General features: G+C 42.7%; 1 protein-coding gene across 5 annotated transcripts; it reads right to left on the reverse strand.

Annotated features, from left to right (window-relative positions):
- Positions 1-2,711: 2,711 nt before the first annotated feature.
- Positions 2,712-47,719, reverse strand: LOC128703928 (inner centromere protein A). Of its 5 annotated transcripts, none has more exons than XM_053798812.2 (18): positions 47,565-47,719; positions 43,838-43,918; positions 42,512-42,650; positions 41,525-41,631; positions 39,207-39,358; positions 34,208-35,977; positions 32,279-32,344; positions 31,142-31,244; positions 25,793-25,846; positions 23,668-23,763; positions 20,052-20,123; positions 10,982-11,128; positions 10,304-10,512; positions 8,630-8,831; positions 7,003-7,145; positions 6,573-6,696; positions 4,355-4,595; positions 2,712-4,069 (listed from the first exon to the last, which is right to left on the reverse strand). In XM_053798812.2, the coding sequence occupies exons 2-18, from the start codon at positions 43,913-43,915 to the stop codon at positions 3,876-3,878; spliced, it is 3,897 nt and encodes a 1,298-aa protein (XP_053654787.1). In that variant the 5' UTR covers positions 43,916-43,918; positions 47,565-47,719; the 3' UTR covers positions 2,712-3,875. The 5 variants fall into 5 exon arrangements, with proteins under 5 accessions (XP_053654787.1, XP_053654786.1, XP_053654788.1 ...); XM_053798811.2 differs by having other exon boundaries at positions 41,525-41,634; XM_053798813.2 differs by lacking the exon at positions 32,279-32,344 and having other exon boundaries at positions 41,525-41,634.
- Between the last annotated feature and the right edge of the window lie 20,360 nt (positions 47,720-68,079).

A 68,079-nucleotide genomic window follows, 5' to 3' on the forward strand; every position in this document is an offset into this window, starting at 1 on the left:
ATCATTACACCACATAAATGCACTTACACTGTATCAACAGCAGTTTGTTACAGACAAGACTAAGTCACAGTTTACAAGCCACACATGACTGCTCGTTCAATGCGGCTTAGTGAGATCTCTAGAATAATAAGTAAACCCAAGGACTGTCCCATGAGCCACATTTAACAAGTGCCATGACTTGGTTATTTTCTTATGTATATTTTATATTAGCACATTGGCCATTTCCCTCTGTTTTGCCAGAGGCTCGCAAGACAGTGGAGTGAGTGATGATGAAGTGTTTCTTCTTTTTTTGGGTCACCCTGCCTCTGTAGGAAACGGCCTAGTCATGGCACTTGGTTTTATCTGATTTATAGCATGAGATGAAGTACCAATATACAGTAGACCCCAATATCCGTGGGGGATGTGTTCCAAGACCTACTGTGGATATCCGAAACTGTGCAGTGCAGCAAAACCTATGTATGTCATTTTTTTGGGCATACATACCTATGATAAAACTTAATTAATAAATTATGTAAAATAAATCTTGAATTAGCCCTTTTTCACTGTGAAGCATTTTAGGACTTACTAAGGCTTTGAAGAACTGCCTGCATCACTACTTTTGCACTTCGGAGTCATTGTTAAGCAAAATTAAGTTATTTTCAGGCCACAGTAAACCGCGGATACCGGATTCACGGATACGGGTCCTACTGTACTGGAAATATATCAGGTCACTAAACTATCTTCAACAAGGTAATGGCTTCACTTGTGCAATAAGTTATGAGGTAATAAACCTTGCAACATTGCTTCACGTATTCTCTAAAATAATTTAGAAATCTATTTTATTTTAAGAGAGCTGAGGCAGTGGGTATGTTGAAAAGAGTTAGGGGAAAGAAAAAATGGGATTAACATTTTTTTAGGTATTTCAACAGCAAAACAAGAGGCTGGAGATACAAACTTAGAAAAAACAGAGCCAAATTATACTAGAAAGTTATTTAGCATTGGTGAGACCTGGTCATGGACTGGGCTGTGGGGGCGTTGACCCCTGAAACACCCTCCAGATCACTTCTAGGTAACATAGTGGAATACTGAAGGAGATTAAATGCAATATCAAGGGCTGCATCACCTACATGGAATGACTGGTATGTTACATTAATGTGTGTATGATTGGTATGTTACATTAACAAGTGTATGATTGGTATGTTACATTAACAAGTGTATGATTGGTATGTTACATTAACAAGTGTATGATTGGTATGTTACATTAACAAGTGTATGATTGGTATGTTACATTAACGTGTGTATGATTGGTATGTTACATTAACATGTGTATGATTGGTATGTTACATTAACATGTGTATGATTGGTATGTTACATTAACAAGTGTATGATTGGTATGTTACATTAACATGTGTATGATTGGTATGTTACATTAACATGTGTATGATTGGTATGTTACATTAACGTGTGTATGATTGGTATGTTACATTAACATGTGTATGATTGGTATGTTACATTAACGTGTGTATGATTGGTATGTTACATTAACATGTGTATGATTGGTATGTTACATTAACATGTGTATGATTGGTATGTTACATTTACGTGTGTATGATTGGTATGTTACATTAACGTGTGTATGATTGGTATGTTACATTAACGTGTGTATGATTGGTATGTTACATTAACATGTGTATGATTGGTATGTTACATTAACGTGTGTATGGAAGATGCAGGAGTATTGACTGAGGAGGATACACAGTTCACTAGTGTAATATGTAAGAGGAGAAAATGTAAAAAATTATAGGGAAATAATTAGTTTTCATGGAAAGTACAGATGTCCCACAAAGGACTGAAAGGAGTGCTATGGATATTTCAGTATCCAGAGGACATGTGTGTGGCATACAAGAGATTTTTGGGACTTTATGTGCAGTTAGTGTGAGGAAGGTAACATTTATGTAAGCATTCATAAATGCAAGGGACTTAGACATCCAATAAGTGTGTGTGAATATGCTGGATAGGAGTGAGTGGAGGCAAGTGGTTTTTATGACCTGACATGCTGTTGGAGTGTGAACAAGCTAACATTTATGAAGGGATTCAGGTGTAACCGGATAGCTGGACTCGAGTCCTGGAGGTAGGAAGTACAATGCCTGCACTCTGAAGGAGAGGTGGGGGATACTGAAGTTTGGAGGGTCAACTGAACTGCAGTATTGGCACACCTCTGGCAAGACAGTGATGGTAAAAGCTTCTTCTTTTTTGGGTCACCCTACCTAGGTGGGAGATGACAGGAGTGAAAAAACAAAATCTGGAAAACCAGGCAAGTTTTGAAGATCCCAAATCCATTTTTTCGAAATCTGAGGAATAGAGATATTGCAATGTAGTAGATTATTTAACCCTTCAACTGTCCGAACGTAAATCTACGTTTGCACTGCTAGCACTTTGAATGTATATCTATGTATTATTTTACATGCTTTCAAATGTAAAAAAAAAAAAAAAAAAAAAAAAACAAAAAAAAAAAAAAAAAAAAAAAAAAAAAAAAAAAAAAAAAAATACGTAGATCTACATTCGGAGTGCTAGCAGAGTGGTATAAACCTTGGTAATAAATACCGACAAGTTGGTTTAGAAAGACACGTAAGCAAACACTATAACATATTTATTAGAAAACGTTTCGGTCCTGGGACCTTGATCACTTCTCAAGTGATCAAGGTCCCAGGACCGAAACGTTTTCTAATAAATATGTTATAGTGTTTGCTTACGTGTCTTTCTAAACCTGCTAGCAGAGTAAACGTAGATCTACGTTTGGACAGTTTAAGGGTTAAATTACAGTACACATGTACTTGTGGGACAATTTCAGTGACTTAAGGCAAACCTGAATACAATACCTGCTGGCCAAACTACGTGGGAATATTTCAATACTGAGAGTATGTATATGGAGGAATATTTAGGTCATTTATTAAGAGATTGAAATTTCTAAATAAGAATCTACAATCACAGCTTCATATATATGAAGCAGCCAAGACTTCCTTGTGGTAATACTATATGAAGAACAGCAACCATGCAATATAAGATAGACAGATGGTATCAGAGGACAAAGAAAAGAAATATGGCAAATGGGTGAAGACAAATTTGGGATGGTTGAACACACAGAATAGATGAAACAGATGCAAGAACAAGCAAAAAAAAAGTAAACAAGGGGATAGAATTGGTGTGCCTCTGGCAAGACAGTGATGTAGCGAGTGATGGCGAAAGTGTTTCTTCTTATTTGGGTCACCCGGCCTTGGTGGGACACGGATGACGTATTAAAAGAAAAACAAGGGGGAGGGGGGATGTTAAAAAGACTGGCAGGCAGGTAACATCATTAACACCATAGAAAGGAAGAGTCAAGTACAGCAAAGTCTCACTGAACACTGGATTGTTAAAAGAAAAATTGTGTAAATATTCTACTTTAGATATATAGTATGATACAAACATTATACTACACTACAATACTGAAAGCAGTATTATACTACAGTATAATACCATAAGCAGTATTGTACTATACTACATTATAATACCATAAGCGGTACTGTACTACACTGCATAATACCATAAGACATGTAATATTCACCAAATATAGGCTACAATAATATGCGTCAAACTTTAAGAAAAAATAATGTTTTAATTCTTGAAGATGGGCTACCATGTTAAGTCTTTTAACATGCACAGGGGCATGGAAAACAGAATTTTGAGTTCATAATAAGTTAATTTGAGGTTTGCTTACATACCAGGAAGACCCAGTGAGGACAGAGTAGGCAAGAAGAATATGGGGAGACAAACCCACCATCAGGGGCCTCCAGTTGTGCCACTACCTCAGGAGTGGTCAGGGAAATATAAACAATATATCCTACACAGTGGTCAGTTTAACATGACTCAAAATATTTAGAAGGCGGTGTGTTCCACACGGCACTAGAAGTGCGTTTGAAGAATCTCCTACGTTGTTTGTCAAACATTTTGGTAAGATCAGGCACAAGAAGTAGTACCGATGGGGGAAAGATCTCCTCAATGACAGGTGGGTAGTGTTCCTGGTTGATCACAGAATAAGTCAGCTCAGGTTCTGTAAAGCAGAAAAGCAAAGATTATATACAAGATAGTTTCTTTACAGTACCAATTCTTGCATAATTCTCACTTTGATTCTTAAGAATGGATTTCAGTGTGCTAATAAGTATTTACCAGAGGCACATTCTATACAGTCCTCCTGAATTGTGTATAATAATGATATTATCCACAATATGGAAGATTCTCAACGTGTTTTTTAAGTAGAGGATTTACTGTATTTCACACACATCTTGTGCATGATTAAAAGCTATGTAAAAATAAACGGAATTTGTTCAACACTTACTTGTTGCCCAAGAAGGAACCTTCTTCCTAGGCTTGCTCTCCTCATCGGTCGAGTCATCACTCTTCATATCATCTATACAATAGTTGTTCTCTGACGGATCTTTCTTTCTAGTCTTTGTATTCTTTGTTGCTGTCGCGCAAGTGTAATTGGACTGGTTAACGTCCAAGAGTTTTGTGAATGTGCTATTGAGGCCACCGTTTTCCTTATTGTCAGTGGCAGTATAAGTGTCATTTAATGCAGCCTGAAAGAACATCACATAGAAAAATATAAAAAAAATTAAGGAGGGGAATGAGTAATAAAGAAATAATGCAATAACAAGGCTTCCTGTCTTCAGAAGAATGAATGTTAAAGAGGGAATATGATCAAGATACATGCTATCATAGCCAGGCAGTGACTTAGGTAGTAGGTTAGTAGACAGCAACCGCCCAGGGAGGTACTACCATGCTGCCGAGTGAGTGTAAAACACAAACCTGTAATTGTTTTACATGATGGTAGGATTGCTGATGTTTTTTTTGTCTCAGAAACATGCAAGATTTCAGGTACATCTTGCTACTTCTACTTTCACTTATGTTACACTGCACATACATTTTTTTTTCTCAACAAGTTGGCCGTCTCCCACCGAGGCAGGGTGACCCAAAAAGAAAATACTTTCATCATCATTCAACACTTTCACCACACTCACACATAATCACTGTTTTTGCAGAGGTGCTCAGAACACAACAGTTTAGAAGCATATACGTATAAAGATACACAACATATCCCTCCAAACTGCTAATATCCCAAAACTCCTCCTTTAGAGTGCAGGCATTGTACTTCCCATTTCCAGGACTCAAGTCCAGCTATATAAAAATAACTGGTTTCCCTGAATCCTTTCACTAAATATTACCCTGCTTACACTCCAACAGATCGTCAGGTCCCAAATACCATTCGTATCCATTCACTCCTATCAAACAGGCTCATGCACGCCTCCTGGAAGTCCAAGCCCCTCGCCCACAAAACCTCCCTTACCCCTTCCTTCCAACCTTTTCGAGGACAACCCCTACCCCACCTTCCTTCTCCTACATATTTAAATGCTCTCCATGTCATTCTACTTTGATCCATTCTCTCTAAATGACCAAACCACCTCAACAACCCCTCTTCAGCCCTCTGACTAATACTTTTATTAACTCCACACCTTTTCCTAATTTCCACACTCCGAATTTTCTGCACAATATTTACACCGCACATTGCCCTTAGACAGGACATCTCCACTGCCTCCAACCGTCTCCTCGCTGCTGCATTCACAACCCAAGCTTCACACCCATATATGAGTGTTGGTACTACTATACTTTCATACATTCCCTTCTTTGCCTCCATAGATAACGTTTTTTGACTACATATATACCTCAACGCACCACTCACCTTTTTTCCCTCATCAATTCTATGATTAACCTCATCCTTCATAAATCCATCCGCCGACACGTCAACTCCCAAGTATCTGAAAACATTCACTTCTTCCATATTCCTCCTCCCCAATTTGATATCCAATTTTTCTTCATCTAAATCATTTGATACCCTCATCACCTTACTCTTTTCTATGTTCACTTTCAACTTTCTACCTTTACACACATTCCCAAACTCATCCACTAACCTTTGCAATTTTTCTTTAGAATCTCCCATAAGCACGGTATCATCAGCAATTCCGTCAATTTTCCATCAAAATTCATGCTTTTTGTTTTATTACCTTCAGGAAATGATTCTCTACCGTTTCACAAGAAAAAATAATTTTGCTTTGAAAATTCCTGTGGACAAGTTTTAGATCAAGGGTCTGGACCCTGATAGTTAACATATGATAGCACAAACATGCTATCAGGCTTCTATATGCATTTGAAAATGAAAAAAGGCCATGTTTTGCAGTAGCTCGGAACCTAACCTGCTGTATAAGCGGGTCCTACATTAGCCTGGAACTTAACCTACTGTATAAGCAGAGTCCTACAATAGCCCAGAGCCTAACTTGCTGTATGAGCAGTACAGTGGCCTGGAACCTAACCTGATGTATAAGTGAGTTCCTACAGTAGCCCAGAACCTAACTTGCTGTATAAGCTGTATGGATTATTTCTTATACCTTTTTTCATCTCAACTTTTATACAATACATTGAGCTCATTTCAATCCAGCAAACATTTCCCATACATTTTTTCTGCTTTGTGAGTTTCATTAGAGAACATCACAAGTACTAACCTTCGGAGCTGCCGTAGGAGATATTTTATTTTGGTTTTTCTCGGGAACGCGCTCTGCTTCACGTAATCGAAGCCTCTCTAATTCTTTCTTCTCACGGAAAATACGCTCCACTTCAGCTATTCTTCTGAAAATTTTTTTTTCTATATTATGTTTGGGTTCAGCGCTTAACATGAATAAAAAAAAATCAGTAAATGCAACAAAGAATCTCTAGAAGATATTCAGAACCTAAGTCACACTGAAGCAGATAGTTCCAACCACAAACTCTCAGGTTACAAATGAAGACAGAATGACATTTTCTTCTGCCATAGGCCATTATAAAGCCATGAATGAAGTGGCTTACATTGGCCTGGAGTTTTACGACTCACTCGCCATGTGTTTAAACCCTAACTGTTCCGTGTTTTATTTTATGAAATATAAAACACCCACTCACCGTTTTTTCTCTTCTTCCTGTAATCGCCGTTGTTCAGCCAGATGAGCACGCTTCTCTTCCTGTTTTCTTTCTTCTTCAGCACGTTTCTCTTCTTCCATTAACCGTTTTGTCTCTTCTTCCTGCTTTTGTCGTTCCTCTTCACGCTATGATTTATAAACGGGCTTAAAATTTTTCTCAATAGCAAACACTACTATATAACATCCAACATTATACATATATAAAAAACTCCTATTTTCTATCAGTGCAATCTTCACTATCTCCACGAGGAACGGGAGAAGAATTCTTCCTCTGTAAGCCATATGTCATAAGAGGCGACTAAAATGCAGGGAGCAAGGTGCTAGTAACATCTTTTGCATAAATTACTCAAGTTAAATTTTTTTTTTTCTATTTAGGTCACCCTGCCTTGGTGGGATGCTGTAACTAGGTTCAGCTAGTCTTACGTGTAGTTCAAAAAAAAAAAAAAAAAAAAAAAAAAAAAAAAAAGTGCTGAATATTCTTCAACACACTAGCTGTATCCCACTGAGGCAGAGTGACCGAAAAAAGAAACATTAAGTTTTTCTTTTAAAATTTAGTAATATATACGGGAGAATGGGTTACTAGTTCCTTGCTCCCGGCATTTTAGTCACCTCTTATGACATTCATGACTTATGGAGGAAGGAACGAGTCTTCTTGAGGTTATCAGTCCCCCAGCCTGGACTGAGGGACTGATTGCCACAAGTCCTCCTCATGATGAGGACTTTCAGGTAATCAGTCCCTCAGCCTGGAGTTGATTCCAGTCTGAGGGACTGACTACCTCAAACTCATCCTCCTCCTCATCTTCCACCTTTCTCTGTGCAGGACTGAAGAAGTCACAGCCTGGTGAAACATTTCCAAGATAAAAATGGCCAAATATTACACAAGTCTCAATAATCATCTTTATGGTCGTATAAACCATTTATTCACACAAATAACCCGCACATAAAAGAGAGAAGCTTACGACGACGTGTCGGTCCGACTTGGACCATTTACAAAGTCACTTTGTAAATGGTCCAAGTCGGACCGACACGTCGTCGTAAGCTTCTCTCTTTTATGTACGGGTTATTTGTGTATCGTTCCAGTCACTGTATTGTGCCTTTTTTTTTGTTATTTATTCACAATTTTTTTTGAGTGGGTCAATTGTTTAACAAATGACGCTCTCCCTTGATGTGTCTTATCCACTCTTCTCTAAAAAATTTTTTACCAGCATTTTTAAAACAATTCTTGTCACCGAGGCCTTAGATTAAGGATCCGCCGTACCTCCTTACATAAATACTGATGCAATATCTGCCATTCTCCATTAGTCCTTCAATATATCTTGAGGTTATTGCAACCACGAACAGGTGGCGTTTAATCAATAACAACATGACGGCTATTCGGAGGATCGAACCCATGTTGTGTTAGCCTGCCTCATGGCAAGTGATAATTCACAATGCTCTAAACCACTGGACAAGTGGTTTACAGCATTGTGAATTTTCGCTTGCCCTGAGGCGGGCTAAAACAACACTGGTTCAATCCTCCGGCTAGCTGCAGTGTTGTTATTGATGTCTTGAGGTAAAATAACCCCGAAATTTCTGAGTGGAAGCAGAAATAACTGCAGTACAAAACATACCTGTTCTCTAATCTTGCGAAGTTTTGCTTCCTCTTCTGCACGTTTCTTGGCGAGAAGCTGTTGCTTTTTACGTTGCTGTTCCTCTTTCTGCCGCTCCTCTCTAATCTTCCTCTCCCTCTCTTGCTGTTCCTTGGCCTCCACTGCTTTACGTTCCCTCTCCTCACGTGCTTCTTGAACTCTCTTCATCCTAATTTCATTTTGTCTGTTGAGAAAGGCTGAGTTGATAACTACTTCCAGCATTAATACCACCAAATAATATAAGCTTCAGGAAACATGTACAACCAAATATAGAAATCTTCAAGAGGAAATTGGACAAGTATCTTCAGCGGGTCAGATCAACCTGGCTGTGATAGATATGTGAGACAGTGGACCACCAGCAGCAACAACCTGGTTGACCAGGCAAACACCAGATGAGCCTGGCCCATGGCCGGGCTCCAGGAGTAGAAAAACTCTTGGAACTTATCAAAGGCAACGTTAATAAATTAAAAACCTATTTTGGCAGAAAAAAAGATAAGGAAAACAGCCATCACTGAGAGAAATGTAACCTGTTAAAGCTTTTGCACTCTTGCAGGACTTCTATTTAAGATGACACGTACATAATAGTCATAGTTCTTACATTCAGGAAATTATAGCTAAGCCTATATTGAATATAAATAGAAGTTTGTATTTGCTGAAGAGGACCCCAGCAAGGGGTTGAATTTTTTTTTTTTAACACGTCGGCCGTCTCCCACTGCGGCAGGGCGACCCAAAAAGAAAAAAAATACTTTCATCATTCAACACTTTCACCTCACTCATACATAATCACTGTCTTTGTAAAGGCGTTCAGATATGACAGTTTAGAAGTCCTCCAAACTGCCAATATCCCAAACCCCTACTTTAAAGTGCAGGCATTGCACTTCCCACCTCCAGGACTCAAGTCCACCTAACTGGTTTCCCTAAATCCCTTCACATAATATTACCATGCACATACTTTAACAGCTTATTATGTCCCAAAAGCCATTTGCCTCCACTCACAACAAGTACATTGTCTAAGCAGGAAAGAAACCTTTGCTTGCTCCTAAATACTAATGGATAAGTTGCTACTGTTAATATACTAGTAAGGAGGAACTAAGCCCTAGAAGTTCATAACAGCATCTGATGAATGGTAGGAAATCAGGACAACTCCAAGTCATAGGAATTTGAATATCCAGTATACATGCACAGTGAATGGAGACGAATGGTTTACGGAACTTGACGAGCTGTTGGAGTGTTAGCAGGGTAACATATTGTGAAGGGATTCAGGTAAACTGGTTAGCCGGACTTGAGTCCTGGAAGTGGGAAGTACGATGCCTGCACTTTAAAGGAGGGGTTAGGGATATTGGCAGTTTGGAGGGACATCTAAATTGTCGTATCAGAACACCTGTAAAAAATGATAAATATCGCAATCCCAGGTCAGTCATTAAAAAAGGACATATATCACAATCATGTAGCTAAGTTTTTAAGTCTATGGCAGTATGGCAAGGAGTACCATGTTGCATAAAGTTACCTTGGTACTTCTCAAAACTGTCAGGCAAATTATCTACTAAGAGCGTACTCACGCTAGTGCATATCAACAACTACTGTATCCCCGACTCCAAACAATTTGGAGAAAAAAAAAAAAAAAAAAAAAAAAAAAAAAATCTATCTTTGACTAACCTTTTCTTCTCTTCTACTCTCAATTTCATTAATTCTTCTTTCTTTTTTCTTGTTTCATCTTCTCGTTCCCTCCTCTTTGCTAGTTCTATCTGTCTTATTTCTTCCAGTTCTTCCCGCGATGGTTTGGCTGGTTGCACTTTAATAAATGATGATAAACCGCTCACTATGTTCCCTGCGCGCTTCCCTTCATTTGGAGTATTACCTATTTTCTGTGGGAGTAAGAAATTACAAAATGTATACACTTTGATACGACACACGTGCAACAGTTAGGTATCTTTAATGCAAAGCGTTTTGCCTACACAGTAGGCTTCTTCAGTGGAATACAGAGGAGACAGTACAAGCAGTAGAGATGTAAAGATGATATAATCAGTCCATCACCCTTGAAGGCATAGTTCTGAGGTTGTCAGTCCCTCAGCCTGGAGAAGAAGGGACTAACTCAAAACTATGTCTTTGAGGGTGATGGACTGATTACATCGACTGTCAATGAATATGTAAATAAACATATAATTACTATAACTAAATACCAGAATTGAAAAGTAAATAAATGAATACAAGTTACAGACTTGCTACCTTCATGCTGGGTAATTATCTTAAGTTTCACCTCAAAAGTAATTGCTTTTGTACCGTTGTAAAATCAAAACCTTTATTAATGATTACAAAATAATCTGCATATATAACCTTCAGAGTTTTATTTTGCTCTCCTGAAGACGATGAAGTTAAACACAGCTGTCGAATTTTTGAGTACGTTTTTGGCGTAATACGACCGGAGCTTCCGAAGGTGCTATTATTGCTGCCAAGCATCCGATGCATATTTGGGCGCACCACCTGCGTAAATATGAATGGTTAATGCAAATATGTTTTGTACACTTCATGGGGAACTGGAGAAGAATCCTTCCTCCGTAAGCCATGCATGTCCTAAGAGGCAACTAAAATGTCGAGAGCAAAGTGCTAGTAACACCTTCTTCTGTACAAATTACTAACTGTACGAAGAAAAACCTTTTTCTTCTTTTTCAGGTTAATCTGCCTTGAGAGACAGCTTGTGTTACAGGAGGTGTTACTAGCACCTTGTTCCCAGTATTTAGTAATGTAAACGTGAGAAGGTGTTACTAGTACCTTGCTCCAGGTATTTAGTAATGTAAACCTGAGAAGGTGTTACTAGCCCCTTGCTCCTGGTATTTAGTAATAGATACATGAGAAGGTGTTACTAGCACCTTGTTCCCAGTATTTAGTAATGTAAACCTGAGAAGGTGTTACTAGCACCTTGCTCCCGGTATTTAGTAATGTAAACCTGAGAAGGTGTTACCAGCACCTTGCTCCCGGTATTTAGTAATGCAAACCTGAGGTGTTACTAGCACCTTGCTCCCAGTATTTAGTAATGTAAACATGAGAAGGTGTTACTAGCACCTTGCTCCCAGTATTTAGTAATGTAAACCTGAGAAGGTGTTACCAGCACCTTGCTCCCGGTATTTAGTAATGCAAACCTGAGGTGTTACTAGCACCTTGCTCCCGGTATTTAGTAATGTAAACCTGAGAAGGTGTTACTAGCACCTTGCTCCCAGTATTTAGTAATGTAAACCTGAGAAGGTGTTACCAGCACCTTGCTCCCGGTATTTAGTAATGCAAACCTGAGGTGTTACTAGCACCTTGCTCCCGGTATTTAGTAATGTAAACCTGAGAAGGTGTTACTAGCACCTTCCTCCCGGTATTTAGTAATGTAAACATGAGAAGGTGTTACTAGCCCCTTGCTCCCGGTATTTAGTAATGTAAACATGAGAAGGTGTTACTAGCACCTTGCTCCCAGTATTTAGTAATGTAAACATGAGAAGGTGTTACTAGCACCTTGCTCCTGGTATTTAGTAATGTAAACATGAGAAGGTGTTACTAGCACCTTGCTCCCGGTATTTAGTAATGTAAACATGAGAAGGTGTTACTAACACCTTGCTACCGGTATTTAGTAATGTAAACCTGAGAAGGTGTTACTAGCACCTTGCTACCGGTATTTAGTAATGTAAACATGAGAAGGTGTTACTAGCACCTTGCTACCGGTATTTAGTAATGTAAACCTGAGAAGGTGTTACTAGCACCTTGCTACCGGTATTTAGTAATGTAAACCTGAGGTGTTACTAGCACCTTGCTACCGGTATTTAGTAATGTAAACCTGAGAAGGTGTTACTAGCACCTTGCTACCGGTATTTAGTAATGTAAACCTGAGAAGGTGTTACTAGCCCCTTGCTCCCGGTATTTAGTAATGTAAACATGAGAAGGTGTTACTAGCACCTTGCTACCGGTATTTAGTAATGTAAACCTGAGAAGGTGTTACTAGCACCTTGCTCCCAGTATTTAGTAATGTAAACCTGAGAAGGTGTTACTAGCACCTTGCTCCCAGTATTTAGTAATGTAAACCTGAGAAGGTGTTACTAGCACCTTGCTCCCAGTATTTAGTAATGTAAACATGAGGTGTTACTAGCACCTTGCTCCCAGTATTTAATAATGTATACATGAGAAGGTGTTACTAGCACCTTGCTCCCGGTATTTAGTAATGTATACATGAGAAGGTGTTACTAGCCCCTTGCTCCCAGTATTTAGTAATGTATACATGAGGTGTTACTAGCCCCTTGCTCCCAGTAATTAGTAATGTATACATGAGAAGGTGTTACTAGCCCCTTGCTCCCAGTATTTAGTAATGTATACATGAGAAGGTGTTACTAGCCTCTTGCTCCCGGTATTTAATAATGTATACATGAGAAGGTGTTACTACTCCCTTGCTCCCGGTATTTAGTAATGTATACATGAGGTGTTACTAGCCCCTTGCTCCCGGTATTTAGTAATGTATACATGAGAAGGTGTTACTAGCCCCTTGCTCCCAGTATTTAGTAATGTATACATGAGAAGGTGTTACTAGCCCCTTGCTCCCAGTATTTAGTAATGTATACATGAGAAGGTGTTACTAGTCCCTTGCTCCCAGTATTTAGTAATGTATACATGAGAAGGTGTTACTAGTCCCTTGCTCCCGGTATTTAGTAATGTATACATGAGAAGGTGTTACTAGTCCCTTGCTCCCGGTATTTAGTAATGTATACATGAGAAGGTGTTACTAGCCCCTTGCTCCCGGTATTTAGTAATGTATACATGAGGTGTTACTAGCCCCTTGCTCCCGGTATTTAGTAATGTATACATGAGAAGGTGTTACTAGTCCCTTGCTCCCGGTATTTAGTAATGTATACATGAGAAGGTGTTACTAGTCCCTTGCTCCCGGTATTTAGTAATGTATACATGAGAAGGTGTTACTAGTCCCTTGCTCCCGGTATTTAGTAATGTATACATGAGAAGGTGTTACTAGTCCCTTGCTCCCGGTATTTAGTAATGTATACATGAGGTGTTACTAGCCCCTTGCTCCCGGTATTTAGTAATGTATACATGAGGTGTTACTAGTCCCTTGCTCCCGGTATTTAGTAATGTATACATGAGGTGTTACTAGTCCCTTGCTCCCGGTATTTAGTAATGTATACATGAGGTGTTACTAGTCCCTTGCTCCCGGTATTTAGTAATATATACATGAGAAGGTGTTACTAGCACCTTGCTCCCGGTATTTAGTAATGTAAACCTGAGGTGTTACTAGCACCTTGCTCCCAGTATTTAGTAATGTAAACCTGAGAAGGTGTTACTAGCACCTTGCTCCCGGTATTTAGTAATGTAAACTTGAGAAGGTGTTACTAGCACCTTGCTCCTGGTATTTAGTAATGTAAACCTGAGAAGGTGTTACTAGCACCTTGCTCCCAGTATTTAGTAATGTAAACCTGAGAAGGTGTTACTAGCACCTTGCTCCCGGTATTTAGTAATGTAAACCTGAGAAGGTGTTACTAGTCCCTTGCTCCTGGTATTTAGTAATGTATATATGAGAAGGTAATTTCATGCACTGGTCAGGGAAGTATATCATCTTTTAGGAGTGAAGAAGAGCAGAATGTAAGCGTGGTGGAGGTACGTGAGGCATTACGTAGAATGAAAGGGGGTAAAGCAGCTGGAACTGATGGGATCATGACAGAAATGTTAAAAGCAGGGGGGGATATAGTGTTGGAGTGGTTGGTACTTTTGTTTAATAAATGTATGAAAGAGGGGAAGGTACCTAGGGATTGGCGGAGAGCATGTATAGTATAAAAGGAAAGGGGACAAAAGAGATTGTAAAAATTATATAGGAATAAGTTTACTGAGTATACCATGAAAAGTATACGGTAGGGTTATAACTGAAAGAATTAGAGGTAAGACAGAATGTAGGATTGCGGATGAGCAAGGAGGTTTCAGAGTGGGTAGGGGATGTGAAGATCAAATGTTTACATTGAAGCACATATGTGAACAGTATTTAGATAAAGGTAGGGAAGTTTTTATTGCATTTATGGATTTAGAAAAGGCATATGATAGAGTGGATAGAGGAGCAATGTGGCAGATGTTGCAAGTATATGGAATAGGTGGTAAGTACTAAATGCTGTAAAGAGTTTTTATGAGGATAGTGAGGCTCAGGTTAGGGTGTGTAGAAGAGAGGGAGAATACTTCCCGGTAAAAGTAGGTCTTAGACAGGGATGTGTAATGTCACCATGGTTGTTTAATATATTTATAGATGGGGTTGTAAAGGAAGTAAATGCTAGGGTGTTCGGGAGAGGGGTGGGATTAAATTATGGGGAATCAAATTTAAAATGGGAATTGACACAGTTACTTTTTGCTGATGATACTGTGCTTATGGGAGATTCTAAAGAAAAACTGCAAAGGTTAGTGGATGAGTTTGGGAATGTGTGTAAAGGAAGAAAGTTGAAAGTGAACATAGAAAAGAGTAAGGTGATGAGGGTATCAAATGATTTAGATGAAGAAAAATTGGATATCAAATTGGGGAGGAGGAATATGGAAGAAGTAAATGTTTTCAGATACTTGGGAGTTGACGTGTCGGCGGATGGATTTATGAAGGATGAGGTTAATCATAGAATTGATGAGGGAAAAAAGGTGAGTGGTGCGTTGAGGTATATGGATGTGAAGCTTGGGTGGTAAATGCAGCGGCGAGGAGACAGTTGGAGGCAGTGGAGATGTCCTGTCTAAGGGCAATGTGTGGTGTAAATATTATGCAGAAAATTCGGAGTGTGGAAATTAGGAAAAGGTGCGGAGTTAATAAAAGCATTAGTCAGAGGGCAGAAGAGGGGTTGTTGAGGTGGTTTGGTCATTTAGAGAGAATGGATCAAAGTAGAATGACATGGAAAGCATATAAATCTATAGGGGAAGGAAGGAGGGGTAGGGGTCGTCCTCGAAAGGGTTGGAGAGAGGGGGTGAAGGAGGTTTTGTGGACGAGGGGCTTGGACTTCCAGGAAGTGTGCGTGAGCGTGTTAGATAGGAGTGAATGGAGACGAATGGTACTTGGGACCTGACGATCTGTTGGAGTGTGAGCAGGGTAATATTTAGTGAAGGGATTCAGGGAAACCGGTTATTTTCATATAGTCGGACTTGAGTCCTGGAAATGGGAAGTACAATGCCTGCACTTTAAAGGAGGGGTTTGGGATATTGGCAGTTTGGAGGGATATGTTGTGTATCTTTATATGTGTATGCTTCTAGACTGTTGTATTCTGAGCACCTCTGCAAAAACAGTGATAATGTGCGAGTGTGGTGAAAGTGTTGAATGATGATGAAAGTATTTTCTTTTTGGGGATTTTCTTTCTTTTTTTGGGTCACCCTGCCTCGGTGGGAGACGGCCGACTTGTTGAAAAAAAAAAAAAAAAAAAAAAAATTCAGGGAAACCGGTTATTTTCATATAGTCGGACTTGAGTCCTGGAAATGGGAAGTACAATGCCTGCACTTTAAAGGAGGGGTTTGGGATATTGGCAGTTTGGAGGGATATGTTGTGTATCTTTATACGCAGATGCTTCTAAACTGTTGTATTCTGAGCACCTCTGCAAAAACAGTGATAATTTGTGAGTGTGGTGAAAGTGCTGAATGATGATGAAAGTATTTTCTTTTTGGGTATTTTCTTTCTTTTTTGGGTCACCCTGCCTCGGTGGGAGACAGCCGACTTGTTGGAAAAAAAAAAAGAAAAAAGAAAAAAGAAAAGAAAAGAAAAGAAAAGAAAAAAAAAAAAAAAAAGAAAAAAAAAAAAAAAAAAAAAAAAAACATGAGAAGGTGTTACTAGCACCTTGCTCCCAGTATTTAATAATGCATACATGAGGTGTTACTAGTCCTTTGCTCCCGGTATTTAGTAATGTATGCACGAGAAGGTGTTACTAGTCCCTTGCTCCCAGTATTTAGTAATGTATACATGAGAAGGTGTTACTAGTCCCTTGCTCCCGGTATTTAGTAATGTATACATGAGAAGGTGTTACTAGTCCCTTGCTCCCGGTATTTAGTAATGTATACATGAGAAGGTGTTACTAGTCCCTTGCTCCCAGTATTTAGTAATGTATACATGAGGTGTTACTAGCCCCTTGCTCCCAGTATTTAGTAATGTATACATGAGAAGGTGTTACTAGTCCCTTGCTCCCGGTATTTAGTAATGTATACATGAGAAGGTGTTACTAGTCCCTTGCTCCCGGTATTTAGTAATGTATACATGAGAAGGTGTTACTAGTCCCTTGCTCCCAGTATTTAGTAATGTATACATGAGGTGTTACTAGCCCCTTGCTCCCAGTATTTAGTAATGTATACATGAGAAGGTGTTACTAGTCCCTTGCTCCCGGTATTTAGTAATGTATACATGAGAAGGTGTTACTAGTCCCTTGCTCCCAGTATTTAGTAATGTATACATGAGGTGTTACTAGCCCCTTGCTCCCAGTATTTAGTAATGTATACATGAGAAGGTGTTACTAGTCCCTTGCTCCCGGTATTTAGTAATGTATACATGAGAAGGTGTTACTAGTCCCTTGCTCCCGGTATTTAGTAATGTATATATGAGAAGGTGTTACTAGTCCCTTGCTCCCAGTATTTAGTAATGTATACATGAGGTGTTACTAGCCCCTTGCTCCCAGTATTTAGTAATGTATACATGAGGTGTTACTAGTCCCTTGCTCCCAGTATTTAGTAATGTATACATGAGAAGGTGTTACTAGTCCCTTGCTCCCAGTATTTAGTAATGTATACATGAGAAGGTGTTACTAGTCCCTTGCTCCCAGTATTTAGTAATGTGTACATGAGAAGGTGTTACTAGTCCCTTGCTCCCGGTATTTAGTAATGTATACATGAGGTGTTACTAGTCCCTTGCTCCCGGTATTTAGTAATGTATACATGAGGTATTACTAGCCCCTTGCTCCCAGTATTTAGTAATGTATACATGAGGTGTTACTATCACCTTGCTCCTGGTATTTAGTAATGTATACAGGAAAAAGGGGTACTAGCCCCTTGCTCCTGGCATTTTAATTGCCACTTATGAAGGAAGAATTCTGTTCCACTTTCCCATGGAGATTAGAGGAAATAAACAAGAACAAGAACTATTAAGAAAATAGAAGAAAACCCAGATGGGTGTGCATATACATGTGTACAGTGGCTGCAGAAAAAATCTATACATTAATAATTTTTGGACAATAAAACCTAAAAATGCAACTTAATGTATGTATGTACATGTATTTTATTTTCACTTTTTAGCTTTCAACTAGTACTTGGTCATGTTACCATTGTTCTTTATCACCATCTGAAGTTGCCTGGGCATCGTAGCTGCGAGAGTGGAGAGGAAGGCATCCATGTTGATCCAAAGCTTCTTCAGTGCCTCCTTCAGGTCTGTGATGTTGATGGGTCGAGTTTTTGCATTCTCATTTTCCGTTACATGCCAGGCATTCTCGATAGGATTTAGGTCAGGGGAATTGCCTGGCCAGTCCAAAACACTGATATTATTGTCCTCAAGGAACTTTTTCACTCCTTTTGACTTATGGACAGGGGCACCATCATGAATAAAAAAATCACATGTGAATGTTCCAAAATGTCAGTATGTGGTTCCTTAACACCTTGATATAATTACTTCCCTTCAAAGTAGTGTTCTTAGGAAGAAAGTACAGTCCACCTCTGCCCTTATAACCACTAAAAGCATCCCAGACCATAACACGGTCAGGGTGCTTCACTGTCTTCATGGCATAACAGGACACACCACTGGGACGATGGAAAGTCTTATAGCCTCTCCTGACGAGCCTGAAGGTACTCTTGTCACTGAACATCACCTTCTGCCACTGAACTGAGGTCCAATCCTTGTACTTGTTGCAGAACTGAAGCCGTTTCTTCCTCACAGCTTCCGTTAGCATGGGCTTCTTGGCGGCAAGTCGAGCAGGCATTTTCAGATCCTCTTGCAGTCGGTGCTGAATGGTTCGCACTGCGATGTCTTTCAGGAGTGCAGGATGCTTTCTACTGAGGTCTGTGCCTGTTATGGCAGGATTTGATAACACTTCCCCCTTCAGGATCTTGTCTGTGCGAAGAGAAGTCTTCTTGGGGGCCTCAGACCCCACTTACCTAGGTGGTACGGTGCCAGGTGGGAGTGAGGCAGCTGCTTTCTTGAAGTTGTAAATTGCCATCGTAGTCACCTTCAGGTCTGCAGTTACACATATCACAGACATACCTTACTCTAATAGGGTGAGTGCACAAGTCTTCCCTACAACTGAAAGTTTAGTTTGACCCATTCTGACCACTTGGAGCAGAGATATAGCGTGGCAAAGTTCATGGTCAAGTGCAAAAATGGGCAATGAGTAATAACGTAACAATCCTCCATCATCAAGCTCTGGAAGAGCACTGAAGTGTGGGGTGGTGGGGAATGTTGGAGCAAGACGGGCTCCAGTACACTAAGCTATCACAAGTTCCGCCCACTTTCTTATGGCGGAAATTCATGTGAAATGTATACACCAAAATCTAGTGTATAGATTTTTTTTTGTATTGGAAATGTATAGATTTTTTTTGCGGCAACTGTATATATGTATACATACAATAGAGTAGCAAGAAAATAAATGCATATTCTCAATTTCAAACACATTAGTAAAACAAAAATGACAAAATCTTTAATAATCCCATCCTGCTAATTTCTATCCTCACATTAAAGCAAAATTTTCATCTCTTGCCATCACTGTTGCATCTTACGTCATTTCCACGCGGTGCTTTATTTCCTGAATGAGGTGAAGACCTTGCTAGTGAAGGCCTGTAGATGCTTAACTATTTAACTGGTCATTTTCTGACAAAGGCATTTCTCTTATTTCCTGACAAATAAAAGATCATCTTTTGCTAATCTTATCATACATAAACTTCTTGATAAAATGCCAAAGATCTATGGAAAGAGAGAGGGAGGGAAAGGAAAGAAGGAAGGGGGAGAGAAAATAAGGAAGGTGGGAGGGAGGGAGGGAAGTGGAGGGTACGGGGGAGAGAGGAAGGGAGAGAGGAAGGGAGAGAGGAAGGAAGGAAGGGAGGGAGGGAGGGAGGGAGGGAGGAAGGAAGGAAGGAAGGGAGGGAGGAAGGAAGGAAGGGAGGGAGGGAGGGAGGGAGGGAGGGAGGGAGGGAAGGAAGGAAGGGAGGGAGGGAAGGAAGGAAGGAAGGAAGGAAGGGAGGAAGGGAGGAAAGATTTCATTTTTAACAACACATCAGTCATCTCCACTGAGGTAAGGCGACTCAAAAAAATAAGAAAACTTAATAAATCTTCCTACATTTACAAATTTACACAGCTAAAGTGGGCATATATGAATGCAATTTGAAAGCTGTTGAATTTTAGGACTGATGAAAAATATATTGTAATAAATAAAACAAGGAAAAATTTAAAAACCTTCTCCGAAGGGCAAATTGGAGACGGAGTCCTTGCCGGAGGATTGATACGAACTCCATGAGACTCCGGAGACTGAAATGAAAGTAGATTTGTTTCAGTAAATATTTTCTGTATATTCCCAATCTAATTTAGTTTTACTATAAGCGCAAGGGAAAAAATCAAACCATTTTGGACAGTTTTGTAAAAAAAATATCGAGCACAAAAACAGCGATGGTGGCAGCTCTTCAAAGCCTAAGAGAAGCCGTGAAGTGCTTCCTATCAGCGAAAAAGTGATAATTCTTAACTTGCTGTGTGCAATTTATCAAAGTTTGTAATAAGTATGAATGTAAACAAATGGTATAAACCCTGGTAATAAATACCCGCAGGTTGGTTTAGAAAAACAAGTAAGCAAACACTAGGACATATTTATCAGAAAACGTTTTGGTCCTGAGACCTTGATCACTTCTAACATACAGAGGTTGAAAGACATTATATATAAGTGGAGAGTGAGGCGTGACGCACAGTATTCTTCAGGTCACCGTGCGTCACTCACACCTCACTCTCCGCCTATATATAATGCCCCTCAACCTCTGTATGTTAGAAGTGATCAAGGTCCCAGGACTGAAACGTTTTCTAATAAATACGTCCTAGTGTTTGCTTAAGTGTTTTTCTAAACCACGTAAACAAATAAAACTTATAAATAAGGTTTGCTATTATCTGCAGCAGGTAATTGTAACATATCCCCGCAGATATGGGGGGTCCTACTGTATGTAAGATTCAGTATCTTTGTAGACAGCCTGTACTGTCTGCACAGACAGCCTATGCTGTCTGCCAGCTTAGTTCATATTTCGCGCCATGCTGGTGCTGCCACCTATAGGCGTTGCCACTTCAGCCTGCCTGCCCTTGCCTCGCTCTCACTCACACAGCAGCCTAGCAGGAAGACACAAGGCCTACTAGTAGCTCTCTCTCATGGGATGGCCCTCCCGGGCCATGGGCACAACACACAAGCCTGTGTACCCACCACGACTTAACAATAAACAAAGAAGCCTCCAAAGAAAATATATCATTGAACCCCGCTTGCAGCATCACCAAATAATCTCGTTATAAATGGTGGGAAGTGGTGGTCGCAGCAGTTGTTTGCCCGGAGAGAGGAAGGAGAGGTATGAAGTCATCTTCACTTCATCACCCTACACAAGAAGCATCCGTCTCTCAACAAGTTATCCTGATGTCGTGTCTGCACATTTGAGCATCCAGACACAGGTACAAGCAGGATCCAGCCGAAATTTGGCGAAATTCTCTGAGAATTGTAAGTGACCCCAGGCTACAGCGTCCCACGCTGTTTCTCAAGTCACGTGTTCAGCGTCACTTGTATGTTGCTGTTGTTGTTCAGCTCAGCACAGCTGTTTCAGCAAGCCAGAGGTGAGTTTTGTGGTGATTTCCACGTCCAGTGTGAGTTCTCCACATGTTTGTGGGTGTGGGAGGAGGAAGTGGCTGTTCCTTGCTTCGCCCTGCTGTACTCTCACACCTCACCAGCCTACCATACACCACTCACCACTGCTCACTCCCTCTGCTGTTTTTTGTGTGATTCATTGCCAGAGCTGTGTATCCGAGTGCCCGAGGCCACTCGAAGCTACGTGGATCAGCATGCCACGTAGATCACGACGCCACGTAGATCACGACGCCACGTGGATCACGACGCCACGTTGGGTGTGGGCGATGTCACGTGGACCTACAAACCACGTGAGTTACCGAGCCAGATGTCCCAGGCCTCATGCTGTGGTCTGCTGCCCGCATCACATCGACGTCACCCACGATGCTGGCCGACTTCATGACGTCACGATGTCTGCTGACGTCACCTCGAGATGTCTGCTGACGTCATCACGCCTGACATCACACGATGTCACCATCGAGTGTTCAGTAATTATTAAAATATTGTCGAGAAGACTAAGAGAAGATATATGTCGTGTGTTAATTCCTCTCAGTCAGTGTTCTCACATGTTAGTGTACCGCATGTACCGCGGTGTGTTTAAAGTTTCCATGTGTCCAGTGAGGTCTGAGCCAGACCTGAGTAACACCACTGTGTTAAGTCACCCGTGTGACCAGTGTGTTTGACAGCTATCAGACAGCCCCAAGTGACCGAGCCCTCTTGTACAGAAAGCTTTTATGCTCGTCGCTCGTGATGTTCTGCAGAATCGTACCTGCTACGATTCCCATCGAGATTTGTTTCACTTCACCTCCAGACCGTCAGAGTGCAGTTATATGCAGAGAAACAAGTCTGGGGACGCTTAGACTAACCTCTGCTATAACTCCAACTGTGGAGAGATGACACTCGCCAAGCTGCAGTTAGCCACTGTTGGCAGGTGCTGTGTCAGCCTCGTGTCACAAGCTTCAGTGAGCAGCCTGCACAAAGATGTCACTTTGACTGCTAGCTCTCTCACTGCAGTCTGGTGTATGATGTTATGACTCCCAGATGTTTCGCCCAGTCGTCTCTGCCACGACTCTCTCCATGCTCGCCAGCAGTGACAGCCCAGCGACAGTACCAGTCGGGAAGTGTCCTCCTGAGTCGCTTGCCAAAAGTCCTGCCCAGTTGCCGAGTTTTGTCGACGCCTCACTCGAGGGCACCAGCATGTCGTGCCCCAGGTTGAGTGAAAACCTGCAGCGACTCCTACGATGACTGCTTCACTGTTCCAGAGGAGACCGTACCCTGTTACGTCACAGCTCAGCCGCAGCGATGTCTCCAGTGTTGCAGCATCTGTCCAGACGCAGGAAGGCGTGCAGTGATGCCCACTGACGCTCACTGCCTTTGACCACGATGTTTAGCACACCCCACATGTTTTTTTCTTCCCTCCCTGTAGGAAGTTTTTTTTCCATGTCCATATGTATATATATGTTTTTATTTTGTGTTCTGTGCCCTGTTCCTACGAGAGAGAGACCGAGTTTCTTTTACCACCAGTATTGTCGCGTCTGGACGACGCGAGGTAGGTGGCCGAGCATATGTAGACAGCCTGTACTGTCTGCACAGACAGCCTATGCTGTCTGCCAGCTTAGTTCATATTTCGCGCCATGCTGGTGCTGCCACCTATAGGCGTTGCCACTTCAGCCTACCGGCCCTTGCCTCACTCTCACTCACACAGTGGCCTAGCAGGAAGACACAAGGCCTACTCCTAGCTCTCTCTCGTGGGATGGCCCTCCCGGGCCATGGGCACAACATACAAGCCTGTGTACCCACCACGACTTAACAATAAACAAAGAAGCCTCCGAAGAAGTATATCATTAACCACCCGCTTACAGCCTACCAAACAAATTATTAAACATCTTTGCAGTCTCTTGCAAGTATAGAATTGGGTTTTCTTTTAAGCAACTGAAGACGAGTTTCTGAAAAATGGAAATGCAGAAATAAAAACGGCATTAAATCGAAACTACTACTTAAAAATTTACCAATACAGTATAACCACTTCTATGACCCATTACCTTCAAAAGAACTCACTAAGTTACTACAATATATTTTTACCTTCACCATCTAAGTAATATTTTTTACTTTCACCATCTAAGAAAGTTACATTTTTACTTTCACCACCTAAATAAAGCTATACAGCATACTCAAATAAGCTCTACTGTTGTACAACAGAACTCGCACCTTCAACTCAATGGATCTTTTAAAATCAGCAATCCTGGCAATCTCTACAGCACGTTTCAAACTCTTGCGAGCGCAACGTCTTGTAGAACTCTCACGCTGTTAAGGCAAAACTTGCATTAAAGATAATGGAAATGTAACCCAAACATGTACAGTGGACCCCCGCTTAACGATCAGCTTCCAATGCGACCAATTATGTAAGTGTACATGTATTTATGTAAGTGCGTTTGTACGTGTATGTCTGGGGGTCTGAAATGGACTAATCTACTTCACAATATTCCTTATGGGAACAAATTCGGTCAGTACTGGCACCCGAACATACTTCTGGAATGAAAAAATATCGTTAACCAGGGGTCCACTGTATTATGTTCTCGATCACTGGCTGTCTCCCACCAAGGTAGACTCCCCCCATTAAGAAGTCACCAAATTGAATAAATGATAAGTGAATGTAGTTCCTTCCTTGGGTGGCCCACTTTCCTAATTGCAGTCGAAGAAGAATTATATAACTATGATGATCTGGTACTATATGTTCTTTTTAAGAACAAGAAATTCGGAATGCATCATTATTCTTAAAAAACTCGTCTTTGGTTATAACATGGTTAGGTTAGGTAAGGTTCAGCAGGAAAGACGACAAACGTTTCCTGACATGGGTCTTAGTCACATGATGACCCACAGTTGGAGCTTTCAGTCATCTGACCGAGGCCTTCTGCTGGCTTACCATTCCACCCCTTAAAAAAAAGTGGTTATAATTGTAGACAAAGAACTTTGTCCTTGGAGGCAAAGAGGGGAATGTATGAGAGTATAGTTTTACCAACGCTCTTATATGGGTGTGAAGCGTGGGTGATGAATGTTGCAGCGAGGAGAAGGCTGGAGGCAGTGGAGATGTCATGTCTGAGGGCAATGTGTGGTGTGAATATAATGCAGAGAATTAGTAGTTTGGAAGTTAGGAGGAGGTGCGGGATTACCAAAACTGTTGTCCAGAGGGCTGAGGAAGGGTTGTTGAGGTGGTTCGGACATGTAGAGAGAATGGAGCGAAACAGAATGACTTCAAGAGTGTATCAGTCTGTAGTGGAAGGAAGGCGGGGTAGGGGTCGGCCTAGGAAGGGTTGGAGGGAGGGGGTAAAGGAGGTTTTGTGTGCGAGGGGCTTGGACTTCCAGCAGGCATGCGTGAGCGTGTTTGATAGGAGTGAATGGAGACAAATGGTTTTTAATACTTGACGTGCTGTTGGAGTGTGAGCAAAGTAACATTTATGAACCATTAGCTGTCTAGTCTTATAATAATATGGGTGTGTATTCGAACATAGGTTCTGAGTACTGAATACAGTAGACCCCCGCATAACGATCACCTCCGAATGCGACCAATTATGTAAGTGTATTTATGTAAGTGCGTTTGTACGTGTATGTTTGGGGGTCTGAAATGGACTAATCTACTTCACAATATTCCTTATGGGAACAAATTCGGTCAGTACTGGCACCTGAACATACTTCTGGAGTGAAAAAATATCGTTAACCGGGGGTCCACTGTACTTGGCTTGTAATTTCCCGACATGCAGTGAATTCATTAATGGGCAACCTCCCATGGATATTCATTTTCCCCGAATCATTAGGTGTTTCCTATCAATGCATTTATTCAAATCACAATCATTTACATAATTGTTGTCAAAAGTTACGAGAGACCTAGACATCAATAAACAAAGAAATGTAAGATAGTACCTGGGAAATTTGGTATCCAATACAATATATCACATTATGTCACATTTTAAGAGGAATCTTCATTTTTTTTTTTTCAACAAGTCGGTCATCTCCCACCGAGGCAGGGTGACCCAAAAAGAAAGAAAATCCCCAAAAAGAAAATACTTTCATCATTCAACACTTTCACCTCACTCACACATAATCACTGTTTTTGCAGAGGTGCTCAGAATACAACAGTTTAGAAGCATATGCATATAAAGATACACAACATATCCCTCCAAACTGCTAATATCTTCAAGTCTGTATAATAATGTGACCTTGATACTAGTGCAAAGAGGCTTCTCAATGTTTTAATTTCATTAATCTTAATGAAGCAGTGAAAAAAGTAAGGGCAGAGAGCTACTATCATGTAGTGACAATAACAATAATAACTCACCTTAAAAGCTTTGCTTTGTAGATGTCGAGTTACCCGAGCCGGTGAATTTGTCACCTGAAAAAAAATTTGCCATGTCAAATAGGGGTCATCAGGACCTAACCGGGTTAATCTCTGCTCCTCAACTTACAATGGGGTTATGTTCCGGTGAACTCATCGTAAGTCAAACAGAAATACACTAAATAAATAACTACTCTGGTGGCCTGGTGGTTAACGCTCTCGCTTCACACGGTGAGGGCCTGGGTTCGATTCCCAGCCAGAGTAGAAACATTGGACGTGTTTCTTTCCACCTGTTGTCTATGTTCCCCATCAGTAAAATGGGTACCTGGGTGTTAGTCGACTGGTGTGGGTCGCATCCTGGGACACTGACCTAAGGAGGCCTGGTCACAGACCGGGCCGCGGGGGCGTTGACCCCCGGAACTCTCTCCAGATAAACTCCAGATAAACTGTCACTGGGTAAGTAAATAAACAAATAGTTACTGTAAATACCAGTACTGAGAAGTAAATATATATATACAAGTTAGGAACCAAGTGAGAGAGTAATTGTGGTAGGGGACTTGAATGCTAAAGTAGGAGAAACTTTTAGAGAGGGTGTGGTAGGTAAGTTTGGGGTGCCAGGTGTAAATGATAATGGGAGCCCTTTGATTGAACTTTGTATAGAAAGGGGTTTAGTTATAGGTAATACATATTTTAAGAAAAAGAGGATAAATAAGTATACACGATATGATGTAGGGCGAAATGACAGTAGTTTGTTGGATTATGTATTGGTAGATAAAAGACTGTTGAGTAGACTTCAGGATGTACATGTTTATAGAGGGGCCACAGATATATCAGATCACTTTCTAGTTGTAGCTACACTGAGAGTAAAAGGTAGATGGGATACAAGGAGAATAGAAGCATCAGGGAAGAGAGAGGTGAAGGTTTATAAACTAAAAGAGGAGGCAGTTAGGGTAAGATATAAACAGCTATTGGAGGATAGATGGGCTAATGAGAGCATAGGCAATGGGGTCGAAGAGGTATGGGGTAGGTTTAAAAATGTAGTGTTAGAGTGTTCAGCAGAAGTTTGTGGTTACAGGAAAGTGGGTGCAGGAGGGAAGAGGAGCGATTGGTGGAATGATGATGTAAAGAGAGTAGTAAGGGAGAAAAAGTTAGCATATGAGAAGTTTTTACAAAGTAGAAGTGATGCAAGGAGGGAAGAGTATATGGAGAAAAAGAGAGAAGTTAAGAGAGTGGTGAAGCAATGTAAAAAGAGAGCAAATGAGAGAGTGGGTGAGATGTTATCAACAAATTTTGTTGAAAATAAGAAAAAGTTTTGGAGTGAGATTAACAAGTTAAGAAAGCCTAGAGAACAAATGGATTTGTCAGTTAAAAATAGGAGAGGAGAGTTATTAAATGGAGAGTTAGAGGTATTGGGAAGATGGAAGGAATATTTTGAGGAATTGTTAAATGTTGATGAAGATAGGGAAGCTGTGATTTCGTGTATAGGGCAAGGAGGAATAACATCTTGTAGGAGTGAGGAAGAGCCAGTTGTGAGTGTGGGGGAAGTTCGTGAGGCAGTAGGTAAAATGAAAGGGGGTAAGGCAGCCGGGATTGATGGGATAAAGATAGAAATGTTAAAAGCAGGTGGGGATATAGTTTTGGAGTGGTTGGTGCAATTATTTAATAAATGTATGGAAGAGGGTAAGGTACCTAGGGATTGGCAGAGAGCATGCATAGTTCCTTTGTATAAAGGCAAAGGGGATAAAAGAGAGTGCAAAAATTATAGGGGGATAAGTCTGTTGAGTGTACCTGGTAAAGTGTATGGTAGAGTTATAATTGAAAGAATTAAGAGTAAGACGGAGAATAGGATAGCAGATGAACAAGGAGGCTTTAGGAAAGGTAGGGGGTGTGTGGACCAGGTGTTTACAGTGAAACATATAAGTGAACAGTATTTAGATAAGGCTAAAGAGGTCTTTGTGGCATTTATGGATTTGGAAAAGGCGTATGACAGGGTGGACAGGGGGGCAATGTGGCAGATGTTGCAAGTGTATGGTGTAGGAGGTAGGTTACTGAAAGCAGTGAAGAGTTTTTACGAGGATAGTGAGGCTCAAGTTAGAGTATGTAGGAAAGAGGGAAATTTTTTCCCAGTAAAAGTAGGCCTTAGACAAGGATGTGTGATGTCACCGTGGTTGTTTAATATATTTATAGATGGGGTTGTAAGAGAAGTAAATGCGAGGGTCTTGGCAAGAGGCGTGGAGTTAAAAGATAAAGAATCACACACAAAGTGGGAGTTGTCACAGCTGCTCTTTGCTGATGACACTGTGCTCTTGGGAGATTCTGAAGAGAAGTTGCAGAGATTGGTGGATGAATTTGGTAGGGTGTGCAAAAGAAGAAAATTAAAGGTGAATACAGGAAAGAGTAAGGTTATGAGGATAACAAAAAGATTAGGTGATGAAAGATTGAATATCAGATTGGAGGGAGAGAGTATGGAGGAGGTGAACGTATTCAGATATTTGGGAGTGGACGTGTCAGCGGATGGGTCTATGAAAGATGAGGTGAATCATAGAATTGATGAGGGAAAAAGAGTGAGTGGTGCACTTAGGAGTCTGTGGAGACAAAGAACTTTGTCCTTGGAGGCAAAGAGGGGAATGTATGAGAGTATAGTTTTACCAACGCTCTTATATGGGTGTGAAGCGTGGGTGATGAATGTTGCAGCGAGGAGAAGGCTGGAGGCAGTGGAGATGTCATGTCTGAGGGCAATGTGTGGTGTGAATATAATGCAGAGAATTCGTAGTTTGGAAGTTAGGAGGAGGTGCGGGATTACCAAAACTGTTGTCCAGAGGGCTGAGGAAGGGTTGTTGAGGTGGTTCGGACATGTAGAGAGAATGGAGCGAAACAGAATGACTTCAAGAGTGTATCAGTCTGTAGTGGAAGGAAGGCGGGGTAGGGGTCGGCCTAGGAAGGGTTGGAGGGAGGGGGTAAAGGAGGTTTTGTGTGCGAGGGGCTTGGACTTCCAGCAGGCATGCGTGAGCGTGTTTGATAGGAGGACTTGCTGCCTTCATGCTCAGTAATTATTTTGTTTTACCTCCAAAGTAATTGCTTTTGTATCATCATAAAGTCAAAATATTCTAAGCTGAACCATTGTAAGCCAAGGAGCACCTCTATATTTAATAATAACATAAAATATAACAAAATTCATAAAAGCAGATGGCAAGAGCAAATATTTTGCTTATACAGTGGAGCCCCACTGTGGATATCGGCCGCTTTTTGGCTGAAAAATTTGCCCTGGATTTCGGCCGGTGATTCGGAAATCAGCTGTACTGGACGTGTTCGCCTGCCTGGGAACACCATCAGTCTGGCTTTGTCACTAGTTGAGTGAGCATTCATCCAAAACATTTCGCAATTTTTGTGCTTGTTTACTGACTGTGATTGCAAATTAAGCCACCATGGGCCCAAAGAAAGTTCCTAGTGCCAGCCATTTGGTAAAGAAAGTGAGAAACACACATGTTGTGGAATCTATTGTGGCTTTGGGGAAGTTCATGGGGTTGGATATGAGTGGCCAAGATGTGGAAGAGTTGGAGGAGGACCACAGTGAAGAGCTAACCACTGAAGAGCTGCAAGAGCTTCATCTGGAACAGCAGCAGAGCACAGCTGCTCTGCTGCTGTGCTCCTCTGCTTCAGAGGAGGAGGAAGAGAGAGAGAGAGGAGAGAAGGTGCCTTCTTCAGTGATTAAGGACAAAGGTAGAGGGTGGTAGTGGTTGTGATGGTGGTAGAAGGTGGTAGTGATGGTGGTAGAGGACAGTAGTGATGGTGGTAGTGGTTGTGATGGTGGCAGTGATGGTGGTGGAGATAACCTCTCCTCCTCCTCCCTGTCTTCCATACTCTAAGTCTTCAAGAAAGGTACAGTGGAACCTCAAATATCGAACTTTCTTCGTTCCAGATGGCTGTTCGAGTGCCATTACCGAATGAATTTAATCCCATCAGGAATAATGTAAATTAGATAAGTTCATTTCAGACCCTCAAAAATACACTTATAAAAGCACTTACAAAAATACACTTACATAATTGGTTGAGTTGGGAGCAGTTCGATATTTGAGGTCCCACTGTATGTAATAATGATTTAAATGTTCATTTATACATTTCATTAGCCATTTTATTTAGTTCTCATTGTTTTGTGTATGTAAAACTATAGTTAATCTTTAAAAAATTAATTTTTTGTGAACAGTATTTTTGGGTGTCTGGAACGGATTAATTGTATTTACGTTATTTCTTGTGGGAAATATTGCTTCGGTTTTAGACCGTTTCGGATTTAGGGCGACCTTCTGGAACAGATTACAGCCGAAATCCGGGGTTACAATACCTTCTGTATTGTGTATATAAATGATATATGTAATATAGACAATAATAATATATAATAATATTAATGACATTATACATAATAATGGTATAATAATATTATACACAATACACAAGATTCTCAATGCGTTTGTAAATCAAGGACTTACTGTATAACAAAGTGACTTAAGACTCATGAAACTGTAAGAACACAATTGCAAATAAACCACAGAACAGGTGGGGATTGAACCTATGGTGAATCTTAAAACTCCAGGCCAGTGTGTAAGCCATTCAGCATAGCCACTGACCTGGAGAGTTAAGACTCCAGGCCAGTGTGTAAGCCATTCAGCTTAGCCACTGACCTGGAGAGTTAAAACTCCAGGTCAGTGTGTAAGACATTCAGCTTAGCCACTGACCTGGAGATTTAAAACTCCAGGTCAGTGTGTAAGCCATTCAGCTTAGCCACTGACCTGGAGAGTTAAAACTCCAGGTCAGTGTGTAAGACATTCAGCTTAGCCACTGACCTGGAGATTTAAAACTCCAGGTCAGTGTGTAAGACATTCAGCATAGCCACTGACCTGGAGATTTAAAACTCCAGGCCAGTGTGTAAGCCATTCAGCTTAGCCACTGACCTGGAGATTTAAAACTCCAGGCCAGTGTGTAAGCCATTCAGCTTAGCCACTGACCTGGAGATTTAAAACTCCAGGCCAGTGTGTAAGTCATTCAGCTTAGCCACTGACCTGGAGAGTTAAGACTCCAGGCCAGTGTGTAAGCCATTCAGCTTAGCCACTGACCTGGAGAGTTAAGACTCCAGGCCAGTGTGTAAGCCATTCAGCTTAGCCACTGACCTGGAGAGTTAAGACTCCAGGCCAGTGTAAGCCATTCAGCATAGCCACTGACCTGGAGAGTTAAGACTCCAGGCCAGTGTGTAAGCCATTCAGCTTAGCCACTGACCTGGAGAGTTAAGACTCCCATGCCATGGTTTCATACCTCACTTGTTCTGATTTTTTTTTTTTTAAACGACGCGTCTCTACAAACCTGACACACTTCCGATGTCAACTCTTCTGTTTCATTAGGAGTTTCTCCAATGTGATTCTGATATGCAGCTGCCAAGGAGCGCACACTGTGACCCGTCGTCGAGCTAAAGGAAACACAGGAATTTTTTAAATTAAGCAAGGATATAGGAATGTGAATGGAGAAAAATACAGAATTAACAAAAAACTATTAAAAGGTAGGGAGAGCCACTATAAAGATAAAACCAACAACAGCAATGATGAAGAATGGTCAGGTATAGAGCTTTTGTGAAAATACTTCACTCTATATAGAGCTTTATCAAGACCACTGATAAAACCATAGAGAGTAAACTAGTGCTATAATAAAAGCTTGCTTTGTACCAGTGGGTCACCAGCAATAACAGCCTGGTTGGCCAGGCAAGCACCCAATGAGCCTGGTCCAAGGCTGGGCTCCAGGAGTACAAAAACTCTGAAAATTATCAAAGGTATAAACCACCTGCCTCGGTGGGAGACGGCCGACTTGTTGAAAAAAAAAAAAAAAAAAAAAAAAAAAAAAAAAAAAAAAAAAAAAAAAAAAAAAAAAAAAAACAGACGTTCTTCATTACTGTCAGAACATAATCTTTGTGTCAAGCAATCCATCGATCACCTTGGCAAAGGGTACACAAAAATTACAGGAAGAGATAAACAGTGCTCCAGTGAGTAGTGGAGAGTAACTTGACATGCATTACTTACAGGTTATAACTACTATATTTAGATATGGAAAGAATGAATAACTCAAAGAGACACTGTACACAACATCTAAGATCACTAACTAAAATGAAAGGAACATGAAAGACCTGAGTGTGATGTCAGCTTACCTTTCTTTCAGAGAACACAATAAGGCAAATACAGTGGACCCTCAAATTTAGTTGTGCCTTTTCTGTATGTCTGTTTTGTTAATATTTCCCATAGGAAATAATGTAAACCCAATTAAACCATTCCAGACACCCAAAAATATTAACAAACAATACATTTTATAGATAAAAATAGTTTTGCATACAGAAAAGGCACGATTAAATTCGAGGGTCCACTGTCTCACAAAAGACATGAAAATGATGGGGTGGATAGTGAAGAACTTTCAAAACAAGGAAAATAGTGCCAATTGTGACACTTTTCAAATCACCTGTCCTCTCTTGTTGAGTCTTGTTCAGTGATGACAGGTAATTTCAGGGCAGGAGAATTATCAGAGCTGGAACAGATACAGATAATTTATGGTCCGCATAGGGCTAATAAAGCATCTGAATTACTGGGAATGCCTCAAAGTCCTAAATATGTACTCACTGGTGCAGAGGAGAGAGAGATACGTAATAAAATATACATGTAAAGTACTCGAGGGCCTGGTTCCAAATTTGCACACAGCCGTAACAACATACGATGGTACCTCGGGATGCGAATTTATTTTGTTCCAGAAGGCTGTTCGAGTGCCGATACTGAACGAATTTGTTCCCATAAGGAATATTGTAAATTAGATTAATCCGTTTCGGACCCTCAAAAATACACTTACATAACTGTTCAAGTTTTGAGTTGTTCGTATCCCAAGGTACCACTGTATTGGAGTGAGAGATATAGGAGTGTGTGTAAAATTAACCAAGTGAAAAGCAGGGCTCCTGTGGACACAATAGAAGAACACTGCATCAACATTTTTGGGCCCAGACTATTTAACACTACCATAAGATATCAGAAACTTTACTGGAACAAGGGCGGAAGTCTTCAAGAGGATGTTGAACATGTACCTTTGCCAAGTGCAAGATCAACATGTCCATGATAGATATGCAAGCCAACAAGCTGCCAACAGTAACAGCCTGGTTGATGAGGCAACACCAGACAAGCCTAGTCTTCAAAGGTATCCCTGGAGATTAGATAAGACTATACTAGAGAGAACAAGAAAGAATCTGGAGAAATGGGGACAATGAGGAGTTAGTGGGGATAGAGGAAGAGTAAGGTAATCAACAGAAAGGCGATGAGAAGAAGGGCGAGTCAGGGCTTCAGCAATGAAATCCTTGGACAAGAAGAATGGTGCTAAAAAGGATAAAATAAGCTAAACATATACTGATACAAAGGTAAAGAAAGGGAGGCTACCTGGAGTGTGTTCCGGGGGTCAACGCCCCCATGGCCCTGTCCATGACCAGGATGATGATTGATAGAAAATACAGAATTTGTGGGCTGACCGTACCAAGCGCTTCAGGAGGGTTGCAACTTGATTCTAGCGAAGGGATCCTCAACCAAAGAATTAAGAGCCATCCTCCATTTCTCTGGATCAAACCTGATTAACCCCTGTCCTTCCATTCCCCAGAAATTATACAACCTTTATGGGTCGAGCATCTCCCCATAAATATAAACTGTATTAATAATAAGCATATTAAAGATCACGTGGTGAAACACTAATCGAGCTGAGGAAAATAAAAGTACGTATACAGTGGACAAAATAGTTTAAAAAAATAGACGAGATTGGTTAATTGCATTTAAAGGTTATATGCTATACAAGAGTTGTTAAGGATGCATGTCACATGTACACCAGTCAAGAACACTTTTTTTTTTTTTTTTATCTGAAACACTGTCTCCAGCCAAGGCATAGTGATCCACATTCAAATATGCAAAATAACCAAAGGGGGAGCTGAACGATTGCTCTAGGTGTTTCATGTTGCAATCAATACGTCAAGAACTTGCAATGTTGTAGAAATAGAGTAGGAAATCCAGGCAGATTCGTTCAGAAGAATGACTCTCTCTACATTCGTTCCCCTGAACAAATCTGCCTGGATTTTCTATTCTATTTCTGCAACATTGCAACCTCCTGATGTGCTGATTGCAACACAGTCTAGAGCTATCATTTGAAGCACTTTCATTATTTCTTACTATTCCCAAACAATGTGAGAAATCGCAATAACACTTGGAATTTCACCATTTCTTTTCACTGTAATTATTTTGCATACTGTGATATCACCTGTTTACTGTGATCTTATTGCATTTAGAAAGATGCGTTAAAAGCTCTCAATATTCATTTACCATCAGCAAACATTCTAGGATTAGTCAAGTACAGTTCAAGACGACTTACATGACAAATGGTTGTGCAGCAGGTTTCACCGGACTCTTGACCAGCACACCCTTGTGTTGCACAGCTAAGCCGCGTGTAGCTCCTCTCTGAGCGTTGGACATACAGCCAATGTTTGCAAAGCTACTAAGTACTGGTGTCTTTGGAGTTATAGCCTTGCCAATGCATTGAGAGGGAGATGGCCTATTAGGGCTTGGCTTGGCGACCGGTAACTGGCGCACTTTGGATCGAGTTATACGACGAACTGGGCTACATTCTGACTTTTCATTGGATTTAACAGCTGTCACAGAGACAGGTGCATTAATGTGTTTAAACATGGTTGACTGCACTGATTTTGAGGTTTCTGATGAAGTCAACTCACTAGATTCATCACTTTTATTTAAAATTTTCTTCAAGACATCATGGGAATCCACTCTAACAAATGTCGAGTTCATCTCGACTGGACCTGGTACTGACTTATCATCTTCAGACTCGGAAAGAGTTAGACGCAGACTATGACTGTGATTAACAATCTCATTCTCTGTAAGTTCATTCACTTTCTTGCGTTTGGTTCTTGTAGAACCAGTAGACTGTTCTGGTGTGTTCTCAACCTGTCGTTTTCTGGTTTGGGATGTCTTTGTGCTTTGCGAATCGGAACTTGACATCCCGTCACTGAAATGTTTACCATCACAACTTTCTTCAGTCATTCTGGTCTTTGTGTGAGTTGAGCTAGACAGGGAAATTTCCCCACCATGCTGAGAGCTAGCCTCTTCAGATTCATCACTTCTATCCTCCGATGAAATCTGGGAATCCAATCCCCCTTTTACACTATTGATTCTGTCCTTTATAACCCTCAACTTCGACCTTGTTACTCGTGAATTTGGTACAATCTTAGGTGGTAACATTACGTCATCTGAATCATCACTGATAATGTGACTCTCCGGTTCCTTCTTTTGCTTAGTTCGAGTGGATCTTGGCTTGGGAACTGGATGAGGTGGAGTGGAAAGATCCACTCTTTTATTACACTTATCTGAATCGTCTTCTGAAGCGGACTGTAATTCCCTCAGTTTTGTGCGAGTAGTCCGAACACTTGGCAGAGGTTGTACAAATTGTGATGAGAAGTTTGGTAAAGCCTGAGTTACTTCTTTCAGGTCCTGAGATTGAGATTTGCATTCCTCATCCAATTTTTCTGGTTGCTCACACACACTTTGGGCAGTTTTCCCGAGATGTATTGATTTGCGGTTTTCCTTGCTTGTCTCCATTTCTTTGTTTGGCTCGTGTATGTTCCTTTCCTTTTCACTTTCGCTCTTATCATCACCATCACTATCTTCCAGTCGGAGCTCAGAGTAAGTACAATCATCTTCAGGAACACAAGCTTCCTCCACCACCTCTTCCTGGCACACACTTACTGAAGTGTCTTGTGCAAATTTTCCTACACTAAGTTTTCCTCCTTGAGGTCTCTTTGTAGCCTCACCTAAGTCTACAGATGTTACGCTTTCAAACTTCAAGCATACACTTAAGCGACTGGTATTTCTGCTTTTTCGTTTTGGTGTGCCTGGTGGCAACACTGCATCAGATTCTCTCTCCTTTTCAGGCACATCTCGGGACAAAACCGGATCAGATGCTGGGTCCCCAAGACGACTGACGCACTCTTCCTCCTCGTCTGGTGTGCTGCGTGATGAAGCTGGGTCATGTTTTGGGTCACAGTCAATACCTCGTTCAATTTGGGATACGGAGGTTTTATCTGGATTCTGACGTACAGAAGTTTTCTTCTCTCCTCTTTTGTATTCGGTGCTGTAAAACAGTCATCACATTTAGAAAAGATTGAGAAACCAACATTAAAATTAAAACATGTCATTATCATACACAGGCAGGCACCGCTTTACAGCGCTTAGCTTTATGGCATTTCGCTAATGCAGTGGTTTTCAATTACAGTGGACCCTCCCTTTTTGCTGTTAATTCATTCCAGAGTCTCCAACAAAATGTGGAATTGACTAAAACTGAAACGATTTTCCCACATAAGAAATAATGTAAATCCAATTAATCCATTCCAGCCACCCAAAAGTATTAACAAAAAATATTTTTTTATACATTAAATATAGACTTACATACAGAAAAGAATGAGAAATCAAGTAGTATAAAACAATATTGAAATAACATGGCACTTACCTTTATTGAAGACTCTTGTTGGTGTATGGTAGACAGAGAGGAAGGGAAAGAGAGGGGTCACTATTGTTTGGAAGGGAAATCCCCTTCCATAAAGACTTTAGGTACCAAGTCTTCCTCTGGGGTTACTTCTCTTCTTTGCTTTTTAATGGCACTAGCACCAGCTTGAGAGTCATTGGACCCTGTTGCACAAAAAACTCCAGAGAGCTCTGTTTCTGGTGTCTTTAAAATTTGCCTAAAATGGGACATGGCATTGTCATTTTACATGTTGCCGACACGGCTTGCAACAGCGTTGTTGGGGTGATATTTCTCCACAAAACTTTGCAACTCACTCCACTTTGCACACATGTCTTTAATCACTGAAGAAGGCACATTCTCTCCTCTCTCTCTTCCTCCTCCTCTGAAGCATTTTTCACAGCTGTGCTCTGCTGCTGTTGCAGATGAAGCTCTTGCCGCTCTTCAGTGGTTAGCTCTTCACTGTGGTCCTCCACCAACTCTTCCACATCCTGGTCACTCGCATCCAACCCCATGGAATTCCCCAATGCCACAATACAATCCACAACAGGTGTAGGGTCAACAGGGTCAGCCCCAAACACTTCAAAATCCCTCTTGGACACATTCTGGCCACAATTTTCTCCAAGCAGAGTTCATCATCCTTGAAGTCACTCCCTGCCAAGCCTTATCTATAAGGCTTATGCAATTGAGGATAGTGAAGTCATCTTTCCAGAACTCTCTTAGGGTCAACTGAGTGTCTGAGGTCACATCAAAGCACCTTTGAAACATTGCTTTGGTGTAGAGTTTTTTGAAGTTTGCAATGATCTGCTGGTCCATGAGCTGGATGAGGGGAGAGGTATTGGGGGGCAAGAACTTTACTGTGATGAAATTAAACTCCTCCACCATTTGGTCATCCAGGTCTGGAGGATGATCAGGAGCACTGTTCATTACCAGGAGGCACATGAGTGGCAATTTCTTTGACAGGAGGTATTTTTTCACACTGGGGCCAAACACTTCACTGAACCAATCAAGGAAAATTTCCCTTGTCATATATAATTTACTCTTGGTGACACTGTTTTTCTTAAACACTATGGGATTCTCAGAGTGATACACCAGTAAAGGCTTCACTTTGAAATCCCACTAGCATTACTACAGAGCAAGAGAGTTAGCCTATCTTTCATAGGCTTGTGTCTTGCCAGTGCCTTTTCCTCCTGTGTGATATAGGTCCTCTTTGGCATTTTCTTCGAAAAAGAGGCCTGTTTTGTCAAATTGAACACTTGTTGGGGAACAAATCCTTCAATTCATGCATTAATTTTATCTGAACTTGCTGCCTCACCATGCCTTACAACACTGTACGCCACTACAACACTGTGTACGCCGCTACAACACTGTGTACGCCACTACACTTCTTGAATTTTTCAAGCCAGCCTTTGCCAGCCTTAAATTCACTAACATTAGCGCTCGTTCGAGGCATTTTCTTTACGAGACTGGCATGCAACTGCCTTGCCTTTTCGCAAATAATCGACTGCACAACACTATCTCCCGCTAGTTGATTCTCGTTGATCCACACCAACAACATTTCTCGACATCTTCCAGTGTTTGTGATCTCTGTTTCGTTATCACTTTTACCCCTTTTGCAACATCAGCTTCCTTGATTTAATTTTTCTTCACTAGGATGGAACTGATGGTTGATGCAGGCTTGCCATATAATCCTCGCGATGTTGGTCATATGTAAGCCACGTTCATATTTTTCAAGGATTTCTTTCTTGAATTCTATCGTGTTCTCACCTTCTTTACCAAAGGACTGGGATTAGTAGCTTTGTTTGAGCCTGTGGTGGCTTATTTAGCAGTCACACAGAGACAATGAATTATTATGAAATAATTCGTATCAGCTCGCAGAGTAATGTACGCTCAACCATAAACAAAGCGACACTGCCTCAGAATGCATGTGTGGGAAGTTGTGTGAGCGGCACTCAGACCTGTACCGTACCACCGATGAGAACGGAGGAGAGCAATTACAACTGAGTCGCCAATGTTTTTACTGTACCGACGGGAACGGAGAAATGCAACGAAAACCGAGCCAATATTTTTACAGAAAAAATCCGCCATAACTGAAATGAGCGAAAACAGAGCCCAACGAAAAGGGAGGGTCCACTGTATACCCATTCTTCATTTATTCAGATTTCCTACAATAAATATATTCACCCTCGCTATAAGCAAAGGACAAAAATACATTATGGCAAGTAATGTGTGTTCTATATATACATTTTTTAGCCTAGCTCTATTGTTCATTTAATATATGATAGTGTAAACATCTTATCAGGCTATGTTTCGCTGAATAAGTGGGTCCCTTCTGTACAGTGAAGATAAAAAAATATTTACGCTGATGTTCCTTGATCAAGGAACTGGAACTACCGTCCCCTCACTTGAATCAAACCTAATTACCCCCACTGCCCCTGGTGCTGTACAACTCTTACAGGTTTAGCACTTCCCCATAAATAAAATTCTACTTTCATGTAACTACATCATTAAGAAAAATGAGATTAATTTTTTTTCACACACTGGTCGTCTCCCACCGAGGAAGGGTGACCCGACAAAGAAACACTTTCACCATCACTGTTTTACCAGAGGTAACCGACATTACAGTTCAGATGCCCCTCCAAACTACAACATCCCCATCACTCCCTTGGAGTGCAGGCACTGTATTTCTCACCTCCAGGATTCAAGTCCAGCTAACCAGTTTTCCTGTATTTTTTTTGTTTTCACCTTAAGATGAACAATCCTTAATGTACAGTCAAGTGTACAATCTTAGCCTGATATTTCAAATGCCTTAAATTGTTGAAAATGCAAAGCTAGGACATACCAGGAGAAACTTTCATCTGAATCAACATAATGAACTGCTTGCTTCTTTCCAGTCTTCTTTTTACAAGTAGACAATGCCTCAGGTGTTGTAGGGCGCCTTAATTTACATTTGGAATCCATCAAAACATCCCTTCTTGTCTTCTCCTGAGCAACCTGCAGTTAAAAAAAAAAAAAAAATTAATTTTATCACACATCGGCCATCTCCCACCGAGACAGAGCGATCCAAAACAACAACAAAAGAAGAAGAAGAAGAAGAAGAAGAAGAAGAAGAAGAAGAAGAAGAAGAAGAAGAAGAAGAAGAAGAAGAAGAAGAAGAAGAAGAAGAAGAAGAAGAAGAAGAAGAAGAAGAAGAAGAAGAAGAAGAAGAAGAAGAAGAAGAAGAAGAAGAAGAAGAAGAAGAAGAAGAAGAAGAAGAAGAAGAAGAAGAAGAAGAAGAAGAAGAAGAAGAAGAAGAAAAGAAGAAGAAGAAAAGAAGAAGAAGAAAAGAAGAAGAAGAAGAAGAAGAAGAAGAAGAAGAAGAAAAGAAGAAGAAGAAGAAGAAGAAGAAGAAGCACTTTCACCATCACTCACTCCATCACTGTATTCCCTGATACTACAGGCTGAAATTGCAAATATCCCCACCCCTCCTTCAGGATTCAAGTCTAGATGATCAAGCCACTGATACCTAAAACCTCCATGGCGTTCCATCCACCCTGGAATATTACACCCTCTTGGTCACCCTATGCTGCTCTATCCTCTTTAAGTGCCAAAACCACTTTAACAATGCCCTCCTCTACCTTCAAAATACTTCTATAATTTGGTACATAAATTGCTTCAACAATGCACCTATTAGGAACAAAAAAGCACAATACCATGACTGGAACAATACGCAAATAACCTGCACACAGGAGAAAGAAACTTAAAACATTTTGGACAGACCTGGACCATTAACTAGTGACTAGTTAATGGTATAAGTTGGACAGAAACATTGTCATAAGTGTCTTCCTCCCATGTGCAGGTTATCTGTGTACTGCGCCTATTATTCTCCATTCATGAATTCTATAGTTCACCCAGTCTCTCGCAGACCCATTTGCCAACACGCCCCTTCCCAAATATGTGAATACCGTACTTTCACTTCCTCCATAATCCCTCCTAATCCAATCTCCAACATGAGTTAATAGAATTTTTTTTTTTTTCAACAAGTCGGCCATCTCCCACCGAGGCAGGGTGACCCAAAAAAGAAAGAAAATCCCCAAAAAGAAAATACTTTCATCATCATTCAACACTTTCACCACACTCGCACATTATCACTGTTTTTGCAGAGGTGCTCAGAATACAACAGTTTAGAAGCATACACATATAAAGATACACAACATATCCCTCCAAACTGCCAATATCCCAAACCCCTGTAATAGAATTATCAGAGCTTATTGCTTGGGTAGATTTGAAAATTGGGTTGGGCAAATATTCTGTTGAAGATTGAGACACTTATGCAACATGTGGGAATCTTTATTTAAATAAAGATTCCCATATGTTGTATAATGTATCTCAATCTTCAACTTGTCGGTTTTCAAAACCATTCATCACACATATTCTGTTAGCGGGATGGATTGTGAAGGACCTGTCTAGTATGGGCCAACAGGACTGCTGCAGTGTTTCTCCTTTATTCATCTTTAATTTCTATACTTTACACCCTCCCAAATTCCTCCATCAACCTTTGCGACTTTTCTTCAGAAGTTTGAAAAAGAAATGTGTCATCAGATTCACTATCTTTTAATCCCACACCTCCCACAAACCCAACACTCTTGTCAACAACCATCTTTTTTTTTTCTACCACATTGGCCGTTTCCCACCTAGGCAGGATGACCTGAAAAAGAAGAAACACGTTCATCATCACTCACTCAATCACTGTCTTGCCAGAGAGGTGCCGATATGTCTATACATGTTTAAACAACCAAATTTTGTAGTAAACAAATGTATGTACCCCAATATGACATAAAAAATAAAAGATATTGTGACTGGATCAATAAAATTTGCTTTAGTGCTTACTGTATCACCTGTTTCTTCATCACAATGACCAGTCTGCTTGTTGCAACCTGCAAACCCAGCAACTACCTCGCTGGACACACAAGGCCTATGGGTCACTGGCTCTTACAACCCAACAAAACTCTCAGTTGCAAGTGACACCAAAAGTACTTTCCTGTTCTTTCGGAATTTTAAATGTTTTTTTTTTTCACGTTTCCTCAGTATTATGTTTTTTAACTTAGGCCACATAAAACAAGAGGGCAATTAAAAACAGTTGCATCCTACATAAAATACCAAAATTGCTTGCATAATTACCCTTGATGCAGCTCTTCGCAGTCTCCTGGGTTCCTGAATGGGACTCTGGGCATCGTTACTAGTTTGTGTGCTACCTTGGGATGACTTCTTGGCTTGTGGTGATTCTTCTGCTGAGAAACAAGGTCAAAAATACATTACAAACAATAGTTTCCTGAAACAAATTTATATTATTATATTTTATTATCACACTGGCTGATTCCCACCAAGGCAGGGTGGCCCGAAAAAGAAAAACTTTCACCATCATTCACTCCATCACTGTCTTGCCAGAAGGGTGCTTTACACTACAGTTATAAAACTGCAACATTAACACCCCTCCTTCAGAGTGCAGGCACTGTACAAATTATATACACTATTACAGGTGCTGCTCTCTTTACAATGCTCTGACATGTATTTCTGCTTTACGATGGTGTTACAGAGATCCACATTCAGTTATTGACAGGATAAACTTGTAGTCAATACTGCCATTTATTTAGTTCAGTAATTATTTGCTATTTAGTTATTCAGTGAGAGTAGTTATTTATTTATCGTGTATTCATTTTTGACTTAAAATATTTTCAATTTATGATATTCATGGGAACGTAACCCTGTCGTAAGTCGAGGAGCACTTGTGTATGAGTTTGGTCAAGTGACAGAGCGAAAGGAATGTTCATAAAACAACTAATATCTTGTAGCAACCATAATATCAAGCAAGGAAATCAATGTACAGATTTTTTTTGATCACGCTGATCATCTCCCACCAAGGCAGGGTGACCCAAATAAGCAACACTCACCATCATCACTGTCTTGCCAGAGGCACACAGATATGACAGTTCAGATGTCACTCTAAACAGCAAATACTCCAAACCCCTCCTATAGTGCAGGCACTGTACTTGCCTCCTCCATGACTCAAGTCCGGTTAACCTGTTTCTCTGACTCCCTTCACAATATATTTCCCTGCTCACACTTAAGTACCAGTTACTTCATAGTGTATAAATATTAAACTCTCACCTATTGTATCAGGTTGATGAGGTCTCTTCTGATGAGCTTTCTTCTTGCCCCTCGGTGTTTTAGGTAAGAGAGCCAGATCACTGGTGGCAAATGTCCGACGAGCGGTGCGAACCACTTCCTCCAGCCATGCAAAATGTTCCTGAAAATAAAGATAAATGAACAAGGGGAAAGACGGGAGAGGGCAGTGACACTCTGAGCACCCTATAGGTAGACTCCAGGAATGATAATATAAAAAATCCAATCCCACTCTGCAGCCAGCAGTAACAGCCTGGTTAATCAGGCCCTGATCCACCATAAAGCCTTGTCATGGATCGGGCCATGGATCCCCAAAACACTAAGAGCATTATGTATCTGCTTAGTACATTATATCAAGTCGTCGTAAGCTCCTCTCTTCTATGTGCGAGTTATTTGTACTGTATATTGCTCCAGTCACAAAATTGTGCCATTTTCTGTTATTTAAATTAATGCCATTTTTAAACAAACCCCAAAACTAAGTTATCCTGAATGTGCAGTGCGTTGTACCATACAAATCAATATTTATACAAAGCAAGTAGACTGAAAAACCAAGGAAAAAAAATACAGTATACTATATACAACTTATATCGGCCATAATTCGTTTCAGAAGGCTGTTCGAGTGCTGTTACTGAACGAATTTGTTCCCATAAGGAATAATGTAAATTAGATTAGTACGTTGCAGACCCCCAAAAATACACTTACAAAAGCTCTGTAAATTCTGGCATTCTTGTCAACCTCATCACTTTCTCACACTAGCCAAATTCTCTTACAACACTAAATACAGTGGACTCCCGGTTAACGATATTTTTTCATTCCAGAAGTATGTTCAGGTGCCAGTACTGACCGAATTTGTTCCCATAAGGAATATTGTGAAGTAGATTAGTCCATTTCAGACCCCCAAACATACACGTACAAACGCACTTACATAATTGGTCGCATTGGGAGGTGATCGTTAAGCGGGGGTCCACTGTATATATCTTTAATTCATTCACCTTGGCTTCTCACATACTTAATCATCCGCTTATGTTACCTACCGCTACGCCATTATCCGGCATATTAGTTACTCAACTTCTAGGCTATGGAAATGCTGACTGCAAACTTCAGTTAAATCCAATATTGGTTTAAAACAAGATTAGTTAAGCAAGTTTATTCAGTACACATAAATACAGTTACATAAATTATCATACATAGCGGCGTATGTGTAGATTACAAACCACGATAACCCAAAAAAATGTCAGACGAAGTGATTTATTTCCACTGGAGTTAGGCTGCTAGATTAGTTTTGGTGTAAAACCTAACAAATAAACTTACCTCAAAGTTATTATTACATTCTGCTATCTTCTTCTGAGCAGTGAGGTAAAGTTCAAATAAATGATCCACGGCAGCCATTATCTGGAAAGAGAAAAACGATCACTGTAGTATCAAATCGAGGATATACAGGTGCTGTTCGATTCACAAAGACCCTGAGTTACGATATTTTGACTTTATGATGACGAAAGAGCGATTACTTTGGAGATGATTATTATTATAATCATGGGGAAGCGCTATTATTATAATCATGGGGGAGCGCTAAACCCGTAGGATTATACAGTGCCTGTGGGGGGGATGGAAGGTATTCAGGCTTAATTCAGGGAACTAGAGCACAGCTCCAATTACCTTTTCAATACTGGTATTTAAAGTAATTGTGTATTTAGTTATTCACTGAGAGCAGTTATTTATTTAGCGTATCATGTTCGACTTACAATATTTTCAACTTACGACGGGTTTGTTGTATATTAAGTCGAGGAGCACTCGTATTGCAAGAATTTTATGGAAACTGATTCAAGCACAAAATAAACATTGATAAATGTCGAACATGTGCAATGTTTGGCTGTTTTTATTCTGGAGACGTTTCGCCAGCCAGTGGCTTCTTCAGTCCAATACAGGAAGACAAGAAGGAGTAGTTTGAGATAATTAGTCTCTCAGCCTGGAGTTGATGTGTTTAGTCCATTATGGTCCTTCAATCTTGTCCCCCAGGATGCCACCCACACCAGTCCACTAACACCCAGGATGCCACCCACACCAGTCCACTAACACCCAGGATGCCACCCACACCAGTCCACTACCACCCAGGATGCCACCCACACCAGTCCACTAACACCCAGGATGCCACCCACACCAGTCCACTAACACCCAGGATGCCACCCACACCAGTCCACTAACATCCAGGATGCCACCCACACCAGTCCACTAACACCCAGGATGCCACCCACACCAGTCCACTAACACCCAGGATGCCACCCACACCAGTCCACTAACACCCAGGATGCCACCCACACCAGTCCACTAACACCCAGGATGCGACCCACACCAGTCCACTAACACCCAGGATGCCACCCACACCAGTCCACTAACACCCAGGATGCCACCCACACCAGTCCACTAACACCCAGGATGCCACCCACACCAGTCCACTAACACCCAGGATGCCACCCACACCAGTCCACTAACATCCAGGATGCCACCCACACCAGTCCACTAACACCCAGGATGCCACCCACACCAGTCCACTAACACCCAGGATGCCACCCACACCAGTCCACTAACACCCAGGATGCCACCCACACCAGTCCACTAACACCCAGGATGCCACCCACACCAGTCCACTAACATCCAGGATGCCACCCACACCAGTCCACTAACACCCAGGATGCCACCCACACCAGTCCACTAACACCCAGGATGCCACCCACACCAGTCCACTAACACCCAGGATGCCACCCACACCAGTCCACTAACACCCAGGATGCCACCCACACCAGTCCACTAACACCCAGGATGCCACCCACACCAGTCCACTAACACCCAGGATGCCACCCACACCAGTCCACTAACACCCAGGATGCCACCCACACCAGTCCACTAACATCCAGGATGCCACCCACACCAGTCCACTAACACCCAGGATGCCACCCACACCAGTCCACTAACACCCAGGATGCCACCCACACCAGTCCACTAACACCCAGGATGCCACCCACACCAGTCCACTAACACCCAGGATGTGACCCTCACCAGTCCACTAACACCCAGGATGCCACCCACACCAGTCCACTAACACCCAGGATGCGACCCACACCAGTCCACTAACACCCAGGATGTGACCCACACCAGTCCACTAACACCCAGGATGCCACCCACACCAGTCCACTAACACCCAGGATGCCACCCACACCAGTCCACTAACACCCAGGATGCCACCCACACCAGTCCACTAACACCCAGGATGCCACCCACACCAGTCCACTAACACCCAGGATGCTACCCACACCAGTCCACTAACACCCAGGATGCCACCCACACCAGTCCACTAACATCCAGGATGCCACCCACACCAGTCCACTAACACCCAGGATGCCACCCACACCAGTCCACTAACACCCAGGATGCCACCCACACCAGTCCACTAACACCCAGGATGCCACCCACACCAGTCCACTAACACCCAGGATGCCACCCACACCAGTCCACTAACACCCAGGATGTGACCCTCACCAGTCCACTAACACCCAGGATGCCACCCACACCAGTCCACTAACACCCAGGATGCGACCCACACCAGTCCACTAACACCCAGGATGTGACCCACACCAGTCCACTAACACCCAGGATGCCACCCACACCAGTCCACTAACACCCAGGATGCCACCCACACCAGTCCACTAACACCCAGGATGCCACCCACACCAGTCCACTAACACCCAGGATGCCACCCACACCAGTCCACTAACACCCAGGATGCTACCCACACCAGTCCACTAACACCCAGGATGCCACCCACACCAGTCCACTAACACCCAGGATGCCACCCACACCAGTCCACTAACACCCAGGATGCCACCCACACCAGTCCACTAACACCCAGGATGTGACCCTCACCAGTCCACTAACACCCAGGATGCCACCCACACCAGTCCACTAACACCCAGGATGCGACCCACACCAGTCCACTAACACCCAGGATGTGACCCACACCAGTCCACTAACACCCAGGATGCCACCCACACCAGTCCACTAACACCCAGGATGCCACCCACACCAGTCCACTAACACCCAGGATGCCACCCACACCAGTCCACTAACACCCAGGATGCCACCCACACCAGTCCACTAACACCCAGGATGTGACCCTCACCAGTCCACTAACACCCAGGATGCCACCCACACCAGTCCACTAACACCCAGGATGCCACCCACACCAGTCCACTAACACCCAGGATGTGACCCTCACCAGTCCACTAACACCCAGGATGCCACCCACACCAGTCCACTAACACCCAGGATGCTACCCACACCAGTCCACTAACACCCAGGATGCCACCCACACCAGTCCACTAACACCCAGGATGCCACCCACACCAGTCCACTAACACCCAGGATGCCACCCACACCAGTCCACTAACACCCAGGATGCCACCCACACCAGTCCACTAACACCCAGGATGCCACCCACACCAATCCTCACAAAATTAACCTAAGTTGTGGGAAATGCTCTACATAACCAGGAACTTTCTATATAGTATGTCATTGTTGTGAGCTATGGTCTGTATAAGTTGTACCATCTACTGGTAGAAATAATAATAATTATTATTATTATTATTATTATTATTATTATTATTATATAGTATGTCATTGTTGTGAGCTATGGTCTGTATAAGTTGTACCATCTACTGGTAGAAATAATAATTATTATTATTATTATTATTATTATATAATGTCATTAATGTCAACTATGGAATGTATAAGTTATACACTTGTAGAAATAAATATTATAAACCCATAGGGGTCATAATAATGAATAGAAAGCACTCGGGTATGATCCAGGGGAGGTAGCTCCAATGACCTGGATCAAGAACCTCTGAATCCTCCCTGGAGTGAAATATAAATCAAAAGGTAAACAATGTCTGAATGAGTGTCGCTATCTTGCGACTTAACTCACTCTGGAAGGTAAAATAATAAGTCTTATATACACTACACTCGAGGAGAAACACTCACTCACCTTTATTAATGTCTAACTTGGTGGTAAAGCTCCATTAAGAGGGTGAAAATAGGATAAATAAGTAAGAGAGGTGCTGTGCGCGGCACCAAAACATTAACCTGGAGAACAACTTTTAAACTGACCAATCAGAGAGCAGTAAACAATCAGACTAGAGTCTTTATTATCTCACCAGCGAGATTCTTTATTATCTAATTAATTATTACGGATTAATAATTACTCTTATGTATCAGATCAACTAGAACCAATTTTAGATGTATGATCTTATGCTTTAAATGATATGCTTCTCCTTTTTATTATTTTATTCTCCCTTTTACTGGGTCATGAAGGGGATCACTGGAGAGGAAAAAAAAAACATGTCTGACCTCCTCCTTGACAACATACTGAGACATGACAAACCTAATTTTATTTACTTTCAACCTCAATAATAATAGCATCTATATCAAAAATATTTTTTTTTAAAAATCTGCAAATAATTTACTACGGGTTTTATAGTAAGTTTTGACTTTTTACAGATATATTTTATGCATAGGTCAATTGGTACATAATGTCTACCTACCTAACTTTTTTAATAATTTACTAACGAATAATTATAAAAATAATTAACAACGAAATATTATGTAAATAAAAATATATATTTTATTCAGATTATTGGTAACTAAATGTGCAACAAGAAAGTCACTGTCTGCTGAGAAAGGTCACTGTCTGCTGATTCACTGGCTCTACTGAGTCACTGTCTACTGAGTCACTGTCTGCTGAGTCACACTCTACTGAGTCACTGTCTCTGCTGAGTCACTGTGTTGAGTCACTGTGTCTGCTGAGTCACTGTCTCTGCCGAGTCACTGTCTGCTGAGTCACTGTCTCTACTGAGTCACTGTCTCTGCTGAGTCACTGTCTCTGCTGAGTCACTGTGTTTGCTGAGTCACTGTCTGCTGAGTCACACTCTCTATTGAGTCACTGTGTCTGCTGAGTCACTGTCTCTGCTGAGCCACTGTCTCGACTGAGACACTGTCTGCTGATTCACTGTCTCTACTGAGTCACTGTCTACTGAGTCACTGTCTGCTGAGTCACACTCTACTGAGTCACTGTCTCTGCTGAGTCACTGTGTCTGTTGAGTCACTGTGTCTGCTGAGTCACTGTCTCTGCCGAGTCACTGTCTGCTGAGTCACTGTCTCTGCTGAGTCACTGTGTTTGCTGAGTCACTGTCTGCTGAGTCACACTCTCTATTGAGTCACTGTATCTGCTGAGTCACTGTCTCTGCTGAGCCACTGTCTCGACTGAGACACTGTCTGCTGATTCACTGTCTCTACTGAGTCACTGTCTGCTGAGCCACTGTCTCTACTGAGTCACTGTCTGCTGAGTCACTGTCTCTACTGAATCACTGTCTGCTGATTCACTGTCTCTACTGAGTCACTGTCTGCTGATTCACTGTCTCTACTGAGACACTGCTGATTCACTGTCTCTACTGATTCACTGTCTCTACTGAGTCACTGTCTGCTGATTCACTGTCTCAACTGAGTCAATGTCTGCTGATTCACTGTCTCTGCTGAGACACTGTCTGCTGAGTCACACTCTCTGCTGAGTCACTGTCTGCTGACTCACTGTCTCTACTGAGTCAATGTCTGCTGATTCACTGTCTCAACTGAGTCACTGTCTGCTGATTCACTGTCTCTACTGAGTCACTGTCTGCTGATTCACTGTCTCTACTGAGACACTGTCTGCTGATTCACTGTCTCTACTGAGTCACTGTCTGCTGATTCACTGTCTCTACTGAGTCAATGTCTGCTGATTCACTGTCTCTTCTGAGACACTGTTTGCTGAGTCACACTCTCTACTGCGTCACTGTCTGCTGATTCACTGTCTCTTCTGAGACACTGTTTGCTGAGTCACACTCTCTACTGCGTCACTGTCTGCTGATTCACTGTCTCTGCTGAGACACCAAGACTGGAGAATACACTGGACCTCATCTTCACTAACAATGATGATCTGATAGGAAATATTGCCATATCAAAAACAATATATTCAGATCACAACATAACAGAGGTTCAGACATGTATATGCTGGGTCCCAGACCGTCAACCAGGTCCTAAATGATGTAAACTGGGAAGGTCGTCAACCAGGTCCTGAATGATGTAAACTGGGAAGGTCGTCAACCAGGTCCTAAATGATGTAAACTGGGAAGGTCGTCAACCAGGTCCTAAATGAAGTAAACTGGGAAGGTATCCTAAGCAACACAGATACAAACCTATGTCTAGAACAAATTAACTCTGTGGCACTCGAGGTATGATCAAGGCCTTTAAGGAAAATGAAGAGAAGATGTAAACTAGAAAGAGAGAGGCGCTTCCTATACAGGTGAAGGCGAAAAATAACAGAGTGGCTAAAAGAGGCCAATATATCTGTAATACGAACGGAGACACTGGTCAGAGAAATAGCAAACATCGAACTTAAGCTAAAGGAATCTTACAGGAGTCATGAAACGCAGGAAGAACTAAAAGTCATAAATGAAATTGAAACCCAAAATATTTACCGACTGATAGCACTAACGTCCCATATAAAAATTTTTGAAAAGGTTCTAAGAAGCAAGATCATTAGCTATCTAAATGTCCATAAGTTACACAACCCAGAGCAGCATGGGTTAGAGCAGGTCGTTTCTGTCTGTCCCAACTACTGGACCACTATGACAAGGTCCTGGATGCTCTAGAAGACAAAGAAAACGCAGAAGTAGTATGCACACTTTGCAAAATCCTTCGACAAGTGTGACCATGGCGTAATAGCGCACAAACTGCGTGCTAAAGGAATAACAGGAAAAGTTGGTAGATGGATCTATAATTTCCTCACAAACAGAACACAAAGAGTGGTAGTCAACAGAGTAAAGTCTGAGGCAGCTACGGTGAAAAGCTCTGTTCCACAAGGCACAGTGCTGGCTCCCAGTGTTCCACAAGGTACAGTACTGGCTCCCAGTGTTCCACAAGGTACAGTACTGGCTCCCAGTGTTCCACAAGGCACAGTACTGGCTCCCAGTGTTCCACAAGGTACAGTACTGGCTCCCAGTGTTCCACAAGGTACAGTACTCGCTCCCAGTGTTCCACAAGGTACAGTACTCGCTCCCAGTGTTCCACAAGGTACAGTACTGGCTCCCAGTGTTCCACAAGGTACAGTACTGGTTCTCAGTGTTCCACAAGGCACAGTACTCGCTCCCAGTGTTCCACAAGGTACAGTACTGGCTCCCAGTGTTCCACAAGGCACAGTACTGGCTCCCAGTGTTCCACAAGGTACAGTACTGGCTCCCAGTGTTCCACAAGGTACAGTACTCGCTCCCAGTGTTCCACAAGGCACAGTACTCGCTCCCAGTGTTCCACAAGGTACAGTACTGGCTCCCAGTGTTCCACAAGGCACAGTACTGGCTCCCAGTGTTCCACAAGGCACAGTACTCGCTCCCAGTGTTCCACAAGGCACAGTACTCGCTCCCAGTGTTCCACAAGGTACAGTACTGGCTCCCAGTGTTCCACAAGGCACAGTACTGGCTCCCAGTGTTCCACAAGGCACAGTACTCGCTCCCATCTTGTTTCTCATCCTCATATCTGACATGGACAAGGATGTCAGCCACAGCACCGTGTCTTCCTTTGCAGATGACACCCGAATCTGCATGACAGTGTCTTCCATTGCAGACACTGCAAGGCTCCAGGCAGACACTGCAGACACTGCAAGGCTCCAGGCAGACATTGCAGACACTGCAAGGCTCCAGGCAGACATTGCAGACACTGCAAGGCTCCAGGCAGACATTGCAGACACTGCAAGGCTCCAAGAAGACATTGCAGACACTGCAAGGCTCCAGTCAGACATTGCAAGGCTCCAGGCAGACGTTCAAGACACTGCAAGGCTCCAGGCAGACATTGCAGACACTGCAAGGCTCCAGGAGGACACTGCAGACACTGCAAGGCTCCAGGCAGACATCAACCAAATCTTTCAGTGGGCTGCAGAAATCAATATGAAGTTCAATGGAGAGAATATAGGATGGATAATAAGAACCATCAAAACTAGGGACGCCATGCCCATGATAATTCTCTTCAAATCGTTTGCTCTCTCTAGGCTGGAATATTGCTGTACACTAACTGCTCCCTTCAAGGCAGGCGAAATTGCAGACCTGGAGAATATACAGAGAACTTCCCTGGAACGTATAAGTACGATAAAGCACCTAGATTACTGAGAACGGTTGAAGTCCCTTGATTTGTACTCCCTGGCATGTAGAAGAGAAAGATACATGTTAATATACACTTGGTAAATCCTAGAGGAACTAGTCCCAAATCTGTACACGAAAATAACTCCCTACGAAAGCAAAAGACTTGGCAGGAGATACAATATTCCCCCAACGAAAAGCAGGGGCGCCACTAGTAGCAGTAACAACCTGGTTGATCAGGTCCTGATTCACCACGAGGCCTGGTCATGGACCGGGCCACGGGGGCATTGAATCCTAAAACCCCCTCCAGGTATGTCTGCTGAGAGTGTTAGAAGGAGCGCTAAACCAGCAAGGGGGTGAAAAATAGAGTGGGGGAAGACGTGCTGGTAGCCACACACAACACTTTTCTTAACCCACATATCAAAAACCACATTTGCTTCCCCCTTCCCTAAAAAAATAAAAAAATCATTCCTGTTTGCCAGCCATCATGGCGTCTGATTGAGCTGTAGAGTTAGGTCAGGTCAATAAAAAACCCTGGATGGCCATAAATAACATTACCAGTGCCAATCTCTGTTATCGTGGCCCTAATCCATGAAATCTTAACACGCCTGGTGTGTTATGGCACCTGGGCTTCTGCTCGATATTATGCTTATTTATTAACAGTAATACAGGTGGCACTACCCTCCGGGAAGGTGCCATGAATGTTGCATCGATTTGGGGCGGAATATAATAGTGCAGTGAGTCTGCACAGAACTGTACTACATCCTCGCTAAACCCAACCTGGTGTGGACCATTTAGGTGTGGTGGATAAACTGGGTACTGGACCAGTTAGGGTTTAGAATATACTAGGTACTGGACCAGTTATATATCCTTTCTAGACCCAACTAACTCTGGACCAGTTATGGTATAGGATAAACTAGGTACTGGACCAGTTAGGTTTTAGAATATACTAGGTACTGGACCATATATACATCCTTTCTAGACTCAACCAACTCTGGACCAGTTATGGTATAGGATAAACCAGGTACTGGACCAGTTAGGGTTTAGAATATACGTACTAGGTACTGGACCAGTCATAAATCCTCTCTAGATCCATCCTGGACCAGTCAGGTGTGTAGGATAAACTAGGTATGGACCAATTAGATGTATATAATAAACTACGTACCTGGTCAGTCAGGCTGTGATGTATATGTAGCCCAGATGGCAGTCATCAGTAACAGCCTGGCTGATGAAGCAAGCCAACAGACAAGCCTGGCCTAGGGCCGGGCTCCAGGGATGGTAAAACTCTCAATATTCACCAAAGCAAGTCCGGTTAGCTGGACTTGAGTCCTGGAGGTTGGAGATATGCTACAGCTTTTAAAATATAGTCTAGGCAGCCATCTGGCAAGACAGTAATGGAGTGATCATCGGTGGGAAACGACCGACGTGTTAGTATAAATGGCTAATCACTTACTCAGCTATCAAAACTTTGGGGTCCAGTCCCTGGACCAATTATGTACCTCTGTAATCTTTTGACTACCGCCCACAGGATGGGTATGGGGTAACTACCGCCCACAGGATGGGTATGGGGTGACTACCGCCCACAGGATGGGTATGGGGTGACTACCGCCCACAGGATGGGTATGGGGTGACTACCGCCCACAGGATGGGTATGGGGTGACTACCGCCCACAGGATGGGTATGGGGTGACTACCGCCCACAGGATGGGTATGGGGTGACTACCGCCCACAGGATGGGTATGGGGTAACTACCGCCCACAGGATGGGTATGGGGTGCATAATAAACATATTAAACTAATTAACCCATTTGGAATGGTCATGGGTTCACCTCTCAGTGCTGTCCGGGAGGTCAATAACACAGTCCTAGTGCTCTAACCTGGTACTAGATGGTACCATAGCTTGGCAACATCCTAGTTATGGTACTAGGCGACATTCTATTAGACTAGAAATAGTCATATATATGTAGTGCCGAATAGGTAAAACTTGCTATTTTGGGTTAAATAGCAACGCTCTTCTTGCCGAATAAGACAAGTGAAAATTTGTGTATGCAGTAATTTCGCAAAAATCATTCTGAACCTAAAGAAAAAAATATTTCCCTGTGTTTATTAAATTATTGTAAATTTATCTAAAATATATTTAGTTGTATTAAGCTAAATTAAATTGAGCTTGTTATAATAAGGTCAGGTAAGTTTCCTAAGGTTCTTTTGGTACAAAAATATTAATTTTTACATTAACATTATATATATATATATATATATATATATATATATATATATATATATATATATATATATATATATATATATATATATATATATATATATATATAAGTGGTGGTGTGGAGGTGTCACGCAGTCTTAATGACCTTCGTGCAAGAGTGACGATTTAAACCCCATGAAGACTAACTATCTTAAATACGTGAAGTCAGTAACCTGAGCCAGCCATGACAGTGTTGTGTGACACACACACACACACACACACACACACACACACACACACACACACACACACACACACACACACACACACACACACACACACAAGTGGACAAGTCATGACACACATGACTGGTCCACAATCCCAGACGTCGGCATGTAAGGTACTGTGTGGGGGGGTCGGCGTAAATGACTTGATCTCTCTCTCCACACACAGGATCCATACACAGCTTTAGGAAGAGGTATGATAAGGTCCATAGAGCAGGGAGTAGACCTAGTAGCGACCAATGAATAAGCAGGGCCAGGAGCTGTGAATCGACCCCTGCAACCACAATTACGTGAATTAGGTGAGCACACACACACACATATATATCTCAAAAACTTCTAAATCAATGCCACTTTTGCCTCAAAATCTGACCACAAATTAAGCAATGCTGTAGACTGCAGTGCAGGTCCATAAACTCTCAATACAGCCATATATTAAGTAATTTGATAACAAGGAAGGTCAGGCAGGGCTAAAATTACCAGTCTGGGGCTCCATAGTTTGGCCAGATTAGAAAACCTTCCTAATTTCATACATAGAGACCTTGTTGACTGCTGCTTGCTGGTGTGTTGTACATGTGTACCTCTGGGTACAAGTGCCGTGCAAAGTGCTGACCACTAGACATGTCTTGCAAAAATTAGGTGGCGTCTACTACACCAGGGTTATTGAGGTTGGGTCTGTCTACTACACCAGGGTTATTGAGGTTGGGTCTGTCTACTGTACGAGGGTTATTAAGGTTGGGTCTGTTTACTACACCAGGGTTATTGAGGTTGGGTCTGTCTACTGTACGAGGGTTATTAAGGTTGGGTCTGTCTACTGTACGAGGGTTATTGAGGTTGGGTCTGTCTACTACACCAGGGTTATTGAGGTTGGGTCTGTCTACTGTACGAGGGTTATTAAGGTTGGGTCTGTCTGCTACACCAGGGTTATTGAGGTTGGGTCTGTCTACTGTACGAGGGTTATTGAGGTTGGGTCTGTCTACTACACCAGGGTTATTGAGGTTGGGTCTGTCTACTACACCAGGGTTATTGAGGTTGGGTCTGTCTACTGTACGAGGGTTAAGGTTGGGTCTGTCTACTACACCAGGGTTATTGAGGTTGGGTCTGTCTACTGTACGAGGGTTATTGAGGTTGGGTCTGTCTACTACACCAGGGTTATTGAGGTTGGGTCTGTCTACTGTACGAGGGTTATTGAGGTTGGGTCTGTCTACTACACCAGGGTTATGGAGGTTGGGTCTGTTTACTACACCAGGGTTATTGAGGTTGGGTCTGTCTACTATACGAGGGTTATTAAGGTTGGGTCTGTTTACTACACCAGGGTTATTGAGGTTGGGTCTGTCTACTACACCAGGGTTATTGAGGTTGGGTCTGTCTACTGTACGAGGGTTAAGGTTGGGTCTGTCTACTACACCAGGGTTATTGAGGTTGGGTCTGTCTACTGTACGAGGGTTATTGAGGTTGGGTCTGTCTACTACACCAGGGTTATTGAGGTTGGGTCTGTCTACTGTACGAGGGTTATTGAGGTTGGGTCTGTCTACTGTACGAGGGTTATTGAGGTTGGGTCTGTCTACTACACCAGGGTTATGGAGGTTGGGTCTGTTTACTACACCAGGGTTATTGAGGTTGGGTCTGTCTACTATACGAGGGTTATTAAGGTTGGGTCTGTTTACTACACCAGGGTTATTGAGGTTGGGTCTGTCTACTGTACGAGGGTTAAGGTTGGGTCTGTCTACTACACCAGGGTTATTGAGGTTGGGTCTGTCTACTGTACGAGGGTTATTGAGGTTGGGTCTGTCTACTACACCAGGGTTATTGAGGTTGGGTCTGTCTACTGTATGAGGGTTATTGAGGTTGGGTCTGTCTACTACACCAGGGTTATTGAGGTTGGGTCTGTCTACTGTACGAGGGTTATTAAGGTTGGGTCTGTTTACTACACCAGGGTTATTGAGGTTGGGTCTGTCTACTATACGAGGGTTATTAAGGTTGGGTCTGTTTACTACACCAGGGTTATTGAGGTTGGGTCTGTCTACTGTACGAGGGTTATTAAGGTTGGGTCTGTCTACTGTACGAGGGTTATTAAGGTTGGGTCTGTTTACTACACCAGGGTTATTAAGGTTGGGTCTGTTTACTACACCAGGGTTATTGAGGTTGGGTCTGTCAACTACACCAGGGTTATTAAGGTTGGGTCTGTCTACTGTACGAGGGTTATTAAGGTTGGGTCTGTCAACTACACCAGGGTTATTAAGGTTGGGTCTGTTTACTACACCAGGGTTATTGAGGTTGGGTCTGTCAACTACACCAGGGTTATTAAGGTTGGGTCTGTTTACTACACCAGGGTTATTGAGGTTGGGTCTGTCAACTACACCAGGGTTATTAAGGTTGGGTCTGTTTACTACACCAGGGTTATTGAGGTTGGGTCTGTCAACTACACCAGGGTTATTAAGGTTGGGTCTGTCTACTACACCAGGGTTATTAAGGTTGGGTCTGTCTACTACACCAGGGTTATTAAGGTTGGGTCTGTCTACTACACTAGGGTTATTAAGGTTGGGTCTGTCTACTACACCAGGGTTATTAAGGTTGGTTCTGCCTACTACATAAGGGTTATTAAGGTTGGTTCTGTCTGCTACATAAGGGTTATTAAGGTTGGTTCTGTCTACTACATAAGGGTTATTAAGGTTGGTTCTGTCTACTACATAAGGGTTATTAAGGTTGGTTCTGTCTACATAAGGGTTATTAAGGTTGGTTCTGTCTACATAAGGGTTATTAAGGTTGGTTCTGTCTGCTACACGAGGGTCATTAAGGCTGCAGGTCACCTGTACACCACCAGTCAAGAATAATTTAACCTAACCTAACATCAACCTACCCTAACACCAGCCTAACCTAACCTAACACCAATCTAACCTAACCTAACCCAATCTAACACCAGCCTAACCTAACCTAACACCAATCTAACCTAACTTAACCCAATCTAACACCAGCCTAACCTAACCTAACACCAATCTAACCTAACCTAACCCAATATAACACCAGCCTAACCTAACCTAACACCAATCTAACCTAACCTAACCCAATCTAACACCAGCCTAACCTAACCTAACACCAATCTAACCTAACCTAACCCAATCTAACACCAGCCTAACCTAACCTAACACCAATCTAACCTAACCTAACCCAATCTAACACCAGCCTAACCTAACCTAACACCAATCTAACCTAACCTAACCCAATCTAGCACCAGCCTAACCTAACCTAACACCAATCTAACCTAACCCAATTGTTATTTTTCCATCTATCTTACATGCTAGCAGGTGTCTGCACAGGCAAGACACACCTCGTCAGCCAGATATAGAAATAAATTATATTTCTTGCCCTATCCGGCCGTGTTGCAGAGAAAAATAATATTCCACGCCCCTATCCGGCCGTGTTGTAGGGAAAAATAATGTTCCACGCCCCTATCCTGCCGTGTTGTAGGGAAAAATAATGTTCCACGCCCCTATCCTGCCGTGTTGTAGGGAAAAATAATGTTCCACGCCCCTATCCTGCCGTGTTGTAGGGAAAAATAATGTTCCACGCCCCTATCCTGCCGTGTTGTAGGGAAAAATAATGTTCCACGCCCCTATCCTGCCGTGTTGTAGGGAAAAATAATGTTCCACGCCCCTATCCTGCCGTGTTGTAGGGAAAAATAATGTTCCACGTCCCTATCCGGCCGTGTTGCAGAGAAAAATAATGTTCCACGCCCCTATCCTGCCGTGTTGTAGGGAAAAATAATGTTCCACGTCCCTATCCGGCCGTGTTGTAGGGAAAAATCACGTTCCATGCCCCTATCCGGCCGTGTTGCAGGAAAAAAATCACGCTCCATGCCCCTATCCGGCCGTGTTGCAGAGAAAAATAATGTTCCACGTCCCTATCCGGCCGTGTTGTAGGGAAAAATAATGTTCCACGCCCCTATCCTGCCGTGTTGTAGGGAAAAATCACGTTCCACGCCTCTATCCGGCCGTGTTGCAGGAAAAAAATCACGCTCCATGCCCCTATCCAGCCGTATTGGAGAGAAAAATCACGTTCCATGCCCCTATCCGGCCGTATTGCAGGAAAAAAATCACGTTCCATGCCCCTATCCGGCCGTATTGCAGAGAAAAATCACGTTCCATGCCCCTATCCGGCCGTATTGCAGAGAAAAATCACGTTCCATGCCCCTATCCGGCCGTATTGCAGGAAAAAATCACGTTCCATGCCCCTATCCGGCCGTATTGCAGAGAAAAATCACGTTCCATGCCCCTATCCCGGTTGCAGGAAAAATCGTTCCATTGCAGGAAAAAAATCACGTTCCATGCCCCTATCCGGCCGTGTTGCAGGAAAAAATCACGTTCCATGCCCCTATCCGGCCGTATTGCAAAGAAAAATCACGTTCCATGCCCCTATACGGCCGTGTTGCAGGAAAAAATCACGTTCCATGCCCCTATACGGCCGTGTTGCAGGAAAAAATCACGTTCCATGCCCCTATCCGGCCGTGTTGCAGGAAAAAATCACGTTCCATGCCCCTATACGGCCGTGTTGCAGGAAAAATCACGTTCCATGCACGTTCCATGCCCCTATCCGGCCGTGCAGAGAAAAATTGCAGGCCGTAAAAAAAATCACGTTCCATGCCCCTATCCGGCCGTATTGCAAAGAAAAATCACGTTCCATGCCCCTATACGGCCGTGTTGCAGGAAAAAATCACGTTCCATGCCCCTATCCGGCCGTGTTGAGGCAGCCGGCACGCAACACTACTGCCAGGGTATCATTTTAAGTAAATTGTGGAGTGTTGCGTGGTTAATCCGTGCAAGCACGCGAGTCAGAGGAACCACAATGGCGCCACTTGTCCATATTCTTATATTTTTGCTTTTAAATCCAAGTGGCAAAAGTTTGGCTCACAATCCAGTGGTCCGGGTTCCACCCTGGGGGCGGGTGGAGAAGATGGGTCGGTTTTAACATGCGTGGTGTTCACCTAGCAGTAAGTAGGTACCTGGGTGTTAGTTACACCTGCTGCCAGTGTTCACCTAGCAGTAAGTAGGTACCTAGGTGTTAGTTACAGCTGCTGTCAGTGTTCACCTAGCAGTAAGTAGGTACCTGGGTGTTAGTTACACCTGCTGTCAGTGTTCATCTAGCAGTAAGTAGGTACCTGGGTGTTAGTTACCTTACACCTGCTGTCAGTGTTCACCTAGCAATAAGTAGGTAGCTGGGTGTTAGTTACACCTGCTGCCAGTGTTCACCTAGCAGTAAGTAGGTACCTGGGTGTTAGTTACACCTGCTGCCAGTGTTCACCTAGCAGTAAGTAGGTAGCTGGGTGTTAGTTACACCTGCTGTCAGTGTTCACCTAGCAGTAAGTAGGTACCTGGGTGTTAGTTACACCTGCTGTCAGTGTTCATCTAGCAGTAAGTAGGTACCTGGGTGTTAGTTACCACACACCTGCAGTCAGTGTTCACCTAGCAGTAAGTAGGTACCTGGGTGTTAGTTACCACACACCTGCAGTCAGTGTTCACCTAGCAGTAAGTAGGTACCTGGGTGTTAGTTACCACACACCTGCAGTCAGTGTTCACCTAGCAGTAAGTAGGTACCTGGGTGTTAGTTACCACACACCTGCTGTCAGTGTTCACCTAGCAGTAAGTAGGTACCTGGGTGTTAGTTACCATACACCTGCTGTCAGTGTTCACCTAGCAGTAAGTAGGTACCTGGGTGTTATATATACACTGAGAGGTGTATATTTCCCAGTATATACACAGTATACGCAGTATATTCCTTGCTTACAGGTGATACCTACAGCATCGGATAGTAGACAGCCTTTAAACCAGTGAGTACAGAAAACAGCAGGGCTCTAAACAGGTTAAGAACAGGTTCTAAGCAGGTTAAAAACAGGTTCTAAGCAGGGTTCTAAGTAGGTTAAGAACAGGTTCTAAGTAGGGTTCTAAGCAGGGTTCTAAGAAGGTTAAGAACAGGTTCTAAGCAGGATTCTAAGCAGGGTTATAAGCAGGGTTCTAAGCAGGTTAAGAACAGGTTCTAAGCAGGGTTCTAAGCAGGTTAAGAACAGGTTCTAAGCAGGGTTCTAAGCAGGTTAAGAACAGGTTCTAAGCAGGGTTCTAAGCAGAGTTCTAAGCAGGTTAAGAACAGGTTCTAAGCAGGGTTCTAAGTAGGTTAAGAACAGGTTCTTAGCAGGATTCTAAGCAGGGTTATAAGCAGGGTTCTAAGCAGGTTAAGAACAGATTCTAAGCAGGGTTCTAAGCAGGTTAAGAACAGGTTCTAAGCAGAGTTCTATGCAGGTTAAGAACAGGTTCTAAGCAGGTTAAGAACAGGTTCTAAGCAGGGTTCTAAGCAGGTTAAGAACAGGTTCTAAGCAGGGTTCTAAGCAGGTTAAGAACAGGTTCTAAGCAGGGTTCTAAGCAGGTTAAGAACAGGTTCTAAGCAGGTTAAGAACAGGTTCTAAGCAGGGTTCTAAGCAGGGTTCTAAGCAGGTTAAGAACAGGTTCTAAGCAGGATTCTAAGCAGGTTTATAACAGGTTCCAAGCAGGTTATGAACAGGTTTTAAGCAGGGTTCTAAGCAGGTTAAGAGCAGGTTCTAAGCAGGGTTCTAAGCAGGTTAAGAACAGGTTCTAAGCAGGTTAAGAACAGGTTCTAAGCAGGGTTCTAAGCAGGTTATGAACAGGTTCTAAGCAGGATTCTAAGCAGGTTTATAACAGGTTCTAAGCAGGTTATGAACAGGTTTTAAGCAGGGTTCTAAGCAGGTTAAGAGCAGGTTCTAAGCAGGGTTCTAAGCAGGGTTCTAAGCAGGTTAAGAACAGGTTCTAAGCAGGTTAAGAACAGGTTCTAAGCAGGTTTCTAAGCAGGTTAAGAACAGGTTCTAAGCAAATTAAGAACAGGTTCTAAGCAGGGTTCTAAGCAGGTTAAGAACAGGTTCTAAGCAGGGTTCTAAGCAGGTTAAGAACATGTTCTAAGCAGGGTTCTAAGCAGGTTAAGAACATGTTCTAAGCAGGGTTCTAAGCAGGTTAAGAACAGGTTCTAAGCAGGGTTCTAAGCAGGTTAAGAACAGGTTCGAAGCAGGGTTCTAAGCAGGTTAAGAACAGGTTCTAAACAGGTTAACAACAGGTTCTAAGCAGGGTTCTAAGCAGGTTAAGAACAGGTTCTAAGCAGGATTCTAAGCAGGTTTATAACAGGTTCTAAGCAGGTTATGAACAGGTTTTAAGCAGGGTTCTAAGCAGGTTAAGAACAGGTTCTAAGCAGGGTTCTAAGTAGGTTAAGAACAGGTTCTAAGCAGGTTAAGAACAGGTTCTAAGCAGGGTTCTAAGCAGGTTAAGAACAGGTTCTAACAGGGTTCTAAGCAGGTTAAGAACAGGTTCTAAGCAGGGTTCTAAGTAGGTTAAGAACAGGTTCTAAGCAGGGTTCTAAGCAGGTTAAGAACAGGTTCTAAGCAGGGTTCTAAGCAGGTTAAGAACAGGTTCTAAGGAGGGTTCTTAGCAGGTTAAGATCAGGTTCTAAGCAGGGTTCTAAGCAGGTTATAAACAGGTTCTAAGCAGGGTTCTAAGCAGGTTAAGAACAGGTTCTAAGCAGGTTATGAACAGGATCTAAGCAGATTAAGAACAGGTTCTAAGCAGGGTTCTAAGCAGGTTAAGAACAGGTTCTAAGCAGGTTAAGAACAGGTTCTAAGCAGGGTTCTAAGCAGGTTAAGAACAGGTTCTAAGCAGGTTAAGAACAGGTTCTAAGCAGGGTTCTAAGCAGGTTAAGAATAGGTTCTAAGCAGCTTAAGAACAGGTTCTAAGCAGGTTAAGAACAAGTTCTAAGCAGGGTTCTAAGCAGGTTAAGAACAGGATCAAAGCAGGGTTCTAAGCAGGTTAAGAACAGGATCAAAGCAGGGTTCTAAGCAGGTTAAGAATATGTTCTAAGCAGGTTAAGAACAGGTTCTAAGCAGGGTTCTAAGCAGGTTAAGAACAGGTTCTAAGCAGGGTTCTAAGCAGGTTAAGAACAGGTTCTAAGCAGAGTTCTAAGCAGGTTAAGAACAGGTTCTAAGCAGGGTTCTAAGCAGGTTAAGAACAGGTTCTAAGCAGGGTTCTAAGCAGGTTAAGAACAGGTTCTAAGCAGGGTTCTAAGCAGGGTTCTAAGCAGGTTAAGAACAGGTTCTAAGCAGGGTTCTAAGCAGGTTAAGAACAGGTTCTAAGCAGGGTTCTAAGCAGGTTAAGAACAGGTTCTAAGCAGGTTAAGAACAGGTTCTAAGCAGGGTTCTAAGCAGGTTAAGAACAGGTTCTAAGCAGGGTTCTAAGCAGGTTATGAACAGGTTCTAAGCAGATTAAGAACAGGTTCTAAGCAGGGTTCTAAGCATGTTAAGAACAGGTTCTAAGCAGGGTTCTAAGCAGGTTAAGAACAGGTTCTAAGCAGGGTTCTAAGCATGTTAAGAACAGGTTCTAAGCAGGGTTCTAAGCAGGTTAAGAACAGGTTCTAAGCAGGTTAAGAACAGGTTCTAAGCAGGTTAAGAACAGATTCTAAGCAGGGTTCTAAGCAGGTTAAGAATAGGTTCTAAGCAGGTTAAGAACAGGTTCTAAGCAGGTTAAGAACAGGTTCTAAGCAGGTTAAGAATATGTTCTAAGCAGGTTAAGAACAGGTTCTAAGCAGGGTTCTAAGCAGGTTAAGAACAGGTTCTTAGCAGGATTCTAAGCAGGGTTCTAAGCAGGATTCTAAGCAGGGTTATAAGCAGGGTTCTAAGCAGGTTAAGAACAGGTTCTAAGCAGGGTTCTAAGCAGGTTAAGAACAGGTTCTAAGCAGAGTTCTATGCAGGTTAAGAACAGGTTCTAAGCAGGTTAAGAACAGGTTCTAAGCAGGGTTCTAAGCAGGTTAAGAACAGGTTCTAAGCAGGTTAAGAACAGGTTCTAAGCAGGGTTCTAAGCAGGTTAAGAACAGGTTCTAAGCAGGTTAAGAACAGGTTCTAAGCAGGGTTCTAAGCAGGTTAAGAACAGGTTCTAAGCAGGATTCTAAGCAGGTTTATAACAGGTTCCATCTAAGCAGGTTAAGAACATGTCCTAAGCAGACTTCTAAGCAAATTAAGAACAGGTTCTAAGCAGGTTAAGAATAGGTTCTAAGCAGGGTTCTAAGCAGGGTTCTAAGCAGGTTAAGAACAGGTTCTAAGCAGGGTTCTAAGCAGGTTAAGAGCAGGTTCTAAGCAGGTTATGAACAGGTTCTAAGCAGGTTAAGAACAGGTTCTAAGCAGGGTTCTAAGCAGGTTAAGAGCAGGTTCTAAGCAGGTTAAGAACAGGTTCTAAGCAGGGTTCTAAGCAGGTTAAGAGCAGGTTCTAAGCAGGTTATGAACAGGTTCTAAGCAGATTAAGAACAGGTTCTAAGCAGGGTTCTAAGGAGGTTAAAAATAGGTTCTAAGCAGGTTAAGAACAGGTTCTAAGCAGGGTAAGAACAGGTTCTAAGCAGGGTTCTAAGCAGGTTAAGAATATGTTCTAAGCAGGTTAAGAACAGGTTCTAAGCAGGGTTCTAAGCAGGTTAAGAACAGGTTCTAAGCAGGGTTCTAAGCAGGTTAAGAACAGGTTCTAAGCAGGGTTCTAAGCAGGTTAAGAACAGGTTCTAAGCAGGGTTCTAAGCAGGTTAAGAACAGGTTCTAAGCAGGGTTCTAAGCAGGTTAAGAACAGGTTCTAAGCAGGGTTCTAAGCAGGTTAAGAACACGTTCTAAGCAGAGTTCTAAGCAGGTTAAGAACAGGTTCTAAGCAGGGTTCAAAGCAGGTTAAGAACAGGTTCTAAGCAGGGTTCTAAGCAGGTTCTAAGTTTCTAAGCAGGTTCTAAGCAGGTTAAGAACAGGTTCTAAGCAGGGTTCTAAGCAGGTTAAGAACAGGTTCTAAGCAGAGTTCTAAGCAGGTTAAGAACAGGTTCTAAGCAGGGTTCTAAGCAGGTTAAGAACAGGTTCTAAGCAGGGTTCTAAGCAGGTTAAGAACAGGTTCTAAGCAGGGTTCTAAGCAGGTTAAGAACAGGTTCTAAGCAGGGTTCTAAGCAGGTTAAGAACAGGTTCTAAGCAGGGTTCTAAGCAGGGTTCTAAGCAGGGTTCTAAGCAAGCAGGTGCTGTCACCAGGTGACAGGAGACAGCCACTAACAAACTGATACATTTAAACGCTTAGAATAACTCAAGGTTAATTTATCTTCATTTTACCGAAGTTACTTCTTAAAATAATAATAATAATAATAATAATAATAATAATAATAAAAATTGTTCTGGCTTGTTTTGCGAGGTATAACTATGTAATTCTTGCTGCTGCTCCATGTTAGGTGAGAGGGAGACAGGGGGCAGTGGGAGGGGGCAACGCCCCCTACTTGAGGGGAGGGTAGGGGGTAGGGGAGGGGGTAGGGAGGGGGGAGGGGGGGTAGTATCGCGTGAACCACAACAACAACATCACCACCATCCCTCAGATTCTTGTTAAATAAAATAATATTGGCAGTTTGTTGCGTGATAATACCGGAGGAAGAGTATGTCTGGAGGGTTGTTCCGGGGCTCAGCGCCCCCGGGGGCACGGCCCATGGCCAGGCCTGGTGGTGGTGGTGGTTCAGGGACTGGCCAACCAGGCTGTTACAGCTGACTGTACGTAAAACCAAGGTAGGACCCACAGCACGGCTGGTCAGGTGCTGTGTGTCTGTACAGCTCCCTCCTGAAGACAACCAGGGGTCTTGAAGACAACCAGGGGTCTTGAAGACAACCAGGGGTCTTGAAGACAACCAGGGGTCTTGAAGACAACCAGGGGTCTTGAAGACAACCAGGGGTCTTGAAGACAACCAGGGGTCTTGAAGACAACCAGGGGGTCTTGAAGACAACCAGGGGTCTTGAAGACAACCAGGGGTCTTGAAGACAACCAGGGGTCTTGAAGACAACCAGGGGTCTTGAAGACAACCAGGGGTCTTGAAGACAACCAGGGGGTCTTGAAGACAACCAGGGATCTTGAAGACAGCCAGGGGTCTTGAAGACAACTAGGGATCTTGAAGACAACCAGGGGTCTTGAAGACAACCATGGGTCTTGAAGACAACCAGGGGTCTTGAAGACAACCAGGGGGTCTTGAAGACAACCAGGGATCTTGAAGACAACCAGGGGTCTTGAAGACAACCATGGGTCTTGAAGACAACCAGGGGTCTTGAAGACAACCAGGGGTCTTGAAGACAACCAGGGGTCTTGAAGACAACCATGGGTCTTGAAGACAACCAGGGGTCTTGAAGACAACCAGGGGGTCTTGAAGACAACCAGGGGTCTTGAAGACAACCAGGGGTCTTGAAGACAACCAGGGGTCTTGAAGACAACCATGGGTCTTGAAGACAACCAGGGGTCTTGAAGACAACCAGGGGGTCTTGAAGACAACCAGGGATCTTGAAGACAGCCAGGGGTCTTGAAGACAACTAGGGATCTTGAAGACAACCAGGGGTCTTGAAGACAACCATGGGTCTTGAAGACAACCAGGGGTCTTGAAGACAACCAGGGGTCTTGAAGACAACCAGGGATCTTGAAGACAACCAGGGGTCTTGAAGACAACCATGGGTCTTGAAGACAACCAGGGGTCTTGAAGACAACCAGGGGTCTTGAAGACAACCAGGGGTCTTGAAGACAACCATGGGTCTTGAAGACAACCAGGGGTCTTGAAGATAACCAGGGATCTTGAAGACAACCAGGGGTCTTGAAGACAACCAGGGGTCTTGAAGACAACTAGGGGTCTTGAAGATAACCAGGGGTCTTGAAGACAACCATGGGTCCTGAAGACAACCAGGGTCTTGAAGACAACCAGAGGTCTTGAAGACAACCAGGGGTCTTGAAGATAACCAGGGGTCTTGAAGACAACCAGGGATCTTGAAGACAACCAGGGAGCTTGAAGACAACCAGGGATCTTGAAGACAACCAGGGATCTTGAAGACAACCAGGGGTCTTGAAGACAACCAGGGGTCTTGAAGACAGCCAGGGGTCTTGAAGACAACCAGGGGTCTTGAAGACAGCCAGGGGTCTTGAAGATAACCAGGGATCTTGACAACCAGGGATCTTGACAACCAGGGATCTTGAAGACAACCAGGGATCTTGAAGACAACCAGGGGTCTTGAAGACAGCCAGGGGCCTTGAAGACAACCAGGGGTCTTGAAGACAACCAGGGATCTTGAAGACAACCAGGGATCTTGACAACCAGGGATCTTGAAGACAACCAGGGATCTTGACAACCAGGGATCTTGACGACAACCAAGAGTCTTGAAGACAGCCAGGTGTGTTGAAGACAACCAGTGGTCTTGAAGACAGACATGGGTCTTGAAGACGGCCAGGGGTTTATTGGTAACTTCCCCTATGTATGCTGGGAGGCTGCTGAACAGTCTTGGGCCCCTGACACTTAGTGTGTTATCTCTTATCGTACTAATGGCGCCCCAACTTTACATTGCCCATCACTTCAGTTTCCTTAGTAAAATATCTGGGAATCCCCTTTGACCCATGCATGTCAGGAGAATTGATAGGGAACAGCGTAGTAAAGAAAGCGAATGCCAGACTGAAGTCTCTACCTACTGAGGCACAGTGTCTACCTACTGAGACAGTGTCTGCCTACTGAGGCTCACAGGACACTATGTCTAGCCCTTATACAATGTCATATGGACTACGCTTGCTCTTCTTGGTACTCTGCCTTGACAAAAAAACTGAAAGATAGACTGCAATCACTCAGAACAAAATCGTAAGATTCATCCTGGGGCTGGGACCAAGAGAACATGTAGGCCAGGATGAATTACAGCAGTTGTATATGGTAAATGTTGAAGACAGAGTAAAACAACTGAAGCTAAATCTTGTTTATAAAATTGCTCACAGTGTAGGAGGATCTCACCTTCAAGGACCATAACATTGTATCAATCGCATTTGCTAGAAAAATGACAGGATGGATAATGAGAACCTTCAAAACTAGGGAGGCCAAGCCCATGATGACACTCTTCAGGTCGCTTGTTCTATCTAGGCTGGAATATTGCTGCACACTAACAGCACCTTTCAAGGCAGGTGAAATTGCTGACCTAGAAAATGTACGGAGAACCTTCACGGCGCGCATAACGGAGATAAAACACCTCAATTACTGGGAGCGCTTGAGGTTCCTGAACCTGTATTCCCTGGAACGCAGGAGGGAGAGATACATGATTATATACACCTGGAAAATCCTAGAGGGACTAGTACCGAACTTGTACACGAAAATCACTCACTACGAAAGCAAAAGACTTGGCAGACGATGCAACATCCCCCCAATGAAAAGCAGAGGTGTCACTGGTACGTTAAGAGACCATACAATAAGTGTCAGGGGCCCGAGACTGTTCAACTGCCTCCCAGCATACATAAGGGGGATTACCAACAGACCCCTGGCAGTCTTCAAGCTGGCACTGGACAAGCACCTAAAGTCGGTTCCTGACCAGCCGGGCTGTGGCTCGTATGTTGGTTTGCGTGCAGCCAGCAGCAACAGCCTGGTTGATCAGGCTCTGATCCACCAGGAGGCCTGGCCACAGACCGGGCCGCGGGGGCGTTGACCCCCGGAACTCTCTCCAGGTCCAGGTAAACTCCAGTGTCCAGAATATCTTGCTGTCAATTTTGTCAAGTTCGGGAACCGAAGCAATCACACTAGGGGGAGAGAGCACAACTTTGTAGTACCCACAGTCAGTGGCCAGGCTTCAAACACCTTTTATTGTACAGCAATAAAGGAATGGAACAGACTGCCTGCACATGTCAAAGCCAGTCATAGCATGAACCAGTTCAAGAAGAGTGCCAAAAGGTGTCTGATGAATGTAGCTACAGAAAGGGAGGGGAATGATTTTCTATTTTTTAGCTAACATACGTGTAAATTTTACCTTATTCCTAGTAATGACCCTC

The sequence above is a fragment of the Cherax quadricarinatus genome, chromosome 95 (genome assembly GCF_038502225.1).
Source record: "Cherax quadricarinatus isolate ZL_2023a chromosome 95, ASM3850222v1, whole genome shotgun sequence".
In the NCBI taxonomy this organism is placed as follows: Eukaryota; Metazoa; Arthropoda; class Malacostraca; order Decapoda; family Parastacidae; genus Cherax; species Cherax quadricarinatus.

Coding starts and splice junctions, on each gene's coding strand:
- LOC128703928 (XM_053798811.2), bottom strand. CDS start 43,915: ATGGCTGCCGTGGATCATTTATTTGAACTTTACCTCACTGCTCAGAAG. Junction 25,847..31,141: donor TGACATCGGAAGTGTGTCAG/GTTTGTAGAGAC, acceptor ATTTTTTTTCAG/GTGACAAATTCACCGGCTCG. Junction 4,596..6,572: donor CTCCTACGGCAGCTCCGAAG/GTTAGTACTTGT, acceptor ATGTTCTTTCAG/GCTGCATTAAATGACACTTA.